This window comes from Dipodomys merriami, unplaced genomic scaffold, assembly GCF_024711535.1.
Source record: "Dipodomys merriami isolate MVZ:Mamm:240054 unplaced genomic scaffold, mDipMer1.0.p SCAF_2, whole genome shotgun sequence".
Lineage (NCBI taxonomy): Eukaryota > Metazoa > Chordata > Mammalia > Rodentia > Heteromyidae > Dipodomys > Dipodomys merriami.
This window is the reverse complement of record NW_027203381.1, coordinates 95,002,692-95,074,780: the sequence shown is the minus strand read 5'-3', so window position 1 is coordinate 95,074,780 and position 72,089 is coordinate 95,002,692.

Sequence of the window (72,089 nt, the reverse complement as noted above, 5' to 3'; positions counted from 1 at the left end):
TGTGATTGTAACCCCTCTGTTCAGTATTTTCACAATAAAAAACTTATTTAAAAAAAGTTCAACTAATACTGAACAGTTAACAAGAGGAGTGAATGATTTTAGTTTTCACTTTTCTGCTGCAAGAGCGGGTTCAATAGCCAAAAGGGACTTTTACTTTTGAATTGTATACAAGCCTAAAAGACGTGATTTGATCTTTCTTCCTCCACAATGGCACTCCAAAAGTATTTTTAAAATACATTTACCTATGTTATTTGATCTAACCTTAGAGCTTTTAAAGCTATGAGATGTTATCTTAAGCTAATCCATTATTCCTAGACTACTTCTAACTAATGGTCATCTAGCTTGTGCTGGAACATTTTTATTATCAGGAATTGACAACTTTTCAGTATCTTAATGAAATGCCATAACTTTAAGAGACTTTATGTGTTCTAGGAAAAGTGCCTCCTTATACTTTTTTGCCATTGGATCTCTTTCTGTCCCTTTGAAAGAGGTAATGGCTCTATGTTATGTTCGTTTCGTAGCTTCTCATATGGCATAATGAAAAACATTTTACTATGTGGAGTTCCTTTTCTGATATATATTTATTGATATTTTTATAAATGTTTATAGTCAAGACTTGAGCAATTTTTACATGATGTTTTAAATCTAAAGAGAATATAAGGAATCACTTGGTACTCAAGTATATTCATTATATTTTAGGATAAATGAATACAAATTTAAATGACATCAGTATTAGAACAGTTTGTTGGTCATTTTCATAGCATTTTACAGAATACATATGAGATGTGAGCTATTGGGACAAAGTGGTAGACTTTGATAGTTAATTATAACAGGTCTTGTTATGAAATTTTTTTGAGACCTTATTTTCAAAATGACTCCCTGGATAACCAAGCTCTCATTCAGAAGCAGTCAGTTTCACAGTTCATCCACCCGTTTAGATGCCGCAAATAGTGTAGGTATTTGGGAAATGCTTCCATCATAGCAATGTTTCTATCCGAAGAATAAGTTTTAGATGACACTGCATGCATAATTCACAGGAGGAGAGAAGAAATAGAATTATCTTTGAAAGTTGAGTTGTCTTCCTTATGACATTGAATAATTTCACATACACAAAAAATAGGATATTTATTCTTTAGAGATTTTTAGTTTCAAAGGTGGTAAGGATAAATCAGTTTCCTGCTGAGGATATTTTCAAAGAAGTTATGGAGTTTTCAAAAACAGTAGAGTCAACAATTCTAAAGATTTCCTTCTTGAATAGTATTAGGTTGTTTGCAAACTAATCATTTGGTAGAGATTATAGTTTTTTTCTATAAGAAATGGGTTTTCAGATCGAAATTGTCAGAGCTCCTGTGTTTTTACTTATTTTTCTGATTGTTTATAGATATCATGAGTACCTTTGAATGCAGAAATTTCAAGAGGAGTGATAATAGTTTCACAATGGATGGATAGACTCACAACCAGCCTCTCAGAAAGACTATTTGCACTGCACAATGCACTTTGCCAAATTGATTTTCACCTTAAATAATTGAAGAATACAACTTCTTGTGTAAATAGATGTCAAACTGTCCCTCCATCTTTATCTGATATTTGTTCAGTTTGTATCCACAAGAAAAACTCTGGATAACATGAAATGTGTTACACAAACTTTGGATATTAGTGACACAATTTAATTCCTAAGTATTTTTGCTATAGGCAAATCAAAAGAGTGATTCAAATTTGGAAATATACACAGTACACATTAAATAGTATCAGGTGATTATGATTACCATTTTGATTTAGAAACATAATTCCTAGTTTCTTGTACATTAAATCTTTGTGAGTGATTTGTGAATCTTTATTTTTTACATCTTTGTAACAGGTACTGATTCCTTGTCTAAGTTATTTCAGACTTGCTCACAAATAGAATAGGGGCTTGACCAATACCATCTTGTTGTTGTTTTTTTTTAGTGGAATAGAATGAAAAGCTGATCTGATCTGATCTGATCTGATCTGGGAAAGAGGGAGGGTCAAGGAGAGGAAGAGCAAAAAGGAAAGTGACAGGAAAAGGCACCAGTAGCATTAAAAAGAGCTTACACAGCTCTAACGATCTTCCATATATTAGAACAAGTATACTATTTTATTATTTTTTTTATTGTGAAAATACTGTACAGAGGGGTTACAATTACATGGGCAAGATAATGAGTACATTTCTTATCAAGCATTGTAACCTCCTCCTTTGTTTCCGCTTCCCACCTCTTCCCATCCTCCCCCCCACCCAACCCTCCTCCCCTCCCACCAAAGTTATAAAGTTTGTTTTCGACATAACGACTTGTACATCTCATTGTTACAATGGGTCCACCTGTATCCCTATTTAAACAATTAGTATTTTCCCTTCCACTCTACAAATTATAACAACATCAAATACAGTGAAAGCAGGGGTTATACCATGGGGGAGGGACATACAAAGCAACAAAGAAATAATCTTATAAATGTGTTAGAAACAATCACATGAAAGAAAAAAAACATTTGAATACATATCTTAGGGTTCATTTCCCTAACATCAACTTAACTGACCTTTTCTGCTTGACTCAGACATATACTAGTTATTGCACATAAGGGAAACCATGGGACCTATGTTTCTTTGGGCCTGGCTTACTTCACTTAATATAATTTTTTCCAAGCCTACTATTTAGGCTGAATGTTGACAGTGGGGATGGCTGTGTATTTGTGGGCATTGTAAAAGAAAAAATGCTTCAATATTGACAGTAGGACAAATAAAATCTACTTAAAAGAAAAAAGAACAAATTTAACAAACATAAGTTCTATCATACATAAGTTCTATCATACATAAGTTCTATCATAACAAATACTTACTCAAATGTAAAAAGTTTTATGTAATTTTCTCTATGAAGATAATAGTTAATTATAATCATGATAAAAATATTTTATAATACAAATAACTGACATGAAGTTACAGTGGTCTTCTAGATAACAATAATTCCCAACTAAATAATTCTCCAACAGAAGCTGGGTGCTGGTGGCTCACCCTTGTAATCCTATCTATTCAAAAGACTGAGATCTGGGGATAGGCTGGAATACAGCCCAGACAGGAAAGTCTATGAGACGCTTATTTCCAATTAGCCACCTAAAGTCTGGAAGTGGAACTGTGCCTTAAAGTGGTGGAACATTAGCTGTGAGCAAAAAGCTGAGAGATTGTTCTAAGACCTGAATTCAAAAGAAATAAAATAAAATTCTCCAACAGATTTTAAAGTTAAAGTTTGACTTTTTTCAAAGCAACATTAAACTTGAAAGATACTAAACAAGGTATTAAAAGCAACATTATAAATATTTTCCTTATGACAATATACATCTGCTAATTTTAGATGTGTTGAGTATAGTGCTTCCTATTTTAAAGGGTGAAATAATTCAGCAATGATACTCACTATGCACTATGTTGGAAATGGCCGGGAAGGAACACACTGGGAGAAAATGAGGAAAGAAGTGACCTGTTCAAAAGAAATGTATTCAATATTGAATAAGTATAACACCTTTGTACAGCACCTTTACAATAAAGAATGAAAACGCACATCTGCATATATACACACATACCCAACTCCTATATTTTCATTTATTCTTCTTATTTTTTCAGTACTCTAAAATGAAATGTACTACAATATAGAAAAACCTGAAAATGTGAAAGAAAAAGTGTAATAAAAGCAAACCAAATTAAAACAAAAATGGAATTTTAAGCACTTATTTTGGTTTTTGCATATTTTACATAAACATTTTTACTGGTGATTTTATATGCTATTACAATTTTAAATTATTTTCCAATAATGGTTAATCTTATATGTTTACAAACTGCAATAGGATTGTGTCTTACACTGAAGTAATTATATTGATTTTTCACTAAAAACATGGAAGAAAGAGAAAACTATGTAAGTTATGGTCTTATAGTGCTATTTCCACTAACTTTGAAATAGGATTTGTAACAGGTCTTATTAATTACAACTAACTTTTCATGCTCAAATAAACAGATCATTGGTAGTCAAACTGAGAAATCACCAGGAAAATATCAATAAAATAGATTTTTAAGAATCACAGTTTCATTGCTGTCAATGCATCATGTGCAGAAATTGCAGTAAATAGATACGTGAATATAAACAAGCAGAACACAACAGTCATACCCATAATAAACATCCCACACCAACTCTTTAATTTGGCATTGGTATTGAGAGAAGGTATTTTATAAGATACCAATTTACTCACTTATGGGAAGTTTTCAATTTTCCAGGACATTTTTTAGCCCATTTTGCCCTCTTAAGGCATATTTCCTTTGGAAGCCAAAGAAAATGGTGTATTGATGACTCTGTATTGCTTAAAAAAAATCAAAAGGGAAAAGCAGATGTGTGTGTAATTGTTATAGAGCATAGTGATTTTTGAAATACCAAAAGCTAGAATTAATTGGAAGCCTTATATGACCCAGGAAGATGGTATTTGTATGTTAACTATTGAAAGTGTTACATTTTTCATATAGAACTCACAGAAGTATGTGGAAATTGAAAGATAAAACCGATCTCTACAATCTAAGCTTTAGCTCTGTTCAGAATTAGAAGGCTGCCATGGTGAGAGGTCAACAGGAGAAACAGCTGAGTCCTCTCTGAGTTTAGCCACCCACATTGTGTGCACCCAAACTTTGACGAGGAAATGAGAAAGCATTAGGTGCCTAAGAAACCACTCAGAAGTCTAAAATTATTAGCTGGTGGAGAACTATTTATGATTTTTTTTATCAAGAAAAACACTAATTCACTTTCATGTGGGCAATCCATGCAAGCTACAGTCACTAAGATCTTGTAGGCTGACTTATTGTGGGCTACTTATCCCTCTAGGCCTGTGGTATATTTTGATGGCACACTAGCCAAATACCTGAAGAAGAAAACTGAACATTAAACATAGACCTCACTCCTCTGTGAGGAACTCACACAAGTAAACAAGTTTTACAAATTTTAAATCATCCAGATACCTGGTTCAGACCTGTAGCAAGTCTGTTGTTTAGATTTTTAAAAGATAATACTTGTACCAGAGATTTGTGTAGAATTACATTATTCTTTAGTTTATAATGGTTATAATGAATTATACTGTACAGAGATCAACCTAAAAAACATAACAATTGTATTGTAAGGAGATAAATCTCAAACATAAACATAATCATAGTATGATTTTGAAAATGAAATATTATATAGGTTTACGTTTTTCCCAAACTCAAAAACTAATTGTTTTCTTTCATATATACTACCAATGCCTATATACTGAGAAAGGGAGACATCATAAGGAAACTAGTAGCTTATCATTTTCCCAAAACTGCTTGCTAACCCCCATTGCTTATAAAATTAAGCAATTTTTATCACATTCCAATAAATAAAATTAATTTCTAAAATACCAATGTTTATGTTTCTCTTTGATATATTTACAAGCATCATTACCTTTACCTTCAAAACTAATGGTTATTGTAGGGAATGCAAATAATCTTTATTTTTAATATTAAAAAATTCTCAGAAGAATATTTTTTAGTAACTGGCAACATTAATATGTTATTAACTGAATGGTGTTTGATAATATCCATGGTTGAGAATCACAAACTTAGAGCAATAACCTTAGGCATGGCTTATCTTTGAATGATTTCTATCACTCACATTACTAATAAACTACTTTCTGGATATGACTTTTTTTGCATGAGCAGAGAGCTAGCTGATCATCAAAAGCCAGTGCAGTGCTAAATTGAGGAAAATATTTCATATACTGGTCTTTTCATTTCCTAGCTGATTTCCTTATGAAACTTGATGTCGCTCCCTAGCCTCTTCACCAAAAATTAATTCCACAGGACTGGAAATTCATCTGCATTTTGCTTAAGCTGAAGCATGCCTGAGAATGTTAACTATGGAAACAGGTATGACCTGATTAAATTCAAATTGTTAGCTCTTTCTACTAGTGAAGGGTGCCCTGGCCTAGTGGGGTTACTTTGGGGGGTAAATGTAAAGGTAACTATAGTTATATTGGAAACCCCAAATATTCTTGCAAATTTTATGAAGGTAGGAAAAATACATAATTGCTTCATGTCTATAGCTCTGCATGTAAACAGTGATTGAATGGGGATTTTTTTTCATTTTCATGAGTAAATGATCTTGTAGGACATTTTATCCACATACTTGAGGACTATTTGAGTTTTCTTTTGAAAACAGTTGTGTTGTTGTTTTTAAGGTGTTGTACAGAGGGTCTACCTTTCATAAGTTGGGTAGTGAGTACATTTTCTTTCTTTTATTTTTTTGGACAATGTCACCCCTTCCATTACTCTACCCCATTTCCCCCTTCCCTTCCCTGACCACAAGTCTATTGGAATTTTGAGAAAAATGTTTGTTTCGTCTGTACTTGTTTTGATGTTTGTTGTTTTCTCTGCTTTAAATCACTTCTTTTAGGAAAACTTGTCAGTATGAATTCAGAAAACCTAATGTCATTAAAAACTTTGCTTAATATAAAATATATTCAGTTTGCATTTAGAAGATCTTTGAAGATAAAGGGGCAGTGTAATTCATCTCATTTATGAACATGGAGACAAAGATGCATGCATCCTCAGAAACAAGAACAAATGTTCAAGACTTTGCAAGTCAACAGTGCTAAAATAAGAGAGAGCAAGGCTAATATACAAATTAATTTTGCTTGTGAAATAAGAAGGATGAATCTTTCTTCACACTTTCCTTTAAAAACGAGAAAGCATCAGGCACGTATAAGAGATAATTTATGAAGCTAATCCTTCTTCAATAATGATAACACTAATCTTGCCTAATGCCTAAAATGCTATTTTAGCTAACTCTGCCACAGAGATATTTTCCTCATCTATTTTTTTTCTGGCACATTTGGTTTACTTCCTAAGATATATGATTATATAAAGAAATCTGTTTTAAGAAACACTTGTTCTATCAAGAACAAATTGTGACTATCATTTAAGGATAGCTGAAATCAAATTCAGTGACAATGGGGGATGTACCATACGGGGAAGAACACACAAAAGAAACAAATTAAATAGTACATTAAAAACAACTACAACAAAGAAAAATCTCTGTGTCCATGTCTTGGACTTCATTTCACTCAGCATCATTTTATATGGTCATAAGTACATAACTACTGAACTAAGATTATCCTAGACATATACTAATTATTGCAAATAATTAGTAAAAGGGAAGGGGAACAACAGAATGGTGAGACAAAAGACAAGGAGGAACCAATGCAACAGCGATATACACAAGACAATGTGTTGGAAATGATCCATACAGCTCGAGGGGGCAGGGCGATTGAGGGCGGAGGGAAAGTGGGAGAAAAATGAGGGAAGGGGTAACAGTTTTGACAAGAAATGTACTTATTATCTTACTTATGTAACTGTAACCCCTCTGTATATCATCTTGACAATAAAAAATGTTTTTCAAAAAAAAGTAGCTGAATAGCAGTGTAAAGCAAACAATACCTATTTGGCAATATAACTTGGAAAGTCTCTAAAACAAAACTCAAAATCTGTTAAACCATGGTCTTAAAAGAGAGTAAGGATATGTTATGGAGTAAGCTTTTTTTAGCTTTTCTTTCAATTTTGTGCCTATGTAATAGTGTGTTTGCTTATTAAATGTTTGCTTATATGAAATCAAATAGTATTTTCACATTTAATAATAGTATTTGCAGTAACTTAATACATTGAAAAATACTTTTTTTTAATTTTAGCAAGATGCTAGAGCAATTCATGAGGGAAGAGGTACCTCTAATTATGAAGACATGAATGGGTTTCAGAAAATTGCAAATGTTGTTTTATTTATACCAAAATAAACTGCTTTCCACTATTAAAGAAAATTTTGTGATCGAGCTTAATTGACTTTACAGCACAAGGAATTACAGGTATGCCAGTTTTATTGTGCTTCATTTTATTGTGCTTATAGATATTGCTGTTTCACAAACTAATAGTTGGTAGCATGTCTTGAGCATGTCTACCACTTCAAATTTCTCACAGCTTTGGCTCACTCTAGTCCCTGTGTTATATTTTTGTACTTTGTACAATATTTCAAGACTTTGTTGTTGTTATTACTATTACATGTTAGATGAGTAATGATCAGTGAACTTTGATGTCAGTTACTATTGTAATTGTTTTGGTAGTGCAGCAGAGAGCTCATTCATAAGAGCAAGAAATGCTTTGTAGCCAGGTGATGGTGGCTATCGCCTGTAACCTAGCTACTCAGGAGGCTCACATCTGAGAAACACAGCTCAAAGCCAGCCAAGCAGGAAAGTCTGTGAGATTCTCATCTCCAATTAACCACCAGAAAACCAAAGGTGGAGCTTTGGCTCAAGGGGTGGAGTGTTAGCCTTAAACTGAAGAGCTGAGGGACAGTGCTCAGGCCCAGAGTTCAAGCTCTACAACCAACAAAAAAGAAAGAAAGAAAGAATGTCTGTGTTTCGACTGCTCCTAAGATCACTCATTTCCCTACTCTCGTCTTTCCTTAAGCCTCTTACTGCTTTAGAAAATATTATGGATATTATACAAATATGCCAGTTAAAAATACCACATAGGCCTCTAAGTGTTCAAGTAAAAATAAGTCACAAGTAATTCACTATGGGAAATGTATGAGCTGTTTAAAAAAAAAAGCACATCAAAAACTGAAAGCTAAGTTTCTTACATCAAGTAGTTCATCAAGCTGTGACTGCAAAGAAAAGTATTCCTGAAGAAAACTAAGAGTGCTTTTCCAGTGAGCACACAAATGAAAAGGAAAAAAGAAACTGCAGCATTAGTGCTGATACTGAGAAAAATGTAGTGGTCTGAAGAGACCAGCCACAACATCTCCTTATTAAACCAAAGCTTATTTCACAGAAAGCTCTAACTCTTTAATCCTCTGGAGGTTGAAAGAGGTAAGGGTCTTGCCAGAGAAAAATCTGAAACTAGCAGAGGTTGGCTCACAAAGTTTTAGGGAAGGAGATATCTCCATAACATAAAATGTGGGGCAAATTGCCAAGTGCTGATAAAGAGGCTGAAGCAACATATCCAGAAACCCAACTGAGATATTTGCTGACAATAGATAATGATAGAAGAAACAGTTTTCTATTGGTGGAGGATGCCATCTAAGACTTGGCTAGCTAGCAAGAAGTCAATATCTGGATTCCAAGCTAGCAAGGCAGGACTTTTTCTTCCTAGGGGCAATTGTGGTTAGAGAAACCAAATTGAAATTCATTTACTATTTCAAAAATCCTGGGTCATTTAAATCTTCATTTGTGTTTCATAAGTAAATGAGAAAACCTATACAACACATCTAATTAGCCTGACTGAATATTTTCCAACTACTCTGAGCCCTAATGCTCAGGAAAAAAAGAAAGATTTGTATGAAAATATCACTGCACTTAAATTGGTCATCCATGAGTTCAAGTGACAACATATAACAATTCTGCAGCCCACAAAATAAGGAGTAATTTTTACCTTGAAGTCTTATTATTTGCAAATTGTATTTTATAAGTCTGTTAATGATCTCTGTTGTGCTTAAACAAAGTAAATTGAAAAGGCCCTGAGAAGGATTTATCACTTAGATGTCATTATGAAAATTTGTGATACACAAATCATTACTAATAGGGTATAATCATTTATTCTAACCATCATAAAAGACTTTCGGTGGTTCAAAATGGAAATATACAGATGTAGAAATAGCAAAAGGACTAGAATTAGAACTAGAGCATGAAGATGTGATTGAGCAGCTAGAATCTCATGTTAATACTGCAAGGGATGAAAAGTTGCTTCTTATGAATAAGACAAATAAAGACTGGTTTCTTGAAAGAATGATAGTGATGATGAATGGCGAACATTATTGAAATAAAACAAAGGCGTGTAATACTGCATAAACTTAGTTCACAATGTACTGTTAGGATTTGAGAAGACTGAATCTAATTCCAAAAGAATTTCTCCTGTGTTTCAATTACTATGAAAACAAGAAATGCTTCACAAAGTAAAAGACAAGCCACATAGCTAAATCCACTGTTTTATTTTAAACAATTAAATGGATGATGCTTCATCCATTGACAAATATCATCCTTACCTATTAACAGCAGTAAACATCGAGGCCTGATTTTTCTTAAGCAAAAAGATGATGACGTGCTAAAAGCTTAAGTGATATATATTTGTGCAATAAAGCATTTATTGATATGGTATGTGCATTATTTTAGACATAATGCTGTGGTACACTTAAAAGACAACAACATAGTGTCTGTGTGGTTCATTTGAATTTTTGTCTGAAGCTCTACTGTTATCCAGAAACATTCAGTGTACGTAGTATTGTCACGGAACATTAATACACTGGGAATTGGCAATTTTCTTTTGCATGAAGCTTGTAGACAATGAAATTTTCAATAAAAATTAATTGCAATAAAATCAGTCTGTGGTTGTATGAGTTGCATCCTTTGGAGGAAACAATTTATTATTAAATATAATGGAATTATCTATCTCAAATATGTGTTTTCTAAGTAAAGTTTTTTTTCTATTGTGTTAATATTAGTTTCTATAATATAACAGTGGAAGAAAGACTAAATGTGCCCTTCTTAAATAACAAGAAAATAATGAAGGCTTGATGTCATTTAATAAAAATGCAAACAGTAAGTCAAATTACATTTGCCTTCAATCATTTGATCACTGGTATGATATTTCCCTTAAGTGATTTATTCCATTATTTTTATTGCTATTCATATAATTTTTTGCTATTCTATCACAAATGATTTTCACAAGATGGAATTTATTTAATTTGATCACATGGAGCTAAGCTTTTCCTTCATAAGAAAAAAATATTTAGGAAGCTAAATTTTGAAAAAAATAATGTATATTTGTACATTCGGGACATAGTTATACAAAAGTAGAAGTGGAATTATAGTTTGTATTGTTGAATTAGCATTTAGGCTCTCAGTTGACTTTACATTAAAACAAATGATACCCTTTTAATCAGCTTTATGGAGATAATGTATTTCCACATTGTGTATAATGTCTCCTATTTCTCCTTTATTTTCTCTTTTTCTCTTTCTCAGCCCCCTCCCCCTCTCTGAAGAAAAGGTCTGTATTTAGAATTGCTCTATTAAAATCTTGTCAAGTGGCCACATACAGAAAACTAAAAGAGGATCCCAGCCTATCACCATGCACTAACATCAACTCAAAATGGATTAAAGACCTTAACATCGAACCTGAAACTCTGAAAATACTGCAGGACTCATAGGCACAGTCAGGAGCTTCCTGAACGGAGTCTCAGAGTCACAACAAATTGGAGAGAGACTCGACAAATGAGACTACCTTAAAATAAAAAATTACTGCACAGCTAAAGACATAGCTACCAAACTAGAAAGACAGCCAATTAATTGGGAAAAAATATTTATCAAAAATATATCAGACCACGGCCTAATATCCATTATATACTGGGAATTCAAGAAACTAATCCTCCCCAAATCTAACAAACCAATCATTAAATGGGCAAAGGAGCTAAAGAAGAAGAAGAGATAAAAATGACAAATAAACTCATGAGGAAATGTGCATCATCACTTGTTGTAAAGAAAATGCAATAAAAACAACCCTGAGATACCATATTACCTCAATCAGAATGCCCCACATCCTAAATTCAGCCAACTACAAATGCTGCTGGGGATATGGAGAAAGAGTAATCCTATTGCACTGGTGGTGGGCAGTCTGGAGCTACCTCAGAAAGCTAAATATAGACCTCCCCTATGACCCAGCCATACCACCCTTAGGCATCTACCCTGAGACACATGCACCTCCATGTTCATTGCAGCACTGTTTACAACAGCTTAGATATGGAAACAACCCAGATGCCCCACTACAGAGCAATGGATCCAAAAATTGTTGTACATACATGCAAGGGAATATTATGCAACCATTAGAAAGGACAAAATAATGGCATTTGCAGGGAAATGGATGGAACTAGAACAAATCATTCTGAGTGAAGTAAGCCAAGAGCAGAGAGACAAAGAGCACATAATCTCCCTGACATGTGATGTTAAATCCGAAATGCAAGGAGATATGATAAAGTAAATAGGACTTGAGAAACAAAGGACCTCCACTCAATTTGTCCTATCATTTCTTAATGACTCCATATTCTTGACCACATATATGGTATGTGTGTGTGTGTGTGTGTGTGTGTGTGTGTGTGTGTGTGTGTGTGTATGCGCGTGCGTTGTGCACACATCTGATGGAAGCTAGGAAGAAGAGGGAAACGGGAAAATACACAACAGAGGGGCCCATCAGCTGCACTGGACATTGATGAGAACAAACTAAGCAATGCAAGGACAGCATGGGAGAGAGGGAATGAGAGGGAAAGAGGGAACAGCTTACACTAAGCAAAAGGAAAGAAATGCACATATCACCCAATGTGGAAGAAACAGTTGTACTGTCATAGAATTCACAAACATTATAGACCATGATAATGACAATTTGCCTTTGAAGATTAAAATGTATTTGTGACTTTAACTAAGTATCACTATCTCACAATACTATGAAATTTGTGAAATTTATGTAATCACTTAACCTCAATAAAAATGATTTAAAAAAAAAAAGAATCTTGCCAAGTTCTTTGCATGGAGAGGAGACAAATCTCAGCTGCTCTGCCACATTTTGACTAGGTCCGTAGGTTGATGGTCAGTGTCATGTTCATAAGACCCTAAGCTGTGATTAGGGTCCTCACCTTAATAATGTTCAGAGGGTTTGCTATAATGCTAATACCTTTAAATATCCTCCTCACATACACATGGCCCTCGCCCTTTATCTCTCTCCCAGTAACAGAATTGTGAAGAAAAGAAAAAGAAAAACCTCATGTTTGCAAGCAACTGAAGCAACAAAGAGTTGTTCAATAGCCTCCTTGGAAAACAATCTCTTTAAATATGCTTCAGGCCATTTGTAAATGTTCTTTGAAAACTAAGTCCCTGAATCATTTAGGAAAAAAATATCAGAAACATTCTTATAGGTATGATAAATTATATATACTTAAACTTGTATGAGGGTAAACTTTCTAAATATAAGCTCCAATGAATTTGCAGCGTATATATTATCTCTACTCCTTTAGACTTGACTTGTAAAAATGACTTACACAAAATTTCCCATCCAGATTGGGCCTATTAAAGTTAAGATCTATTTCAACTCAGAATCTCTGAATACAAAGAAAAATAGACACAAGTTACATATATTATACAAAAAAGATGTGGATCAGTAATATAAATTTACTCATATAACATACATAGATGTCTATACATATTTATAAACAGACAATGTATAATTTAATAGTTCAGTGAGAATCAAGAGTTTATATTAGCCGGGTGCTGGTGGCTCTCGCCTGTAATCCTAGCTACTCAGGAGGCTGAGATCTGAGGATCGCGGTTCAAAGCCAGCCCGGGCAGGAGAGACCGTGAGACTCCTATCTCCAATAAACCACCAGAAAACCGGAAGTGGCGCTGTAGCTCAAGTGGTAGAGCGCTCGCCTTGAGCTGAAGAGCTGAAGGACAGCGCCAAAGGCCCAGAGTTCAAGCCCACAACAGACAAAAAAAAAAAAAAAAGAGTTTATATTATTACAAAGAAAAGCTAGTCTTAAAAACATTGCAGACAAGCGAATTTCCTATTCATTCATGAATTATATTTGTTAAATAAGTGTATTTCTATAAAGTAAATACATAAATAGCGCTTTTCTAAATTAAATTGCATTTTAATGTGCTTAATTTTTTTTATTAGGAGAAGTTAGTGATCTTATTGTACTGTTAATTATTACTTAATTTATCTTTGCTTATAAATGAACACATTTGTGTGCTAAGTTACATTTAAAAGACAAAATATAACTGTATTATGTTTTGTACTTACCATGTAATGTAATAGTTTATACAATAATTTTTAATTACGTTTAAAAAGAAGAATCTTAGGAGCTGGGCATGGGAGTACATCCCAGCTAATAATTCTACCTACTCAGGAAACAGAAACAGGAAGATAAAAATTCAAGGAATGATCAGGCAACACTAACATGTGATCCTATCTGGGGAAAAAAAAAAGCAAGCAAACAAACAAAATCTAAAGGCAAACTGAGCACTAGTGGCTAAGGCCTGTAATCCTAGCTACTCAGGAGACTGAGAAATAAGGATCCTGATTAGAATCCAGCCCAGGCAAAAGAGTCTTTGAGATGCTTACCCGCAATAAAAACTACTCAGAAAAAGCCAGAAGTGGGTCTGTGGCTCAAGTGGTAGAGCTCTAGCCTTGAGTAAAAGAAGCTCAGGGTCAGAGTTCAAGCCCCAGGACCAATACAAACAATAAAACCCTAAAGGTAAAAGCCCTAAGTATTTTGCTCCAGCGGTAGAGAACTTGCCCAGCAAGTGAAATGTCTGACTTCAATCCCCAATACTAGAAAACAATTTTATAATTTCATTCTAATCAGTTTAATAATTTCCTGTTGCATATTCTAAGTGATCTCATTATTATGATAACCTCCTTAAGAAACCATAATTTAAATCCAATTACTTTGTCATATCTCTAAAACTGAAGACTCCTAAATCTAGACCTATGTTGAACAACATGACACTCAAATTCTACCTGTAGGTATTATACATCTAAGTCATTCTTGATTTTCTCCTCAGCAATGCCTCTGTTTATATTCTTTGTATTGGGTAAGAGTAGTGGTTCAATTTAGACTATAGGGAAAAAATAATATTGCAGAATTCCTGAAGGAAGGAATAATTTGTTTGCAACTATAAAGAGATCATGACAGTTTCTCTGTCTATTTGACTTGTCTACAACATTGTTTGAAACATGGTTCAAAACTGGCCAAATGGGCTCTTTTCTGAATCTGTCTTTAAGGTAGTAATCAATTGGAAAACAACTTGATACTATTCACTTTGCTTTTAAAAGTCAACTTATATATAAAGATAAGATCAATTTTAGACACATGAAATTAAACTGTAAGCATGAAAATCTATCACAATTATGATAACTAAGAGGGTAAGGTTAACCTAGTGTTCATATTTTGTATTCTGAGGAATACTCATTTGGGGTAGATTTTATAATGAAGTATACTGTTTATGTTTTAGAATATTTAGTTCAAAAATTGATTTATTCCATGGTACTATAAACCCCTCTAGCCTAGCTTGATGAATAAAACTAGTTAACAATTCTATACTGAGACATCTATTATGACTTGTATATGAAATAATCCCCCAGAAGGCTCATGGGTGGAAGAGTTATTCCCCAACAGGAAATGCTATGGAGAGGTAATGGAATCTAAGGATCCTCAAGAGAGTTATCCATTGATGGGTTCACTACTGAAATTGGTATTAAGAAAAGCAAGGCTGTTAGAGGAAGAAGTCATTGAGAATGTATCTTGGAAGGAAGTATTATTTGCTGGGACAGTTTCTCTCTTGTTCTCTATGATTCCTAGCTACCATAAATTGAGCAAACTCCTTAGTCACGTATTTCTTCCATCATGTACATGAACTACCTTACCACTGACATGGTTAAAACAAAAGGACCTAGACTGATACCTCTGAAACCTTAAATCAAAATAAATCTTTCTTTCCTTTTAGTTGTTTGCTCTGGAATTTTGTTAGAGCAAAAGAAAATCATTAAGCCAGTCACTAGTGGCTCATACTTGTAATCCTAGCTACTCAGGAGGCTGAGATCTGAGGATCATGGTTCAAAGACAGCCCAGACAGGAAAGTCTGTGAGACTCTTATCTCCAATAAACCACTCAAAAAACTGGAAATGGTGCTGTAGCTCAAGTGGTAGAGGTCTAGCCTTGAGCTGAAGAGCTCAGGGAGAGCACCCAGGCCCAGAGTTCAGGCCCTGCAACTGACAAAAAAAAAAATCATTAGAGACTAACATAAATTGTTGAGGGGGTTTGAAACATTCAGTTAATCCAGTTTATGAAGTCAACCTTATTCAGACTTCCAGAAACATTTTTGGTTTAAATAAAACCTTCAAAAATAAGGTAGGCAATGTGGCTCAAGCTACTTAGGAGTTAGAAATTAGGGAATCCACTTCAATTCAGAAAGGATTTAATAGGATTTCATCTTAAATAATGGCTAGCAATGCCTGGACACAGTAGTAGAGAAACCTGTTATCTCAGTTATGGAAAAACACAATATCTAGCTGCAGTGGTGTGCTCTTGTTTTTCCTCCAAAACACAATTCTTCAACAAGAAGATCTTTAAATTGTACTTCTAATGGCCAAAGTGTTATGCTTTCTCTATTCATGCATCAACCTTGGTTGCCAGGAAAGAAAAGATAATAGTATAATTTTTGTCCAACTTACTAATAAAAGATTTGCATCTCCATGCCAGAAATGTCACCAAAAGCTAAAGGTTTCAGGAAGTCTAATGAATATGACTATAAAGATAAAGTGGGAGGTACAGCTGCTAATCTCTGAAATAATGCAACTGATCCAGACTCATGAAATAGACTTTTTTTTAATTTTGAAACTATAGATATCTCATGCACAGTTTAATTACATTCAAGATTTCTAGGTCTTTTTCTGAGGTGTTGACACTAGGCCATGGAAGATGTTGTCACAATCAAATGCCAAAAAATCTCAGAGCTTTAAAGCAATGTAAGTGTACTGTCTGTATATTCAGAAAATTAAGTATCAAGCTGTGATGCTTCTGATGGTTCTAGGGTAGAAACTTTTTATTCTAATGTTTTCCCTTTGCTATGAATATTACCATTCCTTTTCTTGTAAATACATCACTCCACAGACATGTCCATTACCTGTATGTCTTCATAATGTCCTTTTTCTGTGCTGCCTCTGATATGTAAATATACCATTTTTATAAGGTTAGAAGGTATATTGACTAATGGCCCAACCTATTGCTCTCTCTTTATCTTGACTACTTCTCTGAAAACTTTGTGTCCAGTAAAGTCATGATTGAGGCACTTCAGACCTTACTTCAACCTATCTTTATTTAGTAGGGGACACAAATCATCACAAAAAAGCTTGCAAAAAATGGTTCTGAAGACTTATACTGCTGTGTGCTGTTTTTCTGAGCCATTGCTTCTCTGGAGAAGATATTTTTCTTATAAAATTCCATTTTCTTAAGTAACTGTGATAGAATTTAGTAAATTTGGGTTCCAAGAATTAAACTGTGGGCCAATGACTGAGTAAGAGTGATTCATTTATCTTCTATTATAGAAAATAACTCTTCCTCAATGGACCTGTATGCAGTGCCACCAGCACCTAAGTTGGTGGAAATAATGTTAAAGGTAAGAAATATGGACAATAAATGTATCCAGTACCTTACTTACATAACTCTAACCCCTCTGTATATTGATTTGGCAATAAAACTTTTAAAAAATATATGTAGAAAGGGGTGAAAACAGAATAAGAAAGTACTTTGTGGGCTACGTTGGTGGCTCAGTGGTAGAATGCTTGCCTTGCATACATGAGGCCCCCCTGGGTTCAATTCCTTAGCACCACATAAGCAGAAAAAGCCAGAAGTGGTGCTGTAGCTCAAAAGAATGCTAGCCTTGAGCTAAAGAAGTGAGAGACAGCACCCAGGCCCAGAGTTCAGGCCCCATGACCAATAAAAAAAAAAAAAAGAAAAGAAGAAAAGAAAAAAGAAAGTACTTTGTAGATAGTGTCCAGTCTTTTTCCTGCTGTGCTGCTCAGTTTCCACGTGCTTAAAGTCCATTCGCCATCCTGACCTGACTTCTAAAGTTACTAAGCAGAATTTTGTTTTATGTTATCCAAAATGTGCTCTAATATTAAAAGATTAATCCTTTTTTGCCTCTAAACATATGATTAACCATAAATTATCACAGTAGACCGGATCACGTCTTTTAAAAGCCTATTAAAAAAACAAATTAACCTTTTCTCTCTAGGCTGAACTCCCTTGTTAATATGAAAATCAGGAGTAATTCATGACTCTTAGCTTTTGTTATCCCAGACATATCCCTTTGTGTTTTTCAAGTTGAGTTGTGACTGGAGAGTGAGTCATACTAGTTTAATTAATTTAGTTAAGGACCAATTAAAAGCAGTATTTTGTGCATGAGAAACCTTGTCTGGAGTAGTTTGCATTTCAGCAAGAGTTTCCTCATTACTCCTGCTTTTATACACATGGCTGGTACCATAGTCATTGGCAGCAGAGGAACATTTGCATAATAAAGCAGACATACCCTAATATTTATTGCACATTAATTCATATGAACTTTCCATGATAAAGATGGTGAGATTTATACTCCTTCTTATAAATACATATTAATCAGCTCTGAAGTTTCTATAGAACGGTCATTGCTAAAAGTTCTTATTTCAACTATATGGTCAAGTTTATCATTAACTGACCCACATATGTGCTTTTTCCAATAGACTAAAGGATTTAAACATTTATGGAATGACATTAACAGATTCCATCTCATTGATTTGAATGGGAAGAATGTGACACAGAGTATCTTAAAAGTAGTGGGATAGCTAGACATAGTGGTACTCGTCTTTAATCCCAGCAGTAGGGTAGCTGTGGCAGGAGGTGAACAAGATCCAGGCTAGCCTGGGCTAAATTGTATGACTTTGTCTTAAAAATAAAAGTAGATTCATTTGAAGATAGTGTGATCTTTAGGTTTTTCATCCTAAAGAAGTACTTGCTGCCAGATACTGCTGGCTCATGTTTGTAATCCTAGCTACACAGGAGGCTGAGATTTGAGAATCACAGTTCAAAGCCAGCATGGGCAAGTAAGTCTGTGAGACTCTTCTTGCCAATTAATCACGGAAAAAGTCAAAAGTGGTGCTGTGGTTCAAGTAGAGTGCTAGCCTTGAGCATAAAGGAACCCAGGGCCAGATTCTCAAGACCCATGACCATCAATAAGGAAAAAGAAAAAAAAAAGAGACAGAAAAGAAAAGAGAAAAGTACTTGCTGTTAGATTAAAAAAACTGCATGGATTTACTTACTGATTCTCTACATTTAAATACTACCTGGACTTGTATGTGACATTAATCCAGTATATAGATACTGAATACTATTAAATAGGAAGGAAATGTACAAGGAATGACTTCATTTAGGACAGAGAAGATTCATCTAGGATGATTCTATCTGGGGTCTCTGTCAACACTAATCCAATTTGCAGATGTAGCAGATAAAGTGTGTACTGGTAGATGTAACTGTGTGGTCATAAAACTTTGTCAAATTTGAAGTTAACCGAATTTGGTCTGGAAGTTATGGCTTTTCCACTCCTGATGTAAGAGTGGCATGATGACCTTAACACTGAATTCATGAGCAAACTTCTCACTAAGATAGAGTTCAACTTCTTCATTCTAAAATGAGAAGTTGAAGCCAAGGAAGCCAAAAAGGCTCTCAAGCTTGGTCTTTCTAGGTTTATGAAGAGAATTGGTCTCTGTAGGCAGCTCCTTTTCCATTATCCTCTTTAATATTATTTCAATTGGATAGAGATTCTCCTTTCTACCTAGTACCTGTAAGGTCTGCACAGGGATAACTCCCTCCCCCTTGGCTAAGTCTCCACCCAGTATCCGTTACCTAAGTAACTGGCAGACCTGGAAGCAGTCACCTTCCCCTCCTGCTAGTTCACATCCTGGGCCATCTCTGATCACATGCCTACCATCTGACCTTAGGAGGGCTGAGGTCACATCCAGATCCAGTATGGCCACATCTTTTCCCCACGTGGCCACACTGCTTCCCATCCCTGGCCTGATAAGTCCTGGCCCAGGAGTGGGTTGCCCCCTCCCCCTCCTCTCCTGGCCCCCTCCCACTTTCCTTTTCATCCATGCTTCTCCACCATGCATGGCAGGGCAGCAGTCCCTAAATAAACTTCTTCTCCTAACTGAATACTGCATGGTGTTCTCTTCATAGGCTACCTAATGAAACCTACCTATTTAATATACCTTACAGTGCCTAGATTGATCAAGATGCATTGTATCCATAAACTACTTTGTTACATGATAACTATTTTCTATGCTACTTAAAGATAACTTAAAAAGTAATATCTATCTATATATCTGTAAAGCTAATATAAAAAGTAATATATAGGTGTGTGTATATATGTAGAGAGAGAACTGAGGGCAATTATGATGTTGATATTTTTAATTTGTGCAGATGGGGTTTTTGCTCAATTGTAGAATATTTGCTCATATGCAAGGGCCCAAATTTGATCCTCAGTGCCATGAAAATAAAATAAATTCATTTTCCAAGCTTGGAGAGGAGAACCTGGAGGATTATGGAAATAAGTGGTGGAAGCATACAATAAGAACATTTATAAGACATAAATGCTGATAGAATAAACTGACTTCCTCTAAAACATTTTTATTTTCTAAAGGGTAACATTGCTGGAAAAATTCTTTGCTATAACACCTCATTAGCCAGCAATGTCGAATAAATGGGGCATTGCTCTCTATTGATTTGCCTCCATGGCCTCTGTAACTAAATGTGGCCTAAGGCAGTTCTGCAAACAGTAGGAGTCCTGAATGTTTAATTGTTGCTTGAATAGTTTTTCATTTTCTTGGATCCTGATTTCTTCATATACTAGATGGTATATTTTGGATCTGCCGTATCTGCTAATGGCTCGTGTGTTAAAGCCTTGGACTCCAGCTGATGTCACTACTGAGAGATGGAAACTTTGGGAGATGGGGGTCTAACTCAGGCAACTAGATCACTGAGGGCATGCCTTAATTAAAAGGTTGTATTTTCTCCCATTTGAAGTCAGGTTTAGAAAGGCAAAGGGCACATAATTTTTCCAACATGTAGAAGTTAAATTTAAAGTGTAAACATACATGAAATCATACGTCAGGGCCATATACATATGTGTGTATGTGTGTGTGTATGATCAAACTCAATAACTCATGGCATAGCAATAAGTTCCCTTAACAGACAGTTTAACAAAAGGAATTTTAGGGAGTTAAAATGTGTCTTGTCTTAGAGGAATTAAAGGGAGGGAGTTGAACAAATGAAGACAGGAACTGCAGGCTAACGTAGACATAATACTCAAGTTACTTATGTGAAATGAAAGTAGGAAACTGGAAGGGAGGTACAGGTTTGGAACACATATCTTGTCCCTGGGGGCTAAATTCCCTTTTTTTTATTCCATTGCTTCCATCACTTGCCATAGCTCACAGTAATAAGGTCAACGGTTCATGGACAAAAACTCTGCAATTATAATTCAAAATTAACCTTTCCTCTCTCAAGTTCATTTTCTAAGATACTTTGTGGAAGAAATGAAGGGTTGGCCATCACTTTTGATATTATTATAAATATTATAAATATGCTAGAATCTTCTAGCATATCAGAAGAAGGCACCTATTACTGGTATAATACTGAATGTACACACATTGAGAGCTGTTCCATGGAAGTGTGTTAAGACTACAAACATAGTTCCCCTGGCTTTGGTTCCTTGCATGCATATTTCACTAAACCTTAGAGAATCATTTCATTTTTACCTTGAACAGCATCCCTAATGGGGCTTCCATTTATGTTTCTTTACTTGAATTCTATATATTTTACCTTCAGGTACTCATATGAATTGTAACTGTCCTCTGAGAGATTACTCAAATATTGACTGTTCTAAAGTCTCTTCTCCAGAATTTTTCTAATGTTGGCATTTTCTCACATTAAACAGAGTATCAATTATTAATATTCCTTCCGGGTGCACCAAAGTTTGTTAGATATTTTGACTTACTAATTCACTTTTTCTTTTTGCCAATCCTGAGGTTTGAACTCAGGGTCTGTGCAATGTCCTTGAGCTTCTTTTGCTCAAGGCTAGCACTCTACCACTTGAGCCACAGCGGCAGTTCTGGCTTTTTTCTGTGCATGTGGTACTGAAGAAGTGAACCCAGGGCTTCATAAATGCCAGGCAAGCACTCTACCACTACTCCCAGCCACTAGTTCACTTTTCATATGCTACTTCTGAGTAACATTGGAAAATAAGTCAAAAATCTAGTTGTTTCACACTTGCCCAGGCTAGTAAAACTACTGAGTTTTCATGTCTTTATGTTTCGCAGAAGGAGAAAGGGAGCCAGTTGTGGTGGCTTGAGACTATGGTCATAACTATCTGGGACCAGCGAATGGGAGGATTGCAGTTGGAGGACAGATAGCCTAAGGGGGGTAAATGTGAGATTCACTTCCATTATAATCATTAGATAGCTGAGCAGGGTGGAATTCAAATATCATCCCAGCTACACAAGAAGCCTGAATAGAAAAATAAAATGCCAGCCTAGGTAAAAAATGAAAGCCTATTCTTTTTTTTTTTTTTTTTTTTATTTAAATTGTATTTTATTTTATTTGAGAACATACTGTACAGAGGGGCTACAATTACATGGGCAGAATAATGCATACATTTCTTACCAAGCATTGCAGCCTCCTCCTTTGTTTACCCTTCACTTCCCTTCCCTGCCTCCCCCCTCCCCCCACCCAATTTTACCCCCCTCCCCCCACCCAATTATACCCCCCTCCCCCCCCCACACCGAAATTGTAAAGCTGGTTTTGACATGACATTTTGTACTTCTCATTGTTGCAACAGGTCCACCTGAATCCTTAAACGATTTGTTTGTCCCCATCTCCTCCACATGATATACTGATATCAAATATAGTGAAAGCGGGGGTTACACTGTGGGGGAGGGACATACAAAGCAATAAAGGAATAATCTTATAAATGCATTAGAAATACATGCATGAAAGAAACGAAAACATTAAAATACATATTTAAGGGTTCATTTTCCTAACATCACATTATCTGGCCTTTTCCGCTTGACTCATACCTATACTAGATATTGCAAATAAGGGAAACCATGGGACCTATGCTTCTTTGGGCCTGGTTTACTTCACTTAATATAATTTTTTCCAAACCTTTCCATTTCCTAACAAATGGGGAAATGTCATTCTTTCTGATGGAGGCATAGAATTCCATTGTGTATATATACCACATTTTCTTGATCCATTCATCTACTGAGGGGCATCTGGGTTGGTTCCATATCTTAGCTATGGTAAATAATGCTGCAATAAACATAGTTGTGCTGGTAGCTTTAGTGTGGTCTTGTTTGTAAACATTTGGGTAAATGCCCAAAAGTGGGATTGCTGGATCATAGGGGAGATCTATGTGAAGTCTTTTGAGGAACCTCCATACTGCTTTCCAAAGTGGTTGAACAAGTTTACATTCCCACCAACAATGAAGTAAGGTTCCTTTCTGTCCACATCCCCTCCAGCATCTGTTGTTATTAGAGTTCTTGATTTTTGCTGTTCTAACTGGAGTGAGGTGATATCTCAATGTTGTTTTGATTTGCATTTCTTTTATGGCTAGGGATGTTGAACATTTCTTCATGTGTCTATTGGCCATCCTTCTTTCTTCTTCAGAGAAGCTTCTCTTTAAGTCTTTCGCCCACTTATTTATTGGGCAGTTGTTTCTTTGAGGATTTGTTGTTGGGTGGTTTAATTTTTTGAGTTCCAAGTATATTTTTGATATGAGACCTTTGTCCGTTGTATGGCTAGTAAAGATCTTCTCCCAATCGGTGGGCTTTCTATTGATCTTGCCAGCTATGTCATTTGCCCTGCAGAAGCTCTGCAATCTTATGCAATCCCATTTGTCCAACCTTTCTTTGATTTGTTGTGCTTCCGGGTCTCTATTCAGAAAATTTCGACCTGAGCCAAGGAGACCTAGGGTTTCTCCTATTCCATCCTGTAATGTTTTCAGAGTGTCTGCTTTGAGTTCAAGGTCTTTGATCCATTTGGAGTTGATTTTGGTGCAGGGTGATATATAAGGATCTAGCTTTAGTTTTCTACATGTAGTTAACCAATTTTGCCAGCACCATTTACTGAAGAGGCTGTCTTTCTTCCATTCTATTGTTTTAGCTTCCTTATCGAAGATTAGATGGCTATAGGTCTGTAGGTTCATTTCTGGGTTTTCAATTCTATTCCATTGGTCCTGAGGTCTGTTCTTATGCCAATACCAAGCTGTTTTGATTACTATGGCTTTATAGTAGAGTTTGAAATTTGGTATTGATATTCCTCCAGCAGTGTTCTTTCCGTTGAGGAGCGTTTTTGCTATTCGGGGTCTTTTATTGTTCCATATGAATTTTTGGATTGCCTCCTCTATTTCCTTGAAGAATGAGGGTGGAATTTTGATAGGTATCGCGTTGAATTTGTAGATAGCCTTGGGAAGTATTGCCATTTTCACGATGTTAATCTTGCCAATCCAGGAGCATGGGAGGTTTTGCCATTTTTTAAGTTCTGTGTTGATTTCCTTTGAAAGCCTATTCTTAAAATAACAAAACACAAAGGGTTAAGTCATGGTTCAAAGGGTATAAAATTTACTGACAAACAAAATGCCCAAAGTTGAAACACCAGTATTGCCAATAAATAAACCAACAAATAAATACTTGACATACGGAGAATAATTTAATTACTTGCACACTCTGTGGCATGTAAATGCGAGCAGGTTTATATGATTAAATTGCATGAGCAATGAAGTCTAGTTATAGAGAAAATTTTCTGAAGAGGAAATAAGAATGGCCAATAGACACATGAAGAAATGCTCAACTCTATCCATAAAAGAAATGCAAATCAAAGCAATATTGAGATTCCTCCTCACCCCAGTGAGAATGGGTATAATCAAGAACTCTAATAACAACAGATGCTGGAGGGGATGTGGCCAAAATGGAACTCTACTGCATTGTTGGAGGGAGTACTTTGGAAAGCAGTATGGATGTTCCTCAAAAGACTCCACATAGAGCTCCCTTATGATCCAGCCATCCCACTTTTGGGCATTTATCCAAATGATCACAAACAAGGCTATACTTAAGTTACCAGCACAACTATTTTTATCACAACATAGTTTACCATAGCTAAGATATGGAACCAACCCAGATGCCCCTCAGTAGATGAATGGATTAAAAAAATATGGTATATTGTACAATGGAATTCTTAACCTCCTCTTATAAAATTTGTTATTGCCAATTTATCACATAATTTCCCAGACTAAAACCAGACAAGAGTTTCAAATTTTTTAAGAAAATTTTCTCCTCCCTTCCTTCCTTCCTTCCTTCCTTCCTTTCTTCCTTTCTTCCTTCCTTCCTTCTTTCCTTCCTTCCTTCCATCTTCCTTCCTTGTTTCCCTCCTTTCCTTCTTCTTGTCCTCCTCCCTCCCTCTCTTCTGCATTTCCAATCTTTCATCTCTTTTTTCTTTTCCTTTTCTATTTAGTACTGGGGATTTTTAAATAACCCAACATCCAAGGCAGTTTTCCTGTTAAGTAAATGTTTTACTACTTAGCAACCCCACACCAGTCTTTTTGTCATGTTTTTTGTTTGCTATGATGCAGGATCTTACTGATTTTCTCAGGAAATGTCCTTGAACTTAATATCCCCTGCCTTTGCCTCCAAATAGCTGAGATTATAGGTGGGTACCACCACACAGAGCTCAGAACATTTTCTTTCACATAAGCATTATTTATTTTGCTGAAATCTCTCTTCTCTGGCTATTTGAATATGTTTGAAGATATTTAGCCAGATACTTCTTTTATTTAGGCAGTTATTCAATAAATAAGGTACCATGTATATTTTATAACCTTGTATTTATAAATGATCCAAAAGCATTCAAAAATACAGAGGAAGTTAGAAAGATCAGTTTCTAAAGAATATCAAATCATTTGAATAATCACTGTGGTTTTGTTTAAGATGACCTAACATTCTTCCAATTGTTCAGTCCACTTACTTTGAAATACATTATTAATGTTCTTTGAACATTTTAATATTATCTTACACAGTCTATCAGAGAACATACAATAAAAGGAAACATTATTTAAATACTTGGTCATTTATCATCCTGAGTTCTATATCTGTGGATCAACCAGGTATTTTCAAATGAAAGCATTTTCAAATAAAAATACTTGGGAAAAGATACATATCTCTGCTGACCACATAGAAATTTTTTTCTTACAAGAAACCAATTATTGTGTCGTTTATTGCTACATAACACAAATGTGCACAATGTTTACATTCTATTAGTACTTTAAGTAATCTAGAGATTGTTTAAAGTATACAGAAGGATGTGATTAAATTTTAGCCAATACTATGCCTCTTTATATAAGGTAGTTAAACATTCACAAATATTCCTATCTAGATGTTCCAAGGATATTTAGTTGAATATTCTACCTATAAATTACAGCACAATTTAGCCTAGCTGTCAAGAGCAGGATAGAAGGAGGAAATCTGGATGTCTAATAGGAAATATTCACACTGATGTCTTCATATAAGTATACTTTAATTTAAAACTATGTGTATTCATTCTATACATTCCTTATCAGTTTCAAAAACGTAAGTGTTCTATATATTTTTTGCGGGGGAGGGTCCGGTCGTGGGGCCTGAACTCTGGGCCTGGGCGCTGTCCCTCAGATCTTCAGCTCAAGGCTAGTGCTCTACCACTTGAGCCACAGCGCCACTTCCGGTTTTTTTCTTTTTGCTTATGTGGTGCTGAGGAATTGAACCCAGGGCCTCAGGCATGCAAGGCAAGAGCTCTACCACTGAGCCACCTTCCGAGCGCAAGTGTTCTATATTTTTATCCCCTCAAATGTGCGACAATCTTCTTCAAGTATTTTATAATTCAGTATTTGATTGTGGAATGAGAATAAAATAAAGGAGAAAAGCAATTTTAACTCATTATTTCTTAAATGTTTTTAAACAAATCTGTGATTCTCTTTTCTTGTCTGCTAGCCATTTTTTCTGTTTTGGGCTAGTATTTTGTAACTCTACTTGGATTAACCAAAAACTCTGCATAAACATACATGAAGAATACCAAAAGCAAGGTGAGATTTACATGTTTGATATTCAAGAAACATACCAAGGAGACTGAAAAAGATTTTGTCTGCTAGAAAAGAATTATTTCCATTGGAGTGTATCCTTTAACAGAAAGGTATTTTTATACTCACTATTAAAATTGTTCATCACCAGTGTTCTTCAAGATCATATAACCCAGAAAAAAAAAGGCTTAAGGCATGACTGAATATTTTCTTAACAAGAAAAAACACCATGAGAGTTCCAAAGGAAATACAGAATATTTCTCTAACAAGCACATTAATAACTTGCAAATACATTGTCACATTTAAGGCAAAAATTTATAGTACATTTTCCTAAGTATAAGAATTTCTGCACTAATTTGAGGAGCACATAAAGAAGAAATAAAAAAAACTAAGCAAACTTGCTTTTGGAAAATAGTTCAAATTTAAAACTGTTGAGTCAATTCCTTTACTGATCTATGTAGACAATTTTTCAGAAACTGTTCAGACCTATTAAATTCACATATATTCTCCTATCTAAATTAATTTTCTCGAGTTATCCAATGTATTTTGTTTATATTTCCTTTGTTGTTATGAGTAGTAATTTCTTATCATCTAATAATACCTGAAAGGTACATAATAAAAATTTAATTTTTAAATAATCAAGGAAGTATTATATAATGTTACATTTGGGTAACCTATAGTATTACATATCAGACAATAGTGTAAATTACACAATATAGTAATAATAATATCCCTAAATACTAGGAGTACTGTTGATTATGAGTATTCCTTGCATTTCTTCCACTTAAAGATTATTTTCACTTTTATTTCTTTTTAATTTTTTTTGTATGTGCCAGGTGTGGGGCTGTTGCTCTACCACTTTGAGCCTTGTCTCTAGTCCAACTTTATTCTAATTAATTGGAGATGGAGTTTCATGGACTTTTCTGCCAAAGTTTGGTTTCAAACTGTGACCCTCTCAGACCCAGCATCTTGAGTAGTTAGAATTGCAGCCTTAAGCCACCAGCAACTTATAGCCTTTCAATTATTTTTTTAGTATTTTAACTACTGCAAGAGGTATGTATTTGGAAGAATTTAGCTTTAAAATATCATAATCCATACTTAAACAAGATTAAAGAAATTAATGTAGATTAAAAGAAAATGTGTGGGGTGAATGCATATGTTTGCTAAAATATGAATTAACTCTGAATTTCTAGACAAGTTCTACATCTCAGACAAGTTCTATAAATAACTTGCTCTAATTTCTTCCTCTGAAGGATTGAAATATTGTTTCCCTATTTCATATGGTTATTGTGACCAGTAAGGGACTTCTTTTTTATTGGGGATATAGCATACACTTTTAGTGATAACTATTTTATCATAAGCTTGATATTTTTATTGCTATTGTCTTTGTGGGCATTTCCAACAAAAAAGGAAAAGATGTGGTTGCTCTTCAAAATGAGAACAAGCTTCGGAATTAAGTAAGAAGAACAAAATGTCCTTCCTCTCATCCTCCTTGCCTCATATTTTTGTATATCTATTTTAATAGAGTGGATAATTATATATCTATTTTACAACTATAAAATCTGAAGTCTAGAAATATCCTATAGTTTGAATTTGAATTGTCTCTCAAAAGTCTATTTGTTAAAGACTTGGTTGCCATCTCATGGTGGTATTGGGAGACAGTGGAATGTCTAGGAACTATAGGTTTGAGGGAGGAAATTAGGTCATGGGGACATCGTCTTGAAGGAAATTTGAGTCCATCAACCTCTTTTTTTCAGTCTCTTTATATTGGGAAAGACCCTCTGCTTTCTTCAATATCAATTCAAATACTGATCTCTTTTAAAATAGATGGTATAAATGCCTCAAAATAATATGTAGTTGGTTACTTCAATACATATTGGTGAAATCACATTGACACGTAAATTAACCATCAAAATGGATTAATATTTCCAATTAGTTCTGAATGTTTGTATTTAAATCATTGGTAGAATTGGAAGCAGCTCAATAATTAGACAAACAACCTTATAGGGGGAATAAGAATAGAGCAAAATAATTACTTCAGGTAATATGTTTTACCTTCTCTTTTCCCTATAACATGATGAACAAAAATATTAAAATAATTGACTAATTGTAAAGTTTGCTGGGATGATTAAATACTAGAAAACTGTCCTAGTAAAAATTTTATTATACTGCTTTAACTGAGTCTACTGAAATTAGAAGCAGCATAAATAAGAAAATGAAGCAAAAAATTATCAGAAGAAGATGGTAGGAGTCTTTATTTACTTATGAAGGAAAGTAATTTATAAATCAGAGTATGGAAAGTTCAGTATCAAAGTATGAGCAGATCCACTATTGGCAAAAGCCACTTTGTGCTTTACAGATTGAGTCATATCCTTCAGCTGAACACAGTACAGGGGGTCTTTATGGTCCAACCAGCTTTTAAAAGTCTACCAACACGGTTACACTGAATGTTAGGATTTAATATATACATTTTGATAAGGCAGAATATTCATATTATAGCAAAATAATATACCTAGAATAAATTGCAATCAGAATCATTAGCACAGGCAGAAATTTGCATGCACATTTGAGTTTTCTTATAAAGAAACAAATCGTTACCATAAAACTGCTCATTACAGATTTCTTATGGTACCCAACCCACTTATTCCTCCCCAAGTAGAAGAAATACCGGTGTTTATCATACATTTGGATAACATTGCATAAAAATAAATTTTATTATTAAAAATATCACAGAACATAAATAAAGAGATCGGTTTCTATCATGCCAGTGTAAGATGAGCCTTTATACCTGCCCCAGTAAAACTGGTGAAGATAGCTTTCAACACTAATGAAATAAACTTTCTGAAAATTATCCTTAGGTGAAGCAATAAACTCAAGAAACCTAAACTCAAGGTCGATGCTGTGGGAATCTCTCATTTATAGTCTGTGTCCAGACTTACTCTGAGCATCCAAACTGAGAGACAGCTTTGAAACTGAACTTTTAACCTCTGGGATGAATCTCACCCAACGCACTTAGAATTAGACCTGAGTTAAACTCTAGGGCAACCAATTGCTGGCTACTGGAGTTTGATTGGTGCATGGGAAAATCTCCCTCATATCTGGCATCATATATATTCTGGGTTGTATTGAGGGCTAAGTAGGAAAAAGTACTGTTTCTTGAATGAGGCTTATTTCCTCTTACACACTGAGTAAAATGGATTTAATACAAAGTTTTATGTAAGTCAAACATAAAGTAAATGATTGGATAATTATTCAGAAGGATTATATACTAGCTAATTATGAAAACCTGAACTGTCAAGTTGATCAGAAATTTATAGGAACTCATTTATCAGTCCACATCTTTCTAATTGGAAAGGCAAATTACAATTTTTTTAAAAATGCTGTAAAACCAGTAAATATTTATGAAATCAAATGGAAATGGAAGGTTTTATTTCTTTTGTGTTATTTATATGCTCAATTACAGAACTCACACACAAATACATACTGAAGATGCTCAACAACTATTTTGCATTGGTCTTACTTCCATATTCTGTCATTTAATACTTGGAGTTTACAAGACACTTCAATGATGGTGTCAACTGACTTAATACCAACTAAAAATAAAATGCTGGGAATGGAAATTGAGAGGGCTTAGGAAGACGAGTTGAATAGCATGAATTTCTGTCTGCTTTCCTGGGTTGTTGGAATATTTTATTGAATTATTGGACAGAAATCTTACACAAACATACACAGTGTGTAGTAACTCCAAGAAACTTTAATAAGCTTGTATGCTGTTTAAAATACAAAGATACTATGATTGTTCTTTTGGGATCTATCATGCACAACTCTGTTAAAAATGAGACACAAAATAGTTCAAAAGGTATATGATGATGAAGTGAATGATTTTTTTCCTCATTCCACCCATCAATTATTCTTGGAAGATGTGTACTTTCCTTCAGTAGGTTCTGCTGAAGCAAAAATGTAAGGATAAAAGGAGCATTATTGATCAGGAAGCATTATACTCATAATCTAACTTACGGAATAGTAACCTTTTTGTATTACTACTTAAACATAAAATTTTAAAAAATAATACATCTTTTCATCATAGTTTGTCTGTGAGGTGAGAGTTAAAATATTATAGCCAAGTGCTGGCTATAATATCCTAGCTGCTCAGGAGGCTCATATATGAGGATTGCAGTTCAAAACCAGCCTGGGCAAGAATGTCCATGAGACTCTTATCTCCAATAGACCACCAGAAAACCGGAAGTGGTGCTATGGCTCAAGTGGTAACATGCTAGCCTTGAGCTGAAAAGCTGAGGTACAGTGCCCAGGCCCAGAGTTCAAGCTCTATGACTGACAAAAAAAAATGTTAACTATTGATGGGTTATTTTTAGAAAATGGCAGTAGGTATATTTAACTCAAATGTTCTCTTCTCTATTCTCTTGCCTGTTATCCTTACATTTCATTCTATGAAGTTACTGTGTCACAATAATATGTCAGCACTATTTTGGAGCCAGATTAAATTTGTAAGGACAAAGTCACAATGGCACACACTGTTTCAGAATCCATTGTGTGTATGCAGAGACTGAAAATTGTATAAACATGCTATGCCAATATCTTGATCTTAGTCGGGTTTAGGTGATTTCCAAAATAAAAATACACATTAGTCACATTTTTACTAAGGCTGAAAATAAAAACAGAAATATTTTTGTGTATATATACCAGAAAAATATTTTAAATACAATTTATTTCATTCATTCATATTAGAGATATTATTTTAATGTTTTTTCCTGTTCCATTTTCTAATTATCTATCATAAGACTAATCATACTCTACCTTTCATATAGTTTTGATTGCCTGTGATTTCTTTAGTTTCAAGATGCTAGAGAAAGTTTTGTGAGGGTGATATTGTAATTATATAATTTTTATAGCATATAGTTGGTATGAATTGTAGCAACTGATGCCACAAACCCCAAAGAGAAAATATTTTGTTTTACTACTTTGTATCAAAATATAAGATTTTCCAATTTAAATGGTTATCAGCATTAGAACAGTAAGTTTAGAGAAAAAAACATACCATCATTTTAATACATGAAATATTTTATACGAAAGAAATTCCTACTTTTCTTTGTCCATTCTTCTCTGAAGAAAACCATGTCTTCCTTTTATCAGGAAATCATAAGCCATTCCTACAAAGAGAGTAGAAACCTAGAATTTATCTATATACAATTCATTCTCAATTCAAACATCCCTTCTTCAAGTTAGCTCTTAAATAATTCAGTGTGGACTAGAGTATTGCAAAAATGTGAGTTCTTTGGGCCTCCTCTGCTAATAATTTGAACATTGCACTTTATTTAATAGCATACTTCCTTGTAAAATGTATTCATTCACTCAACAAATATTTATGGAGCACTGGTGCTGTAGATAAATAATTAAACAGAGCACAGAATCTGTGCTTAAGAACCTGTTATCAAGTGGAAAAATATTCCAGTTGTTACTAATTCTTACCTAACACTGACAGAGTGCTGAGGTACTCAAAGATATGAGCTCTTGTTTCTCTTTCTAAGCTACAAATCCATGAATAAATGAAGGTGTTCAAGTGACTATTTCTAGACCCTATCATCCCTGACACATCTCCTTAGTGCTATCTAGTTTAGCAGCATTCATATTGTAGAAATAATAATAAATATTAGATCTTGATGACTATATGAATGTATGTCTTCCTTTGACAGTTTAATTAATTGTAGACCCTTACCTTTACTTTAGTACAGTTACTAATGGTATTTGAAGTCACAAATCACACTTTATATTTTTCTTTCTGACATAGTGCTATACAATTTCCTCCTCGATATTTTAGTCTTATCCTTCAGTAAAAACTAAAGGGGACTCAATGATTAAAAACTCTGTTACTACAGACTTCTTTTGAAGAAGTCTGTATGTTTTTTCAAAACATAGACTGTGCCTTCATGTTACTGGATAATGCTAAATCTCAGTTTTATATTCCCATATATCTTGGAATTTCATCCTACCCAAATATATTTAAAAATTAATAATCAAAAATTCATTAATATGGTCAGAATTCACTAGATCTTGATGTAAACTAATATGAGTCAATATACTGTATGATACACTCTTCAGGCATAATGTAGGGATTCTGTTTATAATCCATAGAAAGTAAATCCCTTACTTCATTATGAAAATGTTCAACAAAAATGGAACATCATGAAATTTTAATTTTTAAAAACAGAACAAAATAATTATTTTTCCTATAAAGTGTGAAAATAATTTAATTGCCTTGAATAAACATTTTGAATTAATGTATTAGGTACATTTCTGATGAACTAATACACTTTATCCACAGAATCTGCAGTTGCAAAGCATTCCCTTAATTTTTTTGTGGTATACTTTCAAGGATGTACAGTGTTTAAGCAATAAAAATATTGAGCATGCTAGCATAAATAAATTTTGTAAGTATATCTGTTTTTAATTTAAAAATTTACTGATTTATTTATAAAACTCTGTTATTCATACTCCTTTATATTTCATTTCCATAGAAACTCCTTCCCTTGTGATATCACTGGTTTGTCATTTACCCTTAACTTCTAAGTTTTATAAAAGCATGAAACATTTCTATTTTATTCTCCACTATCTATCTCCAGACTGTAACATGGTTCCTGCCATATAATGCATAAGCAATAAGTATTTTTACTGAATTTCCAAAACTCAGTAACATAAGTGATATGGAAAACAAAATAATGGGCTTCAGTTAAATATTTAAGTCTTCAGTTAATACTATTTCACTCCTGGGAATATTAGAAAGAAGAAATTATTTCTTACACGCATCAGAGTCTTGAGGCTTTAAGAATATCGTTTGTAGTCTGAGCATTTTTATACACTGAAAACATATGTTGAGTGTCCTTTTCTAGAAGATTTCATTAGATCTAAAACCAGGCATGATAAAGTATGGATGTTAGGAAAAACCAGGTGCTAGCTGAAATAGCACATCCTTTTCAACAAGATCAAAGCTGCTTTCCACTGAAGTTTCACTACATTACTACCACCCTTCACACTGGTCTTCCCACAGTGGACGCGTGGTCATGAACTTCCTGGTGAACGAGCACAGACTCTGCTTTGGGCACAAGGAGCTGGTTCAATTTGATGGGAATTGGGAGTAGCTACAGTCTCGCTGTGTTTAGGGCATAATGGACTCTTTTAATTACTCATCTCCAGGGCTTCCTTAGCTGCTAGGAGACCCCACTTAAGTGTTCAATGAAGGAAACCCTCTTGATTCAAAGATTCAGGATATGCGGATTTGAGTACCCACTGCATCCTGCCCCCCTGGTGCCACTCTAGCCCTCTGTTGGCTGCAGATGGCCAGGCCTGGCAAACACTCCCCTTGTTCAAAGGGAGAGTAGCAGGTGTTTAAAAGACCACTGGCTTCTCACCAAACATTTTCCCTAATGTAATCAGAAAAAATGAAAGAACATGGAAAAGGAAAGTTAAGGATAGAAAGGCAGCAGCTGTTTGAAGCATTTCATGTAGGAAATAGATACTCATGGGTTTCTAATGCACAAAATCTCTTAGATGCCCCCTTGAAAAGATGGGAGACTTCTAATTGGACCAGCAAACTTCACTTGCCAGGACCCATCGTGCCCCTGAATTGAACTATTGTGTTCTTTAATAGGCTACTATTCACAAAAATAAGAATAATCAAGGAATAATCAGTATAATTTTCTGTTTGGGATATCAGAATTAAATCCCCAAGTGTGGTAAGCAGGTAAAAGAAATACAGACTTACTCTTTTCTTGGGGTCAATTATCCTAATCAAAATCATCTAAGAGCTTTAGGATTAGTCTTTTAAATAACAACCTTTCATTCATATCCACATACAATAGAAGCTATTTATGTTTGATATTACTTTTAAATTTACTTACTTTTTAAATATTAAGACTTATTTCAATATATTTCCATGTACATTGAAGCAAGGTAGAAGAATCAATGGAGGAATTATGTTGGCCTTAATTTATGACAAGAATGACTTTTTTCTGAAAATAGAATTTTTATAGGACTCATAATGATGTAGTCTTATGTACTGGAGCAAAGGAGAAAATTTGTATTTTGGATGGACACTTCTCTACACAGGTGGATATTTATTTCTGATGTATTCTTTCCACCATAGTATATTGTAGCCTATTTTTCCAGAATTTGCCTAATGAATGCTATCAAACCAAAAATCATGAGCCCTCAAAATTTAAATAAATTTTCAGAATTTATTTTAAGACTCATTTACTGATGCTACATAGAGTGTTATGTATATTTCTTAATAGAAAATCAGAGATGAATTGGTAAAGTAGGCTTACATACTTGTCTATTCAATAAGAGTCATGGCCATTATTAGACCATATATCTATAACTCCAATGTCCCTCCTTTCATTAATGGTCTATTGTTGTTACTATTATAAACCTTGTTTTCAATACACCGTCAGTGAAAGCATGGGTTATACCGTGGGGGAGGGACATACAAAGCAACAAAGAAATCATCTTATAAATGTGTTAGAAACAATCGCATGAAAGAAAAAAAACATTTGTATACATACCTTAGGGTTAATTTCCCTAACATCAACTTATCTGACCTTTTCTGCTTGACTCAGACATATACTAGTTATTGCAAATAAGGGAAACCATGGGACCTATGTTTCTTTGAGCCTGGCTTATTTCACTTAATATAATTTTTCCAAGTCTTTCCATTTCCTAACAAATGGGGCAATGTCCCTGTATTTGATGTTGGTATAATTTGTGGAGGGGAAGGGAAAAAACAAATTTAAATAGGAATACAGGTGGACCCATTGCAACAATGAGATGTACAAGTCTTTAAAACTAACTTTACAACTTTGGTGGATTGGGGGGAGGAGAATTGGGCAGGGGAGTGGGGGGAGGATGGGAAGGGATGGGAAGGGGAAATGAAGGAGGCTACAATGATTGATAAGAAATGTATTCATTATTTTGCCCATGTAATTGTAACCCCTCTGTACATTATTTTCACAATAAAAAAATACACCGACAGTGCAGCATTGCAGTAGAAAAGATTTGATCTCAAGCCTGTGGACCAATAAACTTTATATTTTAATGATCAATTTTTATTATTTGGTCTTATTTTCTTTAAAAAAAATTTCATGGTCCCACAAAATAAAGTGCAAGCCATGTGTATTCTGACTCTTCTGTTTCCTGAAGGCATTGTGCAGTTCTTGTTTTTTCAACTGCTCATTTATACTATTTCCTGTCATATACGTGAATTATGTGCATACACATGTACACTGTAATAGGGATACAAATTTCACAAAATTATTTCCATTTAAAAATATCATGCATCATATTTATAACAGGACACCAGTGGCTTATTCCTGTAATTCTACCCCTTGAAAAGCAGAGATTGAGAGGACAATAGTTCTAGGCCAGTGGAGAAGGAAAGTCCTGAAGATTCTTCTCTGTGTAGGGAATCTGAACACGCTGAACCATTACTTTGACTACAACAAAGAAAACACGTAACATCCTCAGCAACACTGGGCCAGGAATCAAGACAATAGACAGTCAAGCAGATTAAAATGTTTCCACATAGGCCAACACAGGGGACACTTGGTGTATTCCACTATTCTCTGAGGTAACTTACTAAAGCCTATACTTCCCACACCTGCGATCTCAGGAATTAAAAGAAACTTAAAGTATGCAGATTGTGGCTGAGGCACGAACTATGATGAGGAACAAGATGCTACGTCAAAAATGACCATTAAAATTGATCCCTTCACCTGTTGTAGGCCATCTAGGCTGTTTCCTTATCTTGACTATTGTGAATAGTGCTGAAATAAACATGGGTGTCATGCGTTTGCTGTATTCTGTTTTATAAGTCTTCATAAGTCATATCACATGTCACCAATAGGATTAGTTTGAAAGACTAAAATTATGTCAGTGAATATATTTATTTCCTCTTCTGCTGTGATAAATTACCACAAATATGGTAGCCAAAAATAACACAAATCAATTATATGATAGTTCTGGATGTCTGGATTTCAGCAGTATAAATCAAAGAGCTAGCATGCCAACAGGGCTGTTTTTGAAGTTCTAGAAAAGAATCTGTTGTACATGGTTTCTAGCTTTTAGAGGATGTCTGCACTGCTAGCTGAGCAGTTCGCCCAGCTCATCACTCTATTATTAGTGCTCTCTCTCTCTCTCTCTCTCTCTCTCTCTCTCTCTCTCTCTCTCTCTCTCTCACACACACACACACACACACACACACACACACACACATGCATGCACGCACACACACACACACACACACACACACACACACAATTAAGGATCCTGATAACATATATGAACTTGATAACCCAGGATAATATCTTTTTAAGGTCAATTTATTGATGACTTTGTATCTATGCTTTTAAGCTTTCAATTTTTGGTAAAGATAATACGGTCAAAAATTTGACAGATTCTGATGTTGGAATTGTGGGAAAGCCACTGCTCTGACTACAGCAAAGAAAACACACAACATCCTCATCAACACTTGTCAGGGCCAAGACATCAAGAATAGACAGTCAAGCAGATTAAAATGTTGCCACACAGGCTAACACAGGATATACTTCATGTTGTCTACTATTCTCTGAGGTGACTTACTAAAACAAAACTATTACAAACTACAAATGAGCAAACATGTTTTGTTGAGTACATCACTTTACATAACTGATAGACCTAAGCCTATACTTTCCTCAAAGTATTGGCGTTAAGTATGCTTCTCTTGAGTTCCTGTAACTACCTTTCCCCTCCCGAATACAGTGGTGTTTGCTATTTGTGATAACCCTTCTTCCATTTAAGCAGAAGAGGAATATTTCTTCAAACAAGGAGAGACAAAATGTGGATAAACAAGGCCAGGTGTCTTAAGAGAAATATTAAAGCTGCTTTCTCTAATAATAAAAGTAGATAATAAACAAAGAAATTGCATTTCACAGTCAACCTGCTTCATCCGTTCAGAGGACCTGCTCATTCTCCACAGTTATGAAATCCTGACAGTTCATCTTTTTACTTTAGGGGAATAGACATGGCCTCTGGGGACTAACAGGAAACAGTATACTGACACTGTACCTGTCAATGATCAAGGTTATTGTGTTTTGTTTTGTTTTTACTTCAATTTGAATTTGTGAGAACAACCATGTAAAAATTTTCACTCGACATTTTATCCATCCAAGTAGAAATGAATATTTCATCAGGTATTTACTATGTATATCTTTACTGAAAGTTTTTCTTTGTCTTTTAGTATGTTTTTAAAGTTATGTCTTATAAAACAGAGATGTTGGGGTAAGCAAGATTATGAAACTGGAAATATAGTCAGGGGAAATATTTGGTGAATAAATTTAAAATATTTGTTAGAAATTAGAATTGTGGACAGATTTGATATCAAGAAATAAAGACTAAAAAGAGATGATAAACTGTTGTTAAAATAAATCTTTTGCAAAGCATATGGCTTTATCATATTCTCCATCCATTACTTTTCTTTCTTTTTTTATTATGAAAATACTGTACAGAGGGGTTACAATTACATGGGCAAAATAATGAGTACATTTCTTATCAAGCATTGTAACCTCCTCCTTTGTTTCCCCTTCCCATTCATCCATTATTTTTTAAGTTTGTTTTTTCTTCCATGAATTCATTCAGAATTTATTGAGCTCTTGGGAACATGAATAGGTTGATAATTTTTAGCTTTAAATATTTCATAATCAATTACAGAAAAAATCTAATAATGAAACCAATTTACCTTTCTTCAGGACTCCTAATATTCAAATTCTATCATCTTGTATTTATTTTGAAATTGTTTTATTTCATATTCATTCTTAAATGATTGATATAATTTCCTATTTTACATTGACAACTATTTTTCTTTTTCACAAGATAATATTCTATTTTTTAATTTGTTCTTGTTGATGTCTGTTTTGAGTTAAGCTCTCAATTGCTTTGTAGAAATCTATTTCTTTTCATATGTCATTAAGAGACAAGAGTTATCTTAAAAGACTTAAGGCTGGAGGTCTATTTTGGTGGTTGAGCATGTGTGAGGGAGGCCATGGATTTGATCCCAACAATGTAATAAAAGTGATTCACTCTTGTTTTCTAAGATGTTTTGAATGTATCTAGGCAGGGATGGATTATCTCTCTCTTTTCATTATGTTCAAGGAGTTGTACAAAGGAATTGCCATTCGACAAAGCAGTTTATGAATACAATGTGTCTTGATCAATGTCATACCTTTCATCATCCTCTCATCCCTCCCAACTCCTCAATTTCCTTAATTTGTAGGATATGCATTGAGTTCTATGACTGCATTCTTCTCCCTTTCTTTCTTCATCTATCCCCATCCCTTTGATCTCACCCCTCTCCCGCTTTAGAGGAGTCATTTCCTGGTGTTTATTTTGTTGGATTGTAAGTTGATTCTTTTCTTAAATTCTTAGTTTTTTAAAATTTATTTTATTGTAGTTTTTAAGGACTGTTGTAAAGGTGATGTACTGAAGTGTTACAGTTACATGTCAGGTAGTAAGTGCATTCTTTTTGAACAGTGTCACCCCCTCCCTCATTTTCTCCCAGGTTTTCTCTTCACAACCTCCCTCCCACCAAAATCATATAGCTCATTTCCAACATAGTGTTTAGTGAACATGACTGCTGAATTAGTTCACCCTTTTTCTCGCAGTTTCTGTGTTTCCTCTCCCCCTCCCCAAACCAGATAAACTTACATGCAAGACAAAGGGCATAGAAATAAGAAACAGTGACAAAGGGAATTTGCCAAATTGGAAAAAAAGAAAAGAAGCACAAGCAGTAAAATGAAAAACAAAAAACAAAACTTGCTTAATTCTTATTTAAAATTTCTGCTACTTACATGTAAGGAGTACATGTAAATACTTTGAGCCTTTCAAATTTCCTGGAATTACCTCTCTAAATATCATTTCTCTTCACCTTTGTCTCTGTATGCAAGTTCTAATAAATATGTAAAAGGCCTGCTTCTTTGTTGATTATATCTCTAATATCTCAAGATCATGGTGGCAAGCAAGTATGATACAGGAACTTCTTCACCTCATTGTAGGCAAGAAAAACAGTTACAAAGGAAGTGTCCAGAAAGCAATGTGCCTGGAAAGACCCTCTCCCAGTAACAGACTTCCTCCAACTGAGTCTCACTTTCTAAAGTTTCTTTTACCTCCTTGAATAATGTCACCAGTTGAGAACCAAGGGTTCAAGACAAGATGCTATATGGGAGACATTCAAACCATGACTCCTAATCCATCTTTAACATTTTCAAAACATGAATCTCCGTATTTTATTATGATTGACATAGTCACTAAGAATATTAGTTTCTTTTTTCTTTCTTTTTTAAAAAATATTTTCTATTTTTATTGTAAAGATGCTGTACAGAGGGGTTACAGTTACATGAGTAAAGTAATGAGTATATTTCTTGTCGATCATTGTTACCCCTTATCCCTTCCCTTTGACACTCCTCCCCTCCTCCCCCAAAGTTGTAAAGTTCATTTCCAACATAGTGTTTTGTGAATATCATTGTTGTAATGGGTCATCCTTTGTCCTTGTTTCAGTAATTTGTTATTCTCTCTCCCTTCCCCAAATCAGATAAATGTATATACAAGACACAGGTACCAGAATCAAAGACAGTAATTTCCAGGGATAAACCAATGGAAAAAGAAAAATGAAATAAAATAAGAATAAAGAACTAGATACAGTACATTGGCGACAAGGTCAACAACTAAAAAAAAAAAAAAAAACTCCATGTCTTGGAGTTCATTTCAATTAGCGTCATTTTGTATGGTCATATGTACATAGGTATGAGCTATTATGATCCTCTGCCAGGACTATCCTAGGCAAATACTAATTATTGCAACTGAAGGAACCATAGAGCCTATGTTTCTTTGGGCTTGGCTTACTTCACTTAAAGTAGTATGGAGGTTCCTCAAAAGAGGAAACATAAAACTACCCTATGATCCAGCAATCCCACTTCTGGGCGTTTATCCAAATGATCACAGAAATGCCAGACTAAAGCTACATGCACAACTGTGGAGCACATAGGCAGCAAAGATGGCGCTGAGAGGGAGTTGAGTTTGCAGAGCCCGATTTGCTTTACCTTCAGTGCTTAACCAGACCGTGAAAGCTTAGGTGCATGATAGGGTGTGATCTTTACAGTGATTGGTTCCTTCTCCCCTCCCATGCCACCCCGTCCTTTTTGCTTTAAAAAGTGCTTGTTGTGTGTTAATAAATGAGTTTTCCTGCTTGACTTGACTCCCCGCTCAGTCTAATTGTCTCCCGGGCTAAGGGAGGCTGGGGCACTGACAAACAGCCTCACTTACCTTTCCTCAGACCCCGTCCACCTTTCGTGGGACAGACGAAGACCCGAAACACAACTATGTTCATTGTAGCATTATTTACATAGCTAAGATATGGAACTAACCCCTCACAATAGGTGAATGGATCAAGAAAATATGACACTCACACACACACAGACACACACACACACAATGGAATTTTATTCTTCTAACAGAAAGAATGACATCACCCCTTTCGTAAGAAAAAGGAAATAATTTTTAAAGTGGGAAAGAACTTAATGTAGATTTGTTGAACATCTGCCAGAGCAACAGTTGGGATGACATATAGATTTAGCTTGTGATTGTCAAAATCTGGGATTTAAATACTGGCAGTAAAGCTCTGGGATATATGTAGTAAACCACTAGGCTATTCTACTAAACCTGACTCAATTCTTAATGACTTCTCACAGCTGTGTGTTCTTTCTCCCCTGCTTTAAAGAAAAAAAAAACAAACAAACTAAGGCTGAGGGGTTAAAGCAGCTCAAACTGAAGTATCTCTAGGGGTTGGGTGAGTATAGGTGTTAGGAAACTGGAGGAAAAAGGAAAAAAGGCCAGACTTAATCTTCAACAGGATAGGACTGTTCATTAAGGCACAGTGAGCAGCATAACCTTCCCACAGAAATGGAAGTTGTGGGAGGAGGTGGATTTGGGGTCCGGTTTATATGGGTCTTAACAAGGAAACAAAGAGGCGAAAACAAGGCTGTAGTTACTCAGGGGCTAGGGGAGGGTACTTTCAGCTAGGCCCAGAATGGAATGTCCTGCCTAGGGTGACGGGGCCTAGGTTTCAGCCAGGCCTAGGTTGTCGTCAAGCATGTTGGTGCGCACCTGGTGTCTTGCTTGGCCTGGGAAAATAAGGCGAGGGTAAATCTGACCTGGGGATTTAAGGTGAGAATCAATCTTTCATAAACCATCTTTTTTTCCTAGATATATAAATATTGGGATAGAAGGGGGAGTGGTAAGTACTTCAATAAGGATTACACACACACGTTCCCAATTTTCTGAACCTTCATATAGTTCTCTCAGTATCTGTTGGCATCCAAGTCTTCATAGTGATATGTATCATAGCACTCTTAACCAGTCTGTGAGACTTATCTCCATTTAACCACCAGAAAACTGGAAATGGAGCTTTGGCCCAAGTGGTAGAGCTCTCACCTGGAGCTGAAAAGCTCACGGACAGCACCCAGGCCCTGAGTTCAAGCCCCATGGCCAACAAAATACAAATGATAATGATAACTCAGCTACTGGGACAGAAAGACAAAACAGTGGCAGGAACATTGGGTGTGGCAAAATCCACACATCATGTCAAGGACCATTCAGGTATATCAGCTAGCTATTAATAGATAACAAACAACCCTGAAACTCTGTAGCTTAAAACAAGAAGCATTTATGCCAGGAATTTGTGGCTCACACCTGTCATCCTAGCTACTCAGGAGGCTGAGATCTAAGAATCATGGATTGAAACCAGCCTGGGCAGGAAAGTTTGTGGTAAGACTCTAATCTCCAATTTACCATCCAAAAGCAGAAGTGGAACTGTGGCTCAAGTGGTAGAGCTCCAGCCTTGAGCAAAAAACTCAGGGACAACATTTAGGCCCTCAGGTTAAGCCCAGTACCAATAACTAAATCCATAAACTATTATTAGGAGTCTGTGGATCTGGTAGATGGTTCTAATGTTCATTGGATTTATTCAGCACTGGTAGTCAACAGATAGATTAGCTTCTAGTTGGCTTTGCTGGCTTGGCTCGGCTCCTTAATATGTCTTGGGCCTTGACTTGGACAATGTTTACTCCATATCTTGTTTGCCATGGCCTCTCACTCCCCAGCAGGATAGTTCAGACTTATTCATATGATATCTTGAGAGGGTCCCAGAAAAGAGAAAGTGTAACAAGTCCTCATGGGTTCAAACCCAGAGCTGGCACATAGTCATTTCTGTCAGCTTCTATTGACCAAGGAAGGTCAGAAGAGATTAAGAGGGGAAAAACAAATACCAACTCATAGGAAGAATTGTAGTTACTTCACAAAATGTGTAGACATTGGGAGGGGTAAAGAATTGAGGCCATTTGGACTTTAATCACTATACCTAATCTTCCAGGTTTTCACAAGACAGAAACCCAGATCTCTATTTGGAATCTTTAGAGTTGTTAATATCAGCTAGTTCACAAGCTTTTTAAATGAATAAATGCCTATTTTTTGTTTTTATTATAATGCCACAACATTATAAAGCACTAAAATGAGAAAGCACAAAAGAATAATCATAGTCTTTTTTTGTTGTTGTTGTTGGTCATGGGGCTTGAACTCTGGGCCTGGGCACTGTCCCTCAACTCTTCAGCTCAAGGCGAGCGCTCTACCACTTGAGCTACAGCGCCACTTCCGTTTTTCTGGTGGTTTTAATGGAGATAGGAGTCTCACGGTCTCTCCTGCCCAGGCTGGCTTTGAACAGCGATCCTCAGATCTCAGCCTCCTGAGTAGCTAGGATTACAGGCGTGAGCCACCAGCACCTGGCTATAAACATAGTCTTTAATCCTACCTCCCAGAAAAAAAAAATTTCATTTTTCATTTTTAAATTAATTGTACAAAGGGATTTCAATGGAATATTTCCATATACTCATATATTTTACATTGATTAAATTTATCTCTCTACTATATTTTCTTGTCCTCCTTCTCCCCTTTTGGGGGGTGCTGGGGATTGAACTTAGAGCCTCACAAAAAATGTGCTAGGTAGATACTCTGTCACTTGAGTCACACCTTCAGCCTCTTTTTGCATTGGTTATTTTCAAATAGGTTCTTGCCTTTTGCTAGGGCCAGCCTTGGTTGCAAAACTTCTCTTTCCCTGTGTGGCTGAGACTACAGGGCATGCACCCAGCCATTAGTGCTGCTATAAACATAGAAGTTAGCTGTCTCCTTTTCATACTGACTTACATTCCTCAGATATATGTTGTAGACTGATGTAGTGAGATCATATTATTTTATCATATATTATTGTTATATATATTAATTATAGATGCAATTTTTAGCATTTTGAGGCACTTTCATATTGATTTCCATAGTAGCTACATCAATTTATTCTTCTACCAATGGTTTCTTCTTAATGATGACCATTTTGATTGGAGTGAGATGATCTCAGTGTTGTTTTGATTTGCATTTCTTTTATGACTAAGTGTATTGAACATTTTTTCACATCTATGTCTATGTTTCAAGTGTTTTCTCTGTGATTTTGTGTACTGCTTTCTAACTTTGAGATCTTATACAAAGATTTTATTTTTTGATCATGGGGCTTGATCTCAGGGCCTGGGCACACTGTCCCTGAGCTTTGCTGCTCAAGGCTAGTGTTCTACTACTTTGAGCCACAGTACCACTTTTAGCGTTCTGGTGGCTAATTGGAGATTAGAGTCTTACAGACTTTCTTACTCAGGCTGCTTTCAAATCTTGATGCTTAGATCTTAGCCTCCTGAGTAGCTAAGATTACATGGGTGAGCCACCAACATCGGCCTTATACTAAGATTTTTGATCCATTCTATACAGGATAATCTTTATACAAGGAGATCTTTATATAGATCTTTATATAAGGAGAGTTACAGATATGGTTTGCAAGTATTTCATTTGGTTTTTTTTGTGTATATATTTACTAAGAAAATTGGTCTTTCTTTTGTTATTGTGTTCTTACCCAGTTTTGATATCAGGGTAAGATGGACCTTAGAAAATGAGCTTAGTAGCATTATTTCTCTTTCTTGTTTTATGCCTTAGTTTGAGATGCATTAAAATTAGCTTTTTCTTAAAAGTATGGTGAGATTTGGTAGTCAGTCCATCTGGCCCTGAGTGTCCCTTTGGTGGAAGACTATTAACACAACAACCACATTTGTAATTATCAATCTGTTTAAATGGTTAATGTCTTCTTGGGTCAATTTAGATGCATCATATACATCTAGAAATTTGTTTCTTCTGAAATTTCAAGTTCATTAAAATGTAACTTTTTTAATTTAATTTGTAATTGTTATTATAAAGGTAATGTACACAGGGGTTACAGTTACATAAATCAGGTACTAAGTGCGTTTCTTTTGGGACACTGTCCTCTCTTCCCTCACTCTCGTGGTTTTTCCCTTGCATCCCCACCCAAAATTTGTTTAGTTTTTTTGTTTTTGTTTTTGTTTTTGTTTTGGGTTTTTTTTTGGCTGCTCCTGGGGCTTGAACATTACCCATGAGCTTCTTTTGATCAAGGTATAGTACTCTACCACTTAAGCCACAGAGTCACTTCTGGCTTTTCTGGGTAGTTTGTTGGAGAAAAGAGTCTCATGGACTCTCCAGCCCAGGATTGCTTTGAACTGTGATCCTCAGATCTTAGTCTCCTGAGTAGCTAGCATTACAGGCCTCAGCCACTAGATCCATGCTTAGTTCATTATTTTTTTATTGGGATTTTAATTAAAATTACAACATTGTTTTTTGACTATAATATCTGCCACTTAGTTCTTTTTCAAAACTGCTTGTTCTTATTTCATGTTCTGCTACTATTATTGCTAGCTCCAACAACATAAAACCTTTTTAACAATCATTACTATAAGCACTTTCTAATATTGATTAGGTTATTTACTTTTATAGTTATTTCCAATTCTTTTCTCTGTTTTGGAAGATGATTTACAATATTGTACATTCCTACATGTTTCTGTAAGTTAGACAAGTCTATATCAGGAACAGTAATATTTGTTGCCAAAGTAACTTAGGGCTGTAAATTCTTATTAATTATGTAAATTTCTGAGCTACTTTAGTAGGTTAAATGTTCTTAATAATTAGGCCATTATATTTATTCACTGTCAATAACTATATTTTAAGGAAGAGTTAACATAATTCAAGCAAGGATGTAGATACCTTCTTGAAGCTCTGATTTACAACTTATTAACTGCATTTTAATGTTCTTAAAGTATTGAAAGAAAATATATAATTATATAAATCCTTTATGCATCACCTCATAAGATATTATGAAATTGATTTTGATATAATTTACTAGTTATATAGAGTTATTGAGCTGCTATAAGCAACTGGAATTATTCAGGTGATAGAGATATAACACTACTTTACTTATACAAAAGAAAAGGAAAAACTTTAATTATCAAAAAAATAGAAAGACCTGGTTAAGAGGTCACACACCTTTGGTTCCAGCACTCCAAAGGGTGACTCAAGAAGATTCATAGTTTGAAACAAGCCTGAGGTACATAAAAAATACCTTTTAAATATTTATGTATTTAACATAAAAGGAATAAAAACATGCTCAGATACATCTATCTGAGTATAAGCCTAAAAGAGTTACAGTGACTTAATACAATATTGTAGGCTTAAATCTACAATAATTTTGAAGGGTTTGGAAATATTGAAGAAATATTGTCATTGAAATTAAGATTGTTGCAGCTTTGTTCTCATGTTTCTATAGAACGTTCCTTTAATTTTATATTCTATCTAACTTGGATAAAATGGTGATCATTTAGAAGCATATTATATATTATTAAACTAAGTTTCTCAGAGTCAAATAGTGAGGTAATTGTACTCAAGTGCACTGATAGTTGTAACATGTATCTGTTCTCTCTACCACAATTTTAGATAGGATTAAAGTGTCCTACAACAAAAAAGTCACACAGAAACTAATTGGAAAGACTATAAAGTAAACCAAATCCAGCATTTTTTACTGTTAGAAGTAGTCACATCTCCCCACATTGAAGAAAAATTAAAGATCTTGAAGGGGTGCTGACACCAGATGCCTTCAAGTTCTAAAATCTGAGGTTGGACCAGTGTAAGTGAGGGAATGTAAGAGGTTTCTTATCACAGAAGAAAACTTTGTGTATCATCGAGTTTTTAAAGTATATAACCCTGGATATTTTTGGATGCTAAAACAATATTCAAGATCAAACACTGGCACTGGTGGCTTATGCCTATAATGCTAGCTACTCAGGAAGCTGAGATCTGATGTAATGTTCAGTTGTGAAGCAAGCCAGGACAAGAATGCCCATGAGATCCTTTTTTTTTTTTTGTGAAAATGCTGTACAGAGGGGTTACAATTACATGGGCAAGATAATGAGTACATTTCTTATGAAGCATTGTTGCTTCCTCCTTTGTTTCCCCTTCTGGTCCCTTCCCATCCACCCCCCCTACCCAATCCTTTCCCGACCTCCCTCTACACCCCCATCTAAGTTGTAAAGTTTGTTTTCGATATAATGACTTGTACATCTCATTGTTGCAATGGCTCCACCTGTATCCCTATTTAAACGATTTGTTTTTTCCCTTCCCCTCCACAAATTATACCAACATCAAATACAGTGAAAGCAGGGGTTATAGTGTGGGGGAGGGACATACAAAGCAACAAAGAAATCATCTTATAAATATGTTAGAAACAATCTCATGAAAGAAAAAAACATTTGAATACTTATCTTGGGGTTCATTTCCATAACATCAATTTATCTGACCTTTTCTGCTTGACTCAGACACATACTTGTTATTGCAAATAAGAGAAACCATGGGACCTATGATTCTTTGGGCCTTGCTTACTTCAATTAATATAATTTTTTCCAAGTCTTTCCATTTTTGAACAAATGGGGCAATGTCATTCTTTCTGATGGAGGCATAGAATTCCATTGTGTATATATACCACATTTTCTTGATCCATTCATCTACTGAGGGGCATCTGGGTTGGTTCCATATCTTAGCTATGGTAAATAATGCTGCAATAAATATACTTGTGCTGGTAGCTTTAGTGTGGTCTTGTTTGTAAACTTTTGGGTAAATGCACAAAAGTGGGATTGCTGGGTCATAAGGGAGTTCTATGTGGAGTCTTTTGATGAACCTCCATACTGCTTTCCAAAGTGGTTGAACAAGTTTACACTCCCACCAACAATGTAGTAAGGTTCCTTTCTGTCCACATCCCTTCCAGCATCTGTTGTTATTAGAGTTCTTGATTATAGCCATTCTAATTGGGGTGAGGTGGTATCTCAATATTGTTTTGATTTTCATTTCTTTTATGGCTAGAGAAGTTGAACATGAATCTATTGGCCTTTCCTCTTCAGAGAAGTTTCTCTTTAAGTCTTTAGCCCACTTATTTATTGGGCAGTTGTTTCTTTGAAGCTTTGTTGTTGAGGGATTTAATTTGCCCATGAGATTCTTATCTCCAAGTAACTAAGAAAAAGTGAAGGCGTACTTCAACTGGTAGAACACTATCCATGAGTATGGACAGCCCTTAGGCCATGAGTTCAAGCCCCAGTATTGACCAAAAGTAAAACCAAAAGAGAACCAATATTCAAGTTGAATCACATGGAAATGTCTTCCTTAAATCTGGGGAAGAAATAATCATTTTATGCCAGAAAAAATAACTGATATATATATACACATATTCAAAAGCAGATAACTGATAACTTAACATTTCATGTGCAATATATATACTTATAATTTAAAAGTGACTGTGTCATTTTGTACAATGAAGGTGAATAGTAATCAATTCTCCTTAATTTTGCAAATTAAAAAATTAGAAAATTTTCAAATGGAGTTCTTTCAACAAATATTTTTCAAAAATAAATTAATGAATAAATAAATGCTGGGAAATATTGGACACAAACAACTAGAAATAAAAGGCAAACTTTTCTCAAAAGGATCCTAAAATAGAATGGAGGCTATAGAGAGGTATGAGATTATTCAACAGAGACTTAAGGCACATAGAAATTTTCTGCATAAGTAAAGTAGACAAAGAAGCAGATCAAGAAGACGCTTAAATTTGTATATTATCTTTAAATGAATTTAAGCAGTGGAGTGGCAATAACTGGTGACTATAGTTGCTAAATGGAGATATTCAAACAAGGAAGAACAAAACTAAAAGTGGAAACAACATGGTTTGCAATAATCTTAGCCAGAAATAACCAAGGCATTAGAAATAGCACCTATGTTAGTTCACATGAAGAATGGAGGGATAGGAAAGATTTTTCCCATATCTGAATTATAGGTGATATAATTCAAACACAAGAAGTAATAAGAAACATAATTTATGGCTAGGGGCCGGTGGCTCACACCTGTAATCCTAGCTACTGAGGAGGCTGAGATCTGAGAATCGCAGTTCAAAGCCAGCCCGGGCAGGAAAGTCTGTGAGACTCTTAGCTCCAATAAACCACTAGAAAACAGGGAGTGGTGTTGTGGTTCAAGCAGTAGAGCGCTTGCCTGGAGCTGAAGAGCACAGTGACAGTGCCCAAGCCCAGCGTTCAAGCCCCACAACCAATAATAATAATAATAATTTGTGATACAGGCACTATATCAAATGGACTTTAGGTAGATAGTGACTTAAACCAGACAGAAGCTCGTTCCACATATTAGTACAATTTATGTGTCTATGGCTGCTTGACTTCTTTATTGGGTCTAGGACAATTTCTTTGCTCTTTTCTCTCTGCTTCTATGACTTCAGTTCCCAGATCTATGCTTCCATCTAGCAGCACTTAGTATAGCAACAAATCAGGCTCTAGTAACTGCACTTCAGAGAGCGAGAGGAACAAAAAAAAATACTTTAGGACAAGTCTTGTCTTTGCTATTGATACACACTTTAAGAAAGTTCCATAAATTTCTTCTCCCTTCCCATTGGTTAATATTTAACTGGAAACCCACACTTGCTTGTCAGAATGTACAGTGCCTAAAAATACTTTGTATACGTTATTTTTGAGCAACGAAGAATCACTAGCTATCTTCTGTTACTGCAAATAAGTTCAGCTCCAAATGTTATGGGAGTCCTTTACAAGAATTTCTGCAAAGGTGATGGGTCAAACAGAACCAGAAATTGGAAAAGACATTTGAGATAAAGATCTTATCTGTGGCAGCAGGACGGACATGAACTAAAACAGGAAACAAAAGTGTATGGAGTACAGGAAGCCAGATATTTATCTACTGACTAATATATACACTTTCTATTAATTTCTAAATATTTCTTTTTTGTTGGTTTTCTTAGCTGAGATTTCCTTTTTAAAAATCTTGTTTTTCTTGTTAAAAGTGATTGTTCTGGAAATATCAGTGCTTGACTTTCTAATCTGCTTCAATTATATTCACTCTGGTAGTGAGTATGCTCAAGTAGATTAACTACCGGAAATACTCTGATGACTCTCCAATTTAATATCCCTTTGTTATGATCCTCTCTTCAGAGGATATATAGCATCTGCCTAGTCAGATCCTTCATTGACATCAAAAATTTAATATTCCTTTTATTTTTTATGCTTTGTTAAAAAAAATCTTCATTTCTGTCTCAGCACATTATTTCCCTGAACTATTTGTAGACCCAGTACAATTCCTCACTTTTCTTTGTGCTGCAGTTAATTGTAAAATTTCTTTGCTACTGATTTTTCTGTTACTCCAAAAAGTTGAATTTCCTAAGGGAAAGAAGTATGCTTTAAAAAAAAAAAAAGAACTATGCTTTATTTCTCTTTCAACTTTCCAGTGTTGGGGATATATAGATATAGATATAGATACACACACACATATATATAATAAAAATAAAATTACACCAACTTGGAAGCTAAAAGGTGAGATAGTAACAATAACACTGGATCCTCTTTTCTTTTTTTTCTTTGTATTGGGGGAGGGGGCATCACACATGGGGCTTGAACTCTGGGCCTGAGCGCTGTCCCTCAGCTCATCAGTTCAAGCCTAGTGCTCTACCACTTGAGCTAAAACAGCACTTCCAGTTTTCTGGTGGTTTATTGGAGCTAAGAGTTTTACAGACTTTCCTTTCCAGGCTGGCTTTGAACCGAGATCCTCAGATCTTACCTCCTAAGTACCTAGGATTACAAGTATGAGCCACCGATGCCCAGCTGGATCCTCTTTTCATTTGATATCGTAAGATTCAAGTCATAGAAATGGCATAAAACTTCCTTTTCATCAGCTAGAATTTTACTTGAACATTGATAATATGCCATGATCTTTGACAGTGGCATTCTCCGTGCTAAAGGAATTTGGTACATTTAAGATAAAAGACTTTTGCATTGCTGAAAAAAGCAAGTGATTCCTACTACATGTCAAGGGTTTCATATTGCAGTATTGTATTTTACATCAATATAAAATGCCTGTTTTATATTCCACATGCTGAACTTGTAGAAGTGATTGAGTAAGAGCCTAGAAAAAGTCCAAATATAGGAACTCATCTTTTATTTAAGGATTTTCTATCTAAATAAGAAAACAAAGCACTCAAACATGGAATATGTTAAGCTTGTCCAAAGACAATTAAGGTACCTTGTATTTAAGTGAGGTAACAATGTGATGAGAACAGTAATTTTGTGGTTAGGAAAGAATGCACAGGGAGTATGAAACAGGATCTGAATGAGAAGTGTTCTATGTAAAGAATTAATTAACGGATATTACAACAGGGATCATCAGTGTGGAAGGAGAGAGCAATAAAAAATGATGAGAGACTAAATTAATTCAAAAGAAGAAATCTTCCATATCTGTCCTAATACAAAAATAATAAGAATATTTACCTTTAAATTCTAATAGTTTCATAATTAGGCCAATCACTATCTTTTTTCATTCAATACAGCAAGTCATTCTAATTCATGCCTTGTAAGCGTTTAGCAAAAATCATATATTATACTTTTACAAATTTCCTTGAACATATTTCAGCATATGTGAATTATTATCCTGCTGCATCATTTATAATTGAAATGAGGAGATAGAAACATTATTCTTTACTTCCTGATTACATAATATCAGAGAAAAATGATGACACATCTGAAGTATAGTGAGGCATATCAAAAATAGTTAATTATGCAAAGGGGTCAATGCAAAAGAACAAGTACTCCTTAAATGGCAAAATGAAAGATAGTGTCAGCCAAATTTCATTATTGGTTAATTCCACATGACTCTATGGCAAAATTGGCCACTCATGTGGAACGTCTATTAACATTAGCAGGTGTTATGCATAACTAGCTTAGGGCAGACTCTAGTCCACTGAGTACAAGTATAACTCCTAAATTGATAAGCCCAGGTGTAACTCTTTGCCATATTAAAAGGGATTAATCAAAATTAATTAGAAATTTCATAAAAAGGCTCCAGAGTCCAAAAGATTGTTTCCTTTCCCCCTAGTTCAATCCAAGCCACATGTACATATAATATTTTTTATAAGAACTCATAACTGATTTCTAAGCAATAATACATTTCTATTCCTGTTTGGCCATGAAGTTCTCCAGGGCTAATCTCTGTTGGAATTTATTCAATCTTATGGAAATGTTGAACATTTCATTATTTCTGTAATTCTGTGAATTACTGTCTGACTCAACCAGCCAGAATTTTACTTCTTAAAAAATATTTACTATAGTATAAATTTAGCATGCCTGGAGTTGAGTAGCTTTGACAATAAATTACATCTTATGTAACTTAAAATGGCAGTAATCAATTCTATTAAATATATATGTATATGTTATATATACTATGTTATATATACTATATATATGTTATATATACTATAACATATAATAATTATATATTTATATATAATTAAATCTGTTATATAATTTTTTATTTTGTTTCACAGCTTTTACGAATAATAATTGATACAGGTGGACCCATTGCAACAATGAGATGTACAAGTCTTTATGTCGAAAACGAACTTTACAACTTTGGTGGCAGAGGGGGGGCAGAGAGGAGGATTGAGTGGGGAGGTGGGGAGAGAATGGGAGGGGATGGGAAGGAGAAACAAAGGAGGAGGCTACAATGCTTGATAAGAAATGTACTCATTATCTTGCTCATGTAATTATAATTTTTTAAAGAAGAATAATAATCCAAGACAAAAATAACAGATGTGATATGTAGGAAAAGGTATTTAACAGACTATTTGTTGTGTAGTTTAATTAAATTCACTCCTTACATAACTTAACATTTTCCAACTGTGTCTTTTTGTCCTTCTGCTGAATAAATACATACACTGGATAATAACTAGATGTAAAACACTTTTGATTTGATCTTAGAATGAAATGATAAAACATATTTCTATATTTTCTAGAACTTCAAAATAGTTGGAGACACAAAATGAATATGTAAATATATTTTTGGCATGGATTATTGTGAGTGTACTATGAGAGAAAAAATTATAAAAATAACTCTTCCATAGTTGAAGAAATGACGTGTATGTAAACATGTACAATCATGACTTCATTTTTCTTGGTATAATTAATTTCATTAATATGAAAACAGCCTTTACTATATGTTATTTCATAAATTTTATTTATTATTACATGATTTGCTTAGATTAGAATAATTTAAGGACAGATTTTTTTTTTAAGTTTGAGCCTAAAATAGTAGATTAAATAGCTCCTTTACATATATTGGATATTTTTCCTAAGGTCTATAAATTTAGGTTTCAGAAAATAATTGTAACCTATTTTTATTCAGCCATCTTCACTTAAAGTAATATCATTAGAGCTATTTTGTTTTAGGGGTTATTTTTCAGCTGGGAAAGAGAAAAATTGATCTACTCTCTTAATGATAAAACAACTACGATTGTTTTGCATTTTTAAAAAGTGCATACAAATCTTTTAATCTCTGCCTAGACCCACCAGAACAATTGCCTTCTAACACAATTATATTCAAAATGTAAGAGAGATAATAAGTGTCTTGGAATTTAACTTGATAAATATTCATTTGCCTTATAGCAAAAAAAAGATGAACATTCTCATATAATTAGCTGAATATTTTAAAACCCTGCTTTTATTGCGTTTTTTTAGGTATATTTTATTTATGCAAATCTACTCATTTATAAGGTAAGAGAGGTAAGGAAGCTGAAAAGGGTGAGGAATCAGAAATATTCATACCAACCATGCCTTCTTTGGGGGAAATAGATTTCCTAATTATAAGAGAGAAATCCTTTCTCCCTACCAACTCAGGTTCTTTGTTTTATTGAACCTAAGCTCATTATAGCCCTTAATTATAAACCCACACTAACCTCTGCTACTTGCAATGGAAAAAACCCTTGCCTTTTTAAATTTTTTTTAGAAATCTACATCAGGGAACAATTCTGAGGGAAAAGTAACCATAAGCGATATCACAGGACTAAAAGCTTCACCATAACTTTGAAGGCCCCAAAATTTGGGCCAGCAAGCCAACACTTAAGGATAGGCCATGCCATGTTCAAACCTCACCAAGCCCAGGAGCATTCAAAACCAAAAACATTCTCCTCTCCAGTGGCTTGAAGACTTGACATATAGTCATTCATACTTTTCATTGTTAACATGTCAACTTGCAAATGTGCATACTACCAGGAGTGACATCTCACAAGCCCCTGGGATTTTTGTATACGTTTTGCAGGTGGATGTGGCCAGACATTAGAGAATGGGGCCTAAGAACCCACTACAGACATAACAGAATTGAGGATAAATCCAGTAAATATCCGCAAAGACTATTATTCTGAAGTATTCTGTGAGACTATTGCTTTTTGAAAGGGCTCTAAGGTAATTGATTTTACAGAAATGGCATCAAAAATTTCTGATCAAATTAGAAATAACAGGTTTGATGGGGGAGAAAATTATTTGTTTTCCTTTTTATTTCTGTGAAATCTAACTTCCTCAACTTCTTGAAGTAATTCCCTCATTCCTCTGTTCTCACATTTTATTTTGTTTTTACTACAAAGTTCTGATTTACAACACTTTCAGCATCACCAAAACCTGATCAGAGTTTTAGTATGATAAATCAAAATATGTACTACACAGGAGTATTATGGTTGTATTTATGCCTTAGTAATATTTAGGACTGAATTGTTTTTTTATTATTTAGGAAATGCATTTAGGAAAGAATTGAATTAATTATTAATTAAAATAACAAGAATGATTCTTGCTGTATAATTGTTGTTACTTCTAAAATGACAAGTTAAAGAATGTATATCATAAACATGGTTTGTGATTTTATTTCCAGGCCCTAGTATTTCACTGTGAAAAGCTGGAACATCCTCCAGCCAGAGGTGATAGAAAACTAGTCCCAGGAAGAACATTGCTCTCCCTACCACAAAGTATCTGACTTTAACTTTAACTGTCCAAGCTTCAGAGATGGTTGGCTTGTACTTTTAATGAGAAAGTCCTTAAGAGACTTGTCGGTAGTGCAGAGAAGTCCAGATCGTACTGCTAGTATTTTTATTCCTGTAGCTTTGTGAACATTTATCCATCTATCCAGAAAATGATATGGGTATTCCCTATGCTACAACTTAATAAAAGTCCCTACTTTTTTTTCCTGGACTGTACTGACACTCTACCTCCTGCCATATCCTCAGCACCTGAGGTTTTCCTCGTTCCCTTTTTATTTTATTTTATTTTTTTTTATCAGACTGAAGCCACTGTGCTTTGGTCAGTCCCCAAACCGTAATGAGCCTATGGGGAAGTTGCAATACTGCTTGGTATACAGATAAATGGACGCATTTTCAGACCTGGAGTTCCAGTCAGAGTAAATGCTGAAAATGAATAAAAGTAGACTGAAAATTGGCAATCATCAAGGTAGGGGAAATATACTTGAAGGGTGAGATTTCATTTCTACTGCTCCTTGGCTATGCTTTATTTTTCCTTGACACTTTTTGAACAGTCTGCACTGACATCTGGTTGAGGCAGTGAAACAAAGCTAATCAGGTAAATTGCAGAAACCCCACATGGCTTTTCATTGCTTTGCAAGAAGTGCAGCTGGAGTCAGGTGGACCTTGTGAGAATGCTGTCGTTGTTCAAGTATTATCATGGCTTTATTTTAAAAGTTGTAGTTTTCAAATGGGAGGCGCAAAACACAAGCTGAATGCCATTCAGACTACAACAAAGGTGAAGATTTTGCTTATTATAAGATTTAAACCTAGGTTAAGTACTCAAATTCTTGACACAAGCTGTTAAATTAGTTGCTTCTGTACTTTTTTTTCTGGAGAAATTTTGACAAACAGCAGCACAGAGGATGAAAATGATACCAAATGCCACTACCCAGTGAGAGTTTCTCTTCCCAGTTATTTCTGTCCTTTTCAAATTATCACTAAATATAATTTTTCAACTTGGTTTCCTTCTTCATTTAAAGAATATATTGAAACATATATAGGATCTCCTATATTTTGCAGGCCATTTAAAATATTTGCTGAAGTGTAGGGATTTGGGAATCTATTAAATGGGATGCTAATTGTAATAATACCAGGAGGATTTCTTAATAAAGTATTTCCCTAGAAGGGAGTCCCTTGGCACTGATAACAATTCTCTATTGCTCTGCATTTTCATGAGCTATTTTATTCTAAGATAAAATACTCATCTACCTTTTCCTTCTTTATCATAAGGCCACACAAGACTATATTCAATAATTCTTGTTAGTACATTAATACCAATCTGAAATAGCCTTCAAACCAACTCCCCTGGCATTCACCAGCTATTTCTTTTTCTTGTTTCTGCTTTCCTCCCTAAAAACAGTGATCATTTCCCTTTCTGAAAATGTGGAGTTGATATAATCTGCAAAGCTTATACACAAGATGCATTAACATGGGTCATAGAACTTTGGTTTATTTTAGACCAGCTCTAAGCAAAGTAAGCCAGATTCAAAAGAAAAGAAAAAAAAAGTCAAATTTTCTCTCATATATGGATTGTCACTTAAAACATTAACATGTATTTAAACACATACAGGATTAGATATGCACAGTGTGTGTATATATATACATATATATATACTGTATATATGTGTATATGTATGTATGTATATATGGTATATATACATGTATATATACACATACATACATATATACAGTATATATGTATATATACAATAAAATATATACAATAAAATTATAGGACTGTTTGAGAGGATTGGAAAAGAATATTAAAAGGGTCAACAATATATTGTCCATTTGTGAATAAAGATGGCAAAATGAAACTCACTGAAAGGGGCTGAATAATAGGGACAGAGGAATAGGGAAAGTGATATTAAGCAACTTGTCAATCTGACTAAAGCATAGTATATATGCATCTGAGTGAATTTCACATATTAGGTATGTGAAAATAGCTTAATGAAGGGTGTTGAGCTGGCTTAAGGAAAAAAAAGGAGAGATGAGAGAAAGTGACCAAGGGGGTAACTTTGATCGTAATACTTTATGGAACAATAAAGCCTGTTGAAGAAGTGGCTCAAAGTGGTAGAGCAATAGCCTTGAGCAAAAGAGCTCAGGGACATTGAGAAGGCCCTGAGTTTAATCCCCATGACCAACAAAAAATAAAATAAAAAGGTTTCTCTTAGGTCATAGACTTTCATTCATTTTTCAGTGTTTGGTCAAAGATCTAAGGCAGTTACCTGGCTATGGCCTGCTTTCTCACAGAGTCCAGGATGATGTAGATATCTCATGGCAAGGTACCAGGAATAGATGATTTGTAGTCAAGTTGGCTATAAGCAGACTCATTCTTGAATAAACAATTCATTCACCTATTCCTCTTTTAATCACATTAATAAGCATGTAATCCTCTAATCCTAGATACTCAGGAGGCTGAGATCTAAAGTTTAGGGTTTGAAGCCAGGTCCATCAGGAAAGTCCAAGAGATTCTTATCTCCAATTGATCATTAAAAAGCCAGAAATAAATCTGTGGCTAATCCTAGATACTCAGGAGGCTGAGGTCTAAAGTTTAGGGTTTGAAGCCAGGTCCATCAGGAAAGTCCAAGAGATTCTTATCTCCAATTGATCATTAAAAAGCCAGAAATAAATCTGTGACTAAAGTGGTAAAATGATAATCCTGAGCACAAAACTCAGGGACATTGCTCAAGCTTTGAGTTCAAGCTACACAATTTAAACAAAAACAAAAACAAAAAACCAAAAAAACACAAAGCCTGTTGAGACTGGTATGAACGTAGCAAACAAAACCTCTTATATAACTAATTGATGCTAATAAAACTATGAGAGAAAATTGTTCTGCAAAAAGAAAAGAAAAGGAACGAAGGAAGAAGGGATGGACGGAAGAAAAGGAGGGAGGGAGGGAAGTAAGGAAGGAAGGGAAAATAGGAGGGAGGGAGGGAGGGAGGGGCATGAAGGAAGCTAGGAAGGCAGACTAGTACAATCTAAATACATTGTCCAATAATGGTAATGAATTTGGACCTCACACTTCCAGGAAGATTTGACAATTACATCTCTCTCTGCCTGGAACATATTTCTTGAAGAGTCACAGAGACCTGCACCTTATATTTGTCATCAAATAAAAGTTTGTCTTCAAGTCCTTCCTTCTAGTACCTCCCTAAAATTGGACCCCTTCTGCTGTACCATGTCTTATCTGCTGATCTCGTATGTGTTTCGAAATCACAGTACTCTACTTTCTAATGAAGTAAGGAGGCCAGGTCTGGCCGGCGCAATATTGGTCACATGGTGAATTATAGGTCTGGTATCTTGTCTTCATGCTGGATGGAACCGCTCCCTCCCCCCTCCCAGCCCCTCCCTCCCATCATCTGCCTCCCAGGTGATGGGCATGCTCGAACTCTTTGAGGCAGGGGTAGGCACCTGGCAGATAGGTTACTGAATCTGTCAGTCTAATGCCTGGGACTGGGAATTTCCTGAGGATCTGCCCCCTGTGCCGACCTATTTAGGCCTGGACCAGCCTAGCAGCCAGAACTCCATGCCACGTGTGTCTCCGTGATCGTGTCCAGTGTCCTGTCTCCTGACTCCTCTCCGTTCATCATGGAGCCCCAATTCAGCTCTCCATTGGAGCTGGATTGGCTTGTGGGTATTGTTCTTGCTATTTCTTTCCTCTTTAGCATGTTTCCTGGCTGTGTTATGTGTGTTTGCAGGCGGCAGGCCTTTTAACAACTGGCGGCCTGCAGCCTATCAACTGTAAAATAAAGACTCCAATATTCTATTTTTTAAGATGTGGCTTCTGGAATGATTTACCTTACAATACTAATACATTAGGTTTTATTATATTTTTCCAGGGAAATCTTAAAGGCCAAACTTTTATTTGTTTTGTTCAGTGTTACACATTAAAAATATAGAAAAGTATCTCAGAAATATAATACTCAATATATAATTTTCAAGTGGTTCTAAATAAGTGTATTGGATACTATACTTTATTCAGAAGAAATCTGAATGTCTGTCTACAGTTCATTTCATAACACTACATACCACAGAAGTGCTTGACATAAAATTTTCCTTTTATTTCTTCAGTTAAATTGGAATCAAAGAATCATCAATGCCATAGTTATACACTCATAAACAATATACAGTTTATTAATGTTTTTCCATATTTGTATTGCTTTAGAGACCTCAAACATATACATGGGCTCAATAACCCAGAGTATGAGATAATTATATAATTTTAATATGAATTTTCTTCTAGTCGTCCAATTAAACCATTGTGGTATCCTCCTTCTTATTAGTAACTCATCAGAGAAAAGGAACTACAAACTCCTTTCTACAGCTGAAATGTTGACTAGCAGCCTAGTAAATTAATCTCATCATTAGGCAAATCCTAGAAATGAAAATGACCAACACTGATCACAGAATAAAAACCATTCTTAATGAGTACTATGGTTTGATATTCATTGTGTTAAATGCTTCACGTCTATCCATTTTCCTAACCCAATCGCAATGCATCTGATTGTGCTTTGATCTTTCAGATTCCACAACTGAGAATCTTGGGCTTTTCAAAGATTAAGTATATTCCTGTGTATTGCCAGAATGTATAAGGGTGAGATTGATTATTTGAACCCTTGTTCCATCCCTTGAGTTCATACTTGCTCACTAGGAGCTATGTGAAGTGATTAATGTGCATTAATTCATTTCATGCACCCATTATCCTACCGTGTAGTTTTGTGACAGATGGAAGTGGAAACTTGACGACATTCATTAATTTGCAAAACTTACAGGATAAGTCTGCTTTAGGTCTTCATTCTTTCCCAGTACACTGACTCTAAAAGGAAGAAAAGTTGTCTGACACATTGACAACTTTTTGAGTTGGCTCAGCATCAAGAGAAAAAAGATTTCCTTAATTATGTTTTGTAAAGCTCTCTAGGTTCACCTCATTGAAGTCCTCCTACCCTGTGAGGTGTGATGTGACATTGATGCTATCAAAATGTCAGCATGAAACAAAATTCCAGCCTTTCACAATTGCTGTAAAATATCCTTAACTGTGAGGACACTGTGCTAGGAGCAGGGATATTGCTTCCACTCCACAAGAGATATGTCTAGAAACTATTGTTTCATTCCTAACTTACAGAGGAAAAAAAAGAGAAAGAAATGCATTATTTTTTTTCTGACCCAGAAGCAATCTTACTATTCATCATAGTAGATTTGTATTGACTTTTTCAAGTGAAAATTGCCCACATTGGGATACATTATTTTTAGAAGCATGTATTATGTATGTGAAACTGACCTCAGGTAGATGTTCAAAGCCTTTGTGAATCAGTAATATCCCATGAAGTTAATGCATCTCTAGGAAGAAGTAAATAATTCATGCTTCGTTTTAATAGTTTTCATTTTAGCATGAATATTCATAATATATATTATGAGGGAAAAGAATCAGAATTGCCTAGACCTCTGGGAACAGTAGATGTAGTTATAATTAGAAAGAATGAAAGCATTAATCTCTTATTTAAAATGATTATATAGATTCAAATTTGAATGTAATCATCAATTCTGTCAATCAGAGTATCTGTCTCTGTCAATGGCTACTGTTCGGTTTCTTTTTAACATCATCAGATTTAATTTCCAACTAAATGGAAAATACTCAGTTATTTTTAAATGATTTTATCTGTCTACTTAGAAGAATTTTCAGAGAAAAAATTGTAGGAATACCACTTGAGATTAAACTTTAGTAAGTGAAATAATTAAGACAATTGCATGTTTATGCATCATTGGATAGAGATGTACATTGTAAGAGCCCTCACAAGTACAGACTTCAGAATTCATTGGATATTGCTCCCATATGAATTCATGGAGTGAAGTGTTGATCTTGATGTGATTTATCAAAGATTATGATACTAACTATAATTTTATAATTATTTTAGATAGTTGTACAAAGGCAGTTAATAAACACAGTACATCTTGATCAACATCACTCCTTCCAACATTCTCTCCCATCTTTTTCTACCTACCCTTGCCAATGATAATTTGATTACATACAAATTCATTGACTATAACTTTCATAACTCTGCTTAACTACTAGAAATAGCACAGAGAAACAAGCAGCATCTATCCAAAAGCAGCATCTGTCTATGAAAATTCCTTTATTCAGATAAGAGCATCAAGAATGATACCACCCCATTCGTTAGGAAATGGAAAAACTTGGAAAAAATCAGTGAAGTCAGCCAGATCCAAAGAAATACAGGTCCCATGGTTTCCTCATTTGCAATATTTAGTATTCATCTAAGATAATTTTATCAGATGAGCAGAAATTCAAGAAAAATGTACTTATATGAACATATAAGATGATGCTAAGTGAAATGAACCCCAAGATACGGACACAAGAGATCTTTATTTGTTGTTGCTGTTTTTAATGTACTATGTGATTTTTTTGTTTCCTTTGTATGTTCTTCCCTCTATGGTATATCCCCTATTGTCTTGTCATTGTACTTGATTTTTGTACCCTGCATCTTGTATATACATTTATCAGAGGGGAAGAGGAATAACAAAATGCTGACACAAGAACATGGGATAACCCATTGCAATAAAGACACTATATTGGAAATAAACTTTATAACTTTGTCATGGGGGGAGGACAGAGGAAGTGAGATGGGCGGGGGAGAGATGGTGGGAGAACAACAAAGGATGGGGGTAACAATACTCAATAAGAAATGCACTCATTGCCTTGCTCAAGTAACTGTAACCTCTCTGTACAGCATCTTTACAATTAAAAAAAACTTGAAACAGCCCTGGATCTCTAAGAACTGTAGATTTACCACCATCTAATTCCAAATTACCGATTCTGTAGTGTGTGTGTGTGTGTGTGTGTGTGTGTGTGTGTGTGTGTGTGTGTGTGAATTCATGATGTTCAGTGTTGTGTTTTCCTTCTCTGATTCAGAAAATTGTTTAACTTTTTGTCACCCTGTTTGCTGTAACCTCTTCAAAAATCATAAAGGTACTAATTTCAGACACAAAGTTTAAGTGACATGGTGACATATTAGTCTCATAAATCTTATAAAAGGAATTCAACTCCTACCATTTCTTTACATTAAAAAAGTCTCATGCTGAATTTATTCTCTTTGATCCTTACAAAATTTATTTTAAAGCTCATTTTGCCAGTATTGTTTCCTTTGTTAATCTTAATATTAAACAAAAATTAAAAATAGAAACATTGGGGTGTTAATTTGGGTTTCCTATTGGCTATTATTAGCATTTCAAGAATTATAAAAATATTCACAAAATCTAAATAAATGCTAACTAAAATAATAATGGTTTCATTTAAACTATGCAGGCCTTAAATCAAACAAAACATGTCTATGGTAAATTTTCTTCTGTTAAAGATATTACAAAAAGGATATAATTTCCTTTTGTCTCATAGTAGAATTACCAGGGAAAATTAAGTCATTCAGATAGCAAAAGCATTTCGAACACTTTAAGAGAAAGACAAATCACTGTATCAAGCAGAGCATATGAAGTGACCTTTTGTATTGAATACCTAAAAATAGTATACATGTTAAAAAGCATTCATCCAAAACTGATCTTAACATCTATTTGAGACAGAGCACAGAACGTTTGCTCTCATTCTTCATGTTTTACTTTGGAACTTACTTGGGGGAAACATTTTAAACATTGAAATCAGCAGAAGTGGAAGAGGAAGCTAACAAGTGTAAATGTGATCTTCTTCTGAATTGTACAGCAGTGTTTCAAAGTGTTGCCTGTATGCCAGTTATACAATGTTTTATTTAATGTAATTAAGATGCATAAAATGTACTTAAAGGTAGCAATCCAAGAATTCTTTAACACTTGAGTACTTTATAAACTCTGCTATTTAGTCACCATTAGTCTGCAACATGCAGAGTCAGCATGCATAGTCTTTTGAGGTTAGGTATTGATGCCTTCTAGGGTTCAGATTCATTTTCTCAACTGATTAAAGAATTAAAGGGCAGGAGAACGTGTAAAACAGACAGAACAAGTTTATTTAAAAGCAAAAGTAGAATAGCTAAAGTCTTTGTGCAAGGAGGAGCCCCAGAACCCCGAGACTTTCAAGACATACTAGCTACAGCCCTGTTCCCCTCTCCCTAAGAGAATGTTCATGGTCCAGGTGGCTAGAATGCTGATCACACATTGATAAGAGTCCGGAAATTGGTTTCCCTCACCTCAGAAGCACCAATCCTTACTACTGGATCCCTATCTGTGCCAACAGATACAGAAAAGACTTCATTGTATGGAAGCTAGGACACGTACCTGGCCACAGATAATCAGAGCACTTGAGTTTGGGACCTGGATCCCATTGGGCTCAGTGGGCATAGTTTTTTTGCTATACCACCTCCTCTACTTATTCAATCTTGGCTGCCATTATTTGGCCTTAACACCCAGCCAGGTCTACCTAACTTCCCCCTTAGTATTGGAAAGTGTCTACCTGCAAACATGAGAATAGATCTGTCAAAGAAAAAGTCTTCAGAGATCAGGAACACGTTTGCAACTTGTTGAATAGTGAAAGGGTTGAGAAAAGAGCTATAAACATGTCCATTAATTATTCCTGATTTATTAGTCCACATAATAAGGAACAATAGCCGGGCGCTGGTGGCTCACGCCTGTAATCCTAGCTACTCAGGAGGCTGAGATGTGAGGATCGCGGTTCAAAGCCAGCCCGGGCAGGAGAGACGGTGAGACTCCTATCTCCAATAAACCACCAGAAAACCGGAAGTGGCGCTGTAGCTCAAGTGGTAGAGTGCTCGCCTTGAGCTGAAGAGCTGAGGGACAGCGCCCAGGCCCAGAGTTCAAGTCCCACGACCGACAAAAAAAAAAAAAAAAGGAACAATAGCTGGGTAGAGATACACTGGCCATTTGGCATATCTCACAGACATATTGCTAGTTTGTTATTTTTTAAAATGATTTTGAATATATATCCCCTGTTGTCACTGTGCTCTGCATCTTGTATATATATTTATATAATTTAGGGAGGGGAAGGGGAATAACAAAATGCTGAGATGACCCATTGCAACAGGGAAACTCACAAGACACAATGTTTGAAATGATGTTTACAACTTTGGTGGGGGGGGGGCTTGACAGGGAGTAAATGGGGGAGGTGAGGGAGGAAAGGGATAGTAGGGGAAAAAACAATGGAGTAGGTAACAATGTTCAACAAGAAATGTACTCATTAACTTACCCATGTAACTGTAACCCCTCTGTATAGCATCTTTACAACAAAATAAAATTTTAAAAAAAATTCTCACTTAGCTACAAAGATATATGAAAGATTCCCCAATACTGTTTGAAAAGATATATTTCACCACTGAAAACAATTGAGAAATAAGAGGCACCTTTGGGAATCCTATACACCAGTTAAAATTTCCTTGCAATTTCTTAGCATCTAACATGTCATGTGTAATGATTCTAAAGGCCACATATCCAGGTGTCTGTCTCTCCAAACTATAGTTCTTCAATTATCTTTTCTCCACTGAACAATTTGGATTGTTTTTTTCTCAAAAATAAAATCCCTTTTTATAAATTGCTCAAAGCTCCACCAAGAATGATAAGAAAGCTCTAATTCTTCCAACAAAGAACTTTTGTTTCATTTCTCTTTCTACCTGGGTCACTGGCCTGAGGTCTATTTTTAAAAAAGTGTTTTTTGTTTTTTTTTCTATTATATTTGATATACTTGAGAAAAAGAATTCTGACAGAATTCTTCTGTGATTTGAGAGGGAATATATATATGCATGCATTAGTATCTGGGTATTCGTGCAGTGTAGTTGTTTCTAATTAGAATACTTACAGGAGAACAAGTAAATTTAGGTGATTTATTTTGTAAATGACTTTCAAACGAGACAATGAGGAAAAAGCTCTAGTACAATTTCCCTTAGAATTATCGTGCCAAAGAAGGCAAGAAGTTACTAAAAGCTTTTTTAAATATAAAATAATTTTGTAGAAGTTTCTAAGTTTTTTGTTGTGTTTTGTTTTGCTGGTCCTGAGCTTGAACTCAAGGCTTGGGCACTGTCCTGAGCCTCTTTGTGCTCAAGGTTAGCATTTTACCACTTTCAGCTTTATCTTAGTACTTTATTGGACATAAGAGACTCATGGACTTTTCTGCCTTGGCTGGCTTTGAACTGCAACCCTCATATCTTAGCCTCCTGAGTAGCTAGGATTTCAGACATTATCCACTAGTGACCAGCTTTTGTTTTGTTTTGTTTTAAACAAGGATTCACTATTTAGTTCCAGGCCAGTCTCTAACTTACTGTGTAGTCTCAGCTGATCTCAAATTCTTGATACTCCCATTCAGCCTCTCAAAAGCTGGAATTATAGACATGCACCAAATACACCCAGATAATATTATTATTTCTTATTTTATTTCATTCTTCCTTTAAAAGAATTTTGTTTCTGAAGATCTGTCTTCAGAGAATCTATGAATTTGTGGATACTATTTACCCTTACAAAGAAATCATTACTTACTTGGGGACACATCCTATTGAAGTAGATTCTATTTGTTATTTGAGAGCAATGTCTTCTGAATTAAATTTCCTCCATTGATTTGTTTTTAGGCTTAAAGTGAAATAATGTCAATGACATCCTCCTAGGAGACAAGTTCCAAACTGGGAAGGGATTTCTGTTTCTAAGTTCCTAAATTCCAGTATCCACAAGAGACACCATGATAACTGAAATATCTCCTTAACATGGTTAAATTAGACACTAAAATTTAAAAACAAAAAAAAATCATTGCAAGTAAGAAAAAGAAAACAATTTTTCTGCAATTTACAAGTGTCATCATTCTTTTCTTGTCAGATTGAATTATGTGTGAGAGACAGAGAGAGACAGGGAGTTTGAACTAAGTACTTCTAAGATCTTGCTAATGAAAGCAAGTTGTAATGGCCCATCTCTTCATACTTCGGCATTTTAACTTCTTGATCTATTCTTTCTCATCTCTCTATGGGTCTACTTTGTCTTCTCCAAACTGGAATACTGAAAGAACTTCCCAACTATGCTTTCTGCTTCAGACTTCTAACTCTTCTATGAACCAACGTATCTTTCTAAAAAAAAGCTAACTACATAAATTTCTCCAATAATTGTTTTTACCACTTCTTCAGTAACTACAGTATGTAATCCAAAATGTAGAACATATTGAAATCTCTTTCAATTACCGATCACAGCTAATTAATTACACTTTTGGAATGTATTGCACATCTGTTAGTCTTCCATTACTTGACCACCAGGAGTTTTATTTGACCATGTGGAGATTTATTAGGTGCCATATAAATCTCAGCTCTGAAGCAACCTCATCCTTGTGGCCTTCTCTAATTATTATTCCATCTAAGAATCCCTCAAAATTTTAGAAACTCATCTAGAAAAGACCGCAAGTTCTCTGACCCATTTCTTTTTACATAGCCCTTTGAATTTTACTATATGGTTGGCCATCAGTGCAGATTCATCATCTGTGACCCACTTTCATGAAAAATAGATATATGTTCCTTATAGAATGAATCAAAACATAAGTATATTTTAATATATAAAAATAAATATAAAATTACATACGTGAATTATGTGTTTATGTAGAATATATAGAACACATGCAATACATTTATAAAAATCAGATTTGGCTTATAAAACTATCATGAGTGATTTATAATTGTTAGTTTGTTCATTTGTTGACATCAAGACACAAAGAGAAATGTAAGAAAAACAATCTGCCTCTTACCTGATGATGCACATTGCAATTTTTAGACTTTTTGCCTTCAAAAATTTACATGCTGAGGATTATATTAATTCACCAAAATAAAATTCCCAGCACTTCCTCTGAGACAAATTTTTAGACCATACATATTACTGCCTTGGTAGCAATAACAAAGAAAATATATGATTTTAATTTTCCACTTCAAATAATAGGCAAGGAAAATGTTCACAGCTCTATAGCATATAAGGAGAGAAAAAAGGTAAACAAGCAAGCACAGAAATTTGGTGTATAATATTTGTCTGCAATTTTTGTAGTTTTCAAAATAAACCTACAAACAACCACACATATACATATACATGTAGTACACACATACACACAAAGATTAAAAAGCTTATGTGAATGCAAGTTTTAGCCAGATGGCTTGAGTGGTAGATTAAATAATCAATTTTATTAAAGATAGTAAATGAATCATTAGTTACTTTTACCATTAGTTCTTCCTCAATACAGATGAAGCAAAAGTGTCTGAAGCTGGAGTGGTCCCTGAGTTGCTGGCCTCTATATATTAAAAGAGACACATGCAGAGCTTGGCCTAAAACTATGATCCAGTATTCAAGCTTGTGCATTATGAGAGCAGTTATCCATGGTCCTGCATTTATTACAATGTCAATCACTTGAAAAACTCAAGACACTATAACCATCCTATTATTCTCTCCTACAGGCAAAAGCATTTTATGTGGCCACAGAAAGCATTTGAAAAGATCAAACACTGATGAATTAAGTCTTGAGGAAATTGTTGACAATTGGCCTAAAAATCACCTGCTCATCCTATAGGCCCATTTTAAATGAACTGAACTACCTGACATTTCACAGGACAGTTTTCCTAAACCACATGTGGGATGGAAATATTCAGTGCTGCTGTTCACCCCAGTGATATTTAGTAATGGAAAATGGATGAGGTTTCTCAATTGCAATGAGTAAATTCTCAGCAGTTAACACTGTTTTGTCTGTGTATGTACTGGTCTTAAGTTTTCTTTAACATTAGCATTAACATATTTGGTAAATTATAATAAATTGATGTGATCTTACTTCAGAGATAAAGAATAAAGATAAAGAATAGAGTAACACTATGGCAGTTAATTTAGGGGATCTGAATTTCACAAAATCATGTGTAAATGGGATAGTCACATGTCAATATGTTAAATTATAATATATATTATAATATATATTATACTCATATACTATATATGCATGGAGGCAAAAAAACCAACATCTCTATCACAGACATTGAATTTTTGTTTTTGCTTGGTCTTATTTTTCAGGGGAAAGACTTGTAAAAGTCACCACTCAAGATATTTTTACTAGTTATGTGTTTGAAATGGAAAGCAAGAGTAAGAGCTTTTAATTCATTAAAGCTACCCTTGTGAGGTTAAAAAGAAAATTGATTGTCCTTTATTAGTTTTTTTTCCAATAAACACTCAGGAGTTCAGCTAACTGAAAGCAATTGATACCACTAAAATCAATGGTGCAGTAGAATACCCTAATGGGTATTGTTGGAACTTTTAATTCTCATTATGCAGTTTATTCTTTCAAGGGTTATTTGATGGAATTCTTGTTGATGAGTATCTTTAAAGCTGTTCCGCATAAAAAATTGGCTTATTGAATAGCTTTGTTCTATTTTAAGGCAACGTACAAATATCCATATTGTGAATCATGCAAAGGAGCATAGAATAGATTAGAGCTTTACTCAAACTATATAGTATTTATATTTTTACCCTTCCTCTTGAATTTATGGAATGTGTCCAAGGTCTAGTGACTATGTTTCATTAAAAGTAATTGTAATTAAGAATTTCTGTAGGCTAATGTGATTGAACTACTCAATGAATTGCATATATGTCATGTGAGATCCAATTTGAATCACATTTATTTGCACCTTTCATGTTTGCTACTGTACTCCCAAGTCTTTTCAAATAAATAATAAAAAGAGCTGTCCTTCATAATTTACATAGACATATTCAATGCAATCTTTCTGTCTTGAAGCAGCTATCATTTTAGCAAAGGAATCTGCACACAAGGGATAAGTCAGAACTAAACACGAGAGCAGGAGTTCACACTCAGTAGTACGCAAGGTGAGAGACCAGAGTGAGAATTTCAAACTCAACTCATTTGTCCTGTTCATCTTTCCAATTTTTTTTCCTTTTCGTTTACTAAATTTCTTTTTCTTTATTTTTCCTGTTTGCTTCCTCTACTACCAAATTAATTTCTTCCTTGACCAGATACATTTGAGAATTCTCATGTACTAGACATGTAGTAATTTCAATGTTTCCTCATCCATCTCCTCATGAACTAGCCATGCTCACTTTTTTAACATTACTTTTCAATTCCCTTAAATTATTTCCTATTTCCCCATTTTTCATAGAACTATGAACACACAGTACACATACACATAGCCACCCACCACACATACACAAACATCTTGCCTTAAGACAACTTTTTTCTTATTATAAGTGAATATTTCTGAAAAATTTATATATATGCTGAAAATTTTGAGTTCAAATTTTGCTTATAAACTGTCATAAGATTAATGAAAGTTGGAAAAATCTTTTATAAAAGCCCAAAGATAACCAGTTTTTTCTTTGCATGGTTTTATATAAAATATGTGTGTATATGAATTTATCAAATAAATATTAGAAATATAATCATTAAGAAAAAACCTTTTAAAGATGTTGGATTACTATAATATATTCATATTATTCTTTAATTAATTAAAACCTAATGTGAGGGTTTTCATATTTATTTATGTAGATGTCAAGAATATATATCTATAAAAGAAAATATTTCATATAATATAATGTAAAGTTCCACTTTTGTTCTGTATTTTCTTACTACAATGCAGATACATTCTAATTTTCCACTTTGCCCTAATTTCGAGTCTTGTGGCATACTCTTCCAAATACACATTTTAAAGAAAACAGAATTTGCTGCAAGTACATTGTTTAAATTTAATTCACAATCAACTAGATAAAGGAGGTTATGGGCACAGAATCCCCTGTCCATATCATAGATCTCTTTTTTTGGGGGGGTCCGGTTGTGGGGCCTGAACTCTGAGCCTGGGCGCTGTCCCTCAGCTCTTCAGCTCAAGGCTAGCGCTCTACCACTTGAGCCACAGCGCCACTACTGGCTTTTTTCTTCTTGCTTATGTAGTGCTGAGGAATTGAACCCAGGGCCTCAGGCATGCAAGGCAAGTGCTCTACCACTGAGCCACCTTCCCAGCCCCCATAGATCTCTTTTATGCCTGGTATCCATGCCATGCTAAATATTAGTCCAGTTCTGTAGTGGAATATAGTTAGGTAGGAATAAATGATGTGAACTGTAGGTGTTTTTCCAAGCCAAGTCCCAAAAGCCTCAAGAACATGGGGGCATTGCTGAGGTTATACCTGTTCCCACTTGCTCTGTACCTGTCCGGTTTCCAGCCCCAAATTATGAGTGAGGACTATAGCATCTGTTAGTGTTGCTGTGTATAGTAATTAATTCAAAGGAAAAGTCAGAAGAGAAAGGTGAAAGGCAATGACAGACTGCATCCTCTGTGTTCTCACCTTCGAGGATCCTCCAGCTATACAAGCCTCCTCCCTATCCCTGGAACATACCCAGATCCCTGTTGTCCTGATGGCTTTTGTGATTTTGTTTACTTTTCTTGTCTACATAGGCTTAACCCAGAAAAGGACATGATTTGTTCTCACAGATTTCCAGAGAATCATGTGGGCCTTTTTGTTTCATAGCTGTCACATATTATTTCTGTACTACCTGGTTTTTTTTCTTCTGCCTTAATATTCACAAGCTGTCTTCATGCTATGATAACCTTTCTTTAGTCTTCATCCTCCTCCATTTGTATCTCAAATAGAAATTTCAACACATCCAAAAGTCATAAACACTAATTAAATCTTTAAAAGGTTTGTAACAATTTTTATTTAAAAATAACTATCCAAGTTTCCTCTGTTATCTTCAACGCCTTCAATGCATATATAAGCCAATATACACATATAAATAACATGTATAAATAACAAATGTATCATGAGAGAGAACAGAGATAGAAACAGAGAGAGAATATGTTCAAGTTAATAAATATTTCGCCCACAGCACCGAATTTGGAGTCTGTACAATTAGGTTTTAATAACTCTGCACGAATTAACCTCTCTGAATTTTGCCTGACTCATAAAGACAGTGTGGGAGAGGCAATTTTACCCCTCCCAGTCTAAGATGCTTAGAGCCTATGCAGATGATTTGGGAATAACTGTATCTACAATTCTTTATTCTTGGGCAAATAATATATAATTAGATCTAATTTACATCACCCTTAGTGTACTTTTTAACTGTATTGAACAATATGAAGACAAAATATATGGTTTGTGTTTGTTTTTAGGTTTATTCCTATTCACCAGTATGGAAAGAAACAAAGTGCTTTATCGATTACATTTTGTAAAGACTTTCTAGTCTGGAAATTATCTAATTGCTAGCCTCATTGTGAAGCAGGAGTTTGTGACAGTGTTGACCATTGTATTCAATACAGTATTGCTGTTTCGATTTGATCGTGCAGTGTTTACCTTTCCAAGCAATGTTCATAATGAAATCTGGAGAACAAGAAGTCATAACATGCTCATGAGCAAAAAGAAAGCGAACAAAGACAGTTACAGCAACCTAGAAATGTTGCTGATGAGCTATGGAAAAATAAAATTATTGTTATGGTTTGTATTATGTCTGACTCACTCAGCCAGATGTCAAAAGGATGCCTGAGTCAATAAAAAGACGGTGTTTTGCTACTTTCAAAGTCTTAAATTGTCATTTCTGATTCTCTATCTGTATTTTGTTGTTAATTAATAGCCCTAAACCTGTTCTAAAACAAATTTCTCCATTCATTTGCATGACTAAGTCACTAATAACTGCAATAGGAGGCAAGTTCTGAATCTTTATCAACTGTTGACTCAACCTCCAGTTTTATAAAGAAGAATGCAAGAGACAAAAATCAACTCAATCTGCAATTTTTGCATATATAAAAACCGACTTTCTCACTGAGCCCACAGAAAGCATTCTAATTAGCACAAGAAGAAGCACCACTACTATACCTTGAAAAGGAATGGAAAACAACTTAAAGCCTTATTAATAATGTGCAGCAGTTTGATAGCCATGGCCCATTTA